The sequence below is a fragment of the Chlorocebus sabaeus genome, chromosome 27 (genome assembly GCF_047675955.1).
Source record: "Chlorocebus sabaeus isolate Y175 chromosome 27, mChlSab1.0.hap1, whole genome shotgun sequence".
Classification (NCBI taxonomy): Eukaryota; Metazoa; Chordata; class Mammalia; order Primates; family Cercopithecidae; genus Chlorocebus; species Chlorocebus sabaeus.
The window spans coordinates 49,642,829-49,714,681 of record NC_132930.1 but is presented as its reverse complement, the minus strand read 5'-3'; the positions used below and the strand labels follow the sequence as shown (position 1 = coordinate 49,714,681).

Sequence of the window (71,853 nt, the reverse complement as noted above, 5' to 3'; positions counted from 1 at the left end):
CAACCGTGCACACCTGGCAGCCGTAGCTGGAGGGGGGCCCATAGATAGAAGTTGGAGGTGAAGCCAGATGCTATGAGAATACTTTATTGGGCAAAATCGTATACTATAAAAATGCTTTAAAATGCAGCAGGAGGAGAGGTGAAGACACGAACAAGTGCGTAGTGACACATGGCAGTCAGAACACAGTAAAGAATCCACGCTGCTTCCCCCCTTTACCTAGAAAAGGAAAGTTCTAGGCCGCCTCCTCCTCCTCCTCAGCATATTCCTCAAACTCCTCCTCCTCAGCTGTGGCATCCTGATACTGTTGATACTCAGAAACCAGGTCATTCATGTTGCTCTCCGCCTCGGTAAATTCCATCTCATCCATCCCCTCGCCGGTATACCAATGGAGGAAGGCCTTGCGCCGGAACATTGCTGTAAACTGCTCTGAGACACGCTTGAAGAGCTCCTGGATGGCCGTGTTGTTCCCAATGAAGGTGGCTGACATTTTTAGCCCCCGGGGCGGGATGTCACAGACGGCTGTTTTGACGTTGTGGGGGAGCCAGTCAGCGAAGTAGCTGCTGTTCTTATTTTGAATGTTGAACATTTGTTCATCCACCTCCCTCATGGGCATGCGACCCCTGAAAATGGCAGCCGCCGTTAGGTAGCGGCCATGACGGGGGTCACACGCGGCCATCATATTCCTGGCGTCAAACATCTGCTGTGTAAGCTCAGCCACCGTCAGGGCCCGGTACTGCTGGCTGCCCCGGCTGGTCAGGGGGGCAAAGCCGGGCATGAAGAAGTGCAGCCGGGGAAATGGGACCATGTTCACTGCCAGCTTCCGCAGGTCAGCATTCAGCTGGCCTGGGAAGCGCAAGCACGTGGTGACCCCGCTCATGGTGGCAGACACCAGGTGGTTCAGGTCACCGTAGGTGGGCGTGGGCAGTTTCAGGGTCCTGGAACAGATGTCGTATAACGCTTCGTTGTCTATACAGAAGGTCTCGTCTGCATTTTCTATGAGCTGGTGGACGGAGAGGGTGGCGTTGTAGGGCTCCACCACCGTGTCTGACACCTTGGGCGAGGGCAGGATGCTGAATGTGTTTATGATCCTGTCTGGGTACTCCTCCCGGATCTTACTGAGCAGAAGGGTACCCATCCCAGACCCCGTCCCCCCACCCAGGGAGTGGGTCAGCTGGAAACCCTGCAGGCAGTCACAGCTCTCAGCCTCCTTTCTGACAACGTCCATCACTGACTCCATCAGCTCCGCGCCTTCCGTGTAGTGCCCCCTGGCCCAGTTGTTTCCGGCCCCACTCTGACCTGTAAGACAGTACAGCCAGTCACTCGATGGCCAGGTATTGGTCATTAGTGGTCACCATAATGCAAGAAGGGCCAAGTGTCATGTGAGGTGAGCGCACCGTTCTCCCTGCAGGTGGAGCAAATGAAACCCCTCCCCCAGAGTTACAGGACAGCAGCCTGCCTGTTAGAAATTAAGTCAGAAGTCAAACCTGAGGCAGGCTGACAGACCTCACTGCAGGTGGCTCCTGCCCATTTTCTGGGAAGGCAGTAGCTACGGCCCCAGCTCAGCTCCCTGCAGGGAGTTGAAGTCAGTAGCTCTTCACCTTGAGGAGACACCTGGGCCTTCCTCCCAGAGCCCCTTTAGGAGGCAGATGGAGCGACTGGGAGGATAGGAGGGTGTTCAGGGGCCCTGGATCCACGGTTCCCACGGCCATGACCTTGGGGCACTCCTAGATTTTGAGTGGCCCTGGCTAAGAAGCCGCACCCCAGTCCTCCCCCACAGCTCACCGAAGATGAAGTTGTCCGGCCTGAAGATCTGCCCGAAGGGCCCCGAGCGCACAGAGTCCAGGGTGCCCGGCTCCAGATCCACCAGCACAGCGCGGGGCACGTACCTGCCACCTGAGAGGGGCGGGAGGGCATGAGCGAGGGGAGGGCCGCGTTCCCAGGAGGGCGGCGGGGAAGGTCGGGGGTCTCACCGCAGGCCTCGTTGTAGTACACATCGATGCGCTCCAGCTGCAGGCGGCTGTCCCCGTGGTAGGTGCCCGCGGAGTCGATGGCGTGTTCGTCCGAGATCACCTCCCAGAACTGCGAGACGGGAGGGGCCGGACAGGCCAGGGCCAGTCACGGGGGCGCCCCAGCTCCTCTCCCACCCCCACCCTCATCCGCACCCCCATCCCTAGGCCGCCGTGTCCCTGGGTCCACCCCGGCCGCCTCGCCAGCCGCCCAGTCCCACCGCGTCCCCGGCAGGGACCCGCCCCCGCCCCCGCCACTGCCAACACCTTCCCCGGCCACCCGCAGGCCCGAGCTGGGCCCTCAGAGCCCCCGCTGCCAACCTTGGCGCCGATCTGGTTCCCGCACTGCCCGGCCTGCGTGAGCACGATCTCCCGCATGGCTAAGGCGGGATCAGGGCGGCAGGAGAGACGCGAGGAGGAGGAGTAGACGCGCAGTGACCCAGCCCGCCCTCTGCCAACGCTGAAATAGCCCCGCGCCCACCTCCCCCAGCCTTGCATCGGGCTCCCAGAATAAGCAACAGCTTTACTTGCACACAGGTGTACCCACCTGTGCATCCCTTGGCGTTGAACGTCTGTTGGGGAGCTCAGGTGTCCCTGCTGTGGTCCCTTCCACGTTGGGGAAAGTTGGTCAGCTGGAGAACTTCCTCCCACGTCTTTACTAAGACTCAATTTCTAGCTGACCCGAAACTGAATTTTCCTCCCGTGTGGGAGGGGAGGACTCCAGTTTCAACACTCACAGAATGCCTTGCACCTGCCCTAGATTGAGGACATATTTTTGTAATTGATGAGTCCTGTCCTCTATTAGGAGACCTGTGGTTAGGAAAGGCCTTCCGTATGTTAACTCAACAAGACTTCGTTATAAGTTTGACTTTGGAGCAGTTCAAACCTGCAGTAAGCTATGGGTGTTAGACATAGTCAGGCCTCTGATTTAGCTAGAGTCTTCTTTAGAGTAGCATCAGCCCTTTCACCTTTCCAGAGGACCACGGTCTCCATGCAGAGTGAAGGTCATATTGGATTCCTAAAGCTGAGGATAGGTGTGGGATATGCCTGCTGTGAAAGATGGGCCATTGTCACTTTGCAGGCTTTTAGATGACCCAAACTGAGGAGTTATTTCTTCTGGCAAACATTTTTCAGATGGGGTGGGGAATGCCTCGATCTAACCAGTGAAGGTATCAGTGAGCATTAGCAAATATTTGACTCTCCTGTAGAAAGACAGCTGAGTAAATTAGAGTTGCCAGTTCTCACCTGGATAGGTTCCTCAATTTTGGACAGGGTTAACTGGAGAAGGAGAAAATTGCTGGCTGTTTGGGTCATGTCAGGCACAAAGCTCTCAGTGCTGAGTCACCTGTTTTAGTGTCTTGAAAAGATTTACCCCTATAAACAAACAAGATGTTAACAGAAAACAAAGAATCCCTTCTAGAGTGAAAAGAATCAGGAAAGTGCTGAATTATATTTCTATGATTGGTACTTGGCATTAGTAATTTATTACCATCATTCAGCCAGCCAGAGGGGCCCTGGACTGAAATGCAATCCCTGGCCCATTTTTGTTCTTCTTCAGAGTATTCTGGCCCAGTTCTATGCATGCTGACCAGCACGCCCATAAGCTTCATTGGCCCTCTCAGTGCAGGGGCCTTGGCTGTGGCATCTACAAGGGCATTTCCTTTTACATGGTCGGTCTCTCTTTTGATGTCCTCTGCAATTAATTATAGTCATTTTTGGCAGCAAAGCAGCATTCTAACAAGCTCGAAATCTGAATGCTGTTGTATGGAAAAGCCCTTGGGGGTCAGGAGTCCCTACCCATTCCAAACTGCAGCATAAGCATGAAGCACTAAAAAAATCATACTTGGAATCAGTGTAAATGTTAACTTTTAAATCCTTTCCCAACTGCAGGGGCCTGGTAAGTTCAATTAACTCAGCTTTTTGAGCTGAGGTAGAGGCCAGCAAGGCTTGTGCCTTGACTCTCTTGTGCTGACTAATAATAGCATATCTAGCCCTCCTGTTTTCCTGATGCATAAAACAACTTGCATCTGTTAACCACTCTTCTTTGGGATGGTCAAGGGATTCATCTCTCTTAAGTCTGGCCTCCTAGAGTAAATTTATTTCATAATCTGTGACATGCTTTGGCTGTGTCCCCAGTCAAATCTTATCTTGAACTGTAGCTCCCATCATTCCCATATATCGTGGGAGGGACCCAGTGGGAGGTAATCAAATCGGGGGATGGGTCTTTTCCATGCTGTTCTTGTGACAGTGAATAAGCCTCATGAGATCGGAGGTTTATTTATTTATTTATTTTTGAGACGTAGTCTTGCTCCATTGCTCAGGCTGGAGTGCAGTAGCATGATCTCGGCTCACTGCAACCTCTGACTCCTGGGTTCAAGTGATTCTCCTGTCTCAGCCTCCTGAGTAGCTGGGATTACAGACGCCCACCACCATGCCTGTCTAATTTTTAGTATAGATGAGGTTTCACCATGTTGGCCAGGCTGGCCTCGATCTCCTCACCTCAGGTCATCCACTGCCTTGGCCTCCCAAAGTGCTGGGATTACAGCTGATGGTTTATAAAGGGGAGTTTCGCTACACAAGCTCTTTTGCCTGCTGCCATGTAAGAGATGTGACTTTGCTCCTCATTTGCCTTCTGCCATGAGTGTGAGGCCTCCCCAACCATGTGCAACTGTGAGTCAATTAAACCTCTTTCTTTAAATATAAATTATCCAGCCTTAGATATGTCTTTATTAGCAGCATGAGAATAGACAAATACAATGTGTATGCCGGAAAGGCTAGGAGCACCTGTGGACTCTGGCAGATAGGTAGCTGCGTTTATGGTTTGGCAGGCTTTAAGTGTTATGTCTGGAGTGTCTAGCAATAAGGCCTGATACTTTCATAAATATTCTCCTATTATCCACTGGTGCCCTTTAGCTTCTAGGACCACCTTCCCTTGGTGTGGGGTCAAAAACCTGTAGGTGCTGTTCTAATGTTAGTTTATTAACTTTGCCTACTAGAAAAGTGGTAGCAGCAATAGCTCTAAGACATCAAGGCCACCCTGAGCCACCTGGTCTATCTGCTTAGAAAATTAGGCTACTGACCTTGGAATGTCCCCCAGTTTTGGGACAAGATTACCCAAGGCCTATGCCTTGCTTTTTGGCTACATAAAGGAAAAAATGGTTCATCTAACTTGGGGACTCCCATGGCTGCAACAGAGCCCAATTTCTCCTTGAGAGTAATGAAGCTTTGCTTGCAGTTCTAATTACATTCTAGGAGTTCTAAATCTTTCCCTTTAGTATATCATATAAAGACTTGGCTACATATCCAAATCTGGGTACCCATAAATAGCAGTACCCAGCCATCTCCTTAAAAAACCCACAGTCATTTGTTGGGCTGGGACCCTTGGATGACTAAAATAACTGTTTTATCTTCTAGGGATGTTGATCAGTTCTAGAGGTTAAGATAGATTCCAAATATTTAAGTCTTTGAGTCAAAATCTGTGCCCTGTATGGTGATACCATGTATCTGCAAGTTCCCAGAAAATTTGCCAACTTAACAGTATTATTATTTGAGTCTTCTTTAGTTGAGCTAGCAATGAGCAAGTCACCTACATACTAATAATTTTGTCCCTTTCCAACTGTAGATTTCTTAAGTCCTTAGCTAGAGCATTTTCAAATAAGTGGGGGCTATCCCAGAACCCTTCAGAGATAACTGTCCAGGTTAGTTTTGAGGCTGAATGTGTATCTGGATCAGTCCATTCAAAGGCAAACATATTATGAATCTGGATGCAATAAGATGCAGAAAAATCCATCTTTCAGATTTAAGAATGTAAACCAGCTTGCATCCCCTGAGACTTGGTAAGTATTGGGGACAATGAGTTGTATGGAGACAACTGCATTTATTAATGCTCTAAGGTTTCTGACAAATCTGTACTTGCCATTAGGCTTTTCATCTGGTGACATGTGAGTATTGTAAGGAGACTCTCACGGCCTTCGTAACTCATGCCATTAGGCTTTTCATCTGGTGACGTGAGAGTATTGTAAAGAGACTCTCATGGCCTTAGTAACTCATGCCATTAGGCTTTTCATCTGGTAACATGCGAGTATTGTAAGGAGACTCTCACGGCCTTCGTAACTCATACGGCAAGAATTTGGCAATAAGGGGTTGAATTTCCCCCTCATGCTTCTTGCCTTAAAATGTATTATCTCTTCTGAGGGCGAGGAGCACTAGGCTGAAGTTGGATTTGAATGGAGGAGGTGTGTAGTGAGTTTCCCAGAGCCTGTGTGGCCCAAACCTCAATATTTACTTGAGACAACACCTCAGGTGGTAAATGTGACAGCTCATTCTTAGCTTCTTTTTTCTCCTGAGGGGTCAGGAACAAAAGTAACACTCTCTATGCTTTATGATCTGTGAAGGTGACCATGACTTGGTCTCCTGAGTCAATAAACCTCTCCCCAGTAAGAGGTCAGGCATTCAGACAGTACTAAAAAGGCAGGTGAGAAACCCAGAGGCCCTGGAGGACAACTTAGAAGATATGAAAAGCAGTGTTTTTGGGCTTGTCCATCATGAGAAGACAGGAGCCCATTGTATTGAATCAGGACAGAGTCATCTGCTCCCATATCTAATAAGAAATTAATGCTCCTACCTGCCACTTCAAGAGTCACCTGAGGCCCCTACATCTCTTGATAGATAATAGTCCAATGGGAGCCGAGGTAGGAAGTATCAGGCCCTACCACTTTTGAGTCTGCTGAGCTCTGATGATGACTCCCTTGGAAGCACAGTGCATTTCCTTTGGCAGTGGCCGACCTTCTTACAGAAGGCACATTGATTTATATGCAAGGCACAGTGGCCCAGAGGCACGGACTGGGACTTTTACCTTCTCACTTCCTCTGTGAGGGCCAGGGGTTAAAGGGCTGCCTCTGAAGTCGTGGAGAGCACAAGGCTGCAGCTAGAAGCTGGGCCTCTTGGGAGATTTGCTTTATGTTTTCTCTGCCCTATTCCTGTGATGGAAAACTGCAGAATCCAAGTCTAAAATCTGATCCACGGGAGTCTGGAAGCCTAAGGCTGCTTTTGGCAGCTTCCTGCAGATATCAGAAGCAGACTGGACTATAAAATAAACTCCTAGCAATGCCTGTCCCTTCTTTGAGCCAGAGTCAGTGTTAGTGTATGTCCTCAAAGTCTAAATTATCCACCCTTGTAATAAGGCTAGGTTTTCATCTTTTCCCTGAGCAATTTTCTAGACTTTATAAAAATTAAAAAGCTTTATCACACTTTTTTTATTTCTTCAAGGAGTCAAATGATCATAATTTTTTCTCTCTATGTCCTACTTTCTTCCTAATTCATTTCCCTTTTCTAGATTCTAGTTCTCTTTTGGGTCCTAGTCAGGCACTGCTGTGCCTCCTACTTGATAGGTGTCGTGTCCCTGGTTGCAGGCTGCCACCCTGTTAGCATGTGTGCTAACGACTCCCGTAATACACTGCTTTTCCACCATGCAGCAGGTGAACATAAATATATGCAAATCTTGCCTGGTCAGATCATACATCAAGATTAGCCTCTCAAATTTGTCTATGAATTTTCCTGGAACTTCTGAAAACTGTTTTAGTTTTTCCTTGCATATGGCTAATTCAGACATAGAAAGGGGTCCATATACCTATATAGTGTCCCTATTATCATCTGTTACTTCCCAGAGAGGGCAAACATTCAACTTTGCCAGCTGATAAGAGGCCCCACTGCATGTTGTTCTGGTGAAGCTCGGATGTTTCGAGAGTGGGGTATGTATGTAAGCCAGGACTCGAAGGGCAGGGAGAAGATGATGACAGGACACTAGAAAGCTCTGGAAAACTAGAAGAAATTAATAACATGTTGCACACCTCACCAGAACTGGAAGGAGTCTGACTGTGTTCTTATGGGGTGCTCGAACTGACAGGGGAGAGTTCAGCCCAGCTAAGAAAAGCCTAATATTAAGAGGCACTTGCATTAAAAGGGTAATCAATTATGTGCCATCCCTATTTTGTCTTTTCCTCAAACATATAGAAACCCATTTAAATTTTTTATCCTGACCAAGCATCAGAGAAGCCTCTATGTAAAGTATTTCCTCCTATTTAATTTCTCTTCTATAAAACAAATTAAGCTGCAAAAAAGGGAGTCAGACCGAACAGGGGAAATGGGGAGGCTATAACTTGTGTATTGTAATGTATTCGTCCATTTTCACACTGCTATGACAAAACTCTTTCAGGAAAAAAGTGACATGCTGGGTTTAGAAAGTAGTGTCCAGCTGCCCTATATCAGCTCATCAAAGATGATCTTAAGGTTAAGAAATGAGAGAAAACTGTTAAGAAAAAGTCTCATGTTCTCCATCTTGAGGCTAATTGTTTGCAGGGGTTGTCATAAAAGAGGCTGTCACTAAACAGGCATATCTGATCCTATCATGTAGGGCTGTTAAACACCACATTTCAACTCCTAGTCATAATGATGGAGAGGTTATTGCTGATCGTTTCTGATAATTAAGGTACAAAAATACTAGGTTCCAAGACATCTCTTTTTTCAGTGTCACTTGGACCAATGGCAAGTTAAATAAGCAATCAGCTAAAAGTCAGAGGATCACTGAGAAAGTAAAAGCTAAACTGTTTGGGGCCTCTTTCCTGGGGCAGCCTCCAGGCTACTACAAAACAGAATCGGTGAGCAGAAAGGTGACAAGATGCAGAGCACTCAGGTGAGGGACAAAGAGCACAAGGTGGACAGTCCAAAAAGAGAAAGTGGCAAACATCTTCTTTAGCTACTTTACACTGTTGGTGGGACTGTAAACTAGTTCAACCATTGTGGAAAAGAGTGTGGCGATTCCTCAAGGATCTAGAACTAGAAATACCATTTGACCCAGCCATCCCATTACTGGGGATATACTCAAAGGATTATAAATCATGCTGCTATAAAGACACATGCACACATATGTTTATTGCACACTATTCACAATTGCAAAGACTTGGAATCAACCCAAATGTCCATCAGTGACAGACTGGATTAAGAAAATGTGGCACATATACACCATGGAATACTATGCAGCCATAAAAAAGGATGAGTTCGTGTCCTTTGTAGGGACATGGATGCAGCTGGAAACCATCATTCTCAATAAACTATCGCAAGAACAGAAAACCAAACACCACATGTTCTCACTCATAGGTGGGAATTGAACAATGAGATCACTTGGACACAGGAAGAGGAACATCACACACCGAGTCCTATTGTGGGGAGGGAGGAGGGACGAGGGATAGCATTAGGAGATACACCTAATGTAAATGATGAGTTAATGGGTGCAGCACACCAACACGGCACATGTACACATATGTAACAAACCTGCACATTGTGCACATGTACCCTAGATCTTAAAGTATAATAAAAAAAGAAAAAACTTGCCTTCCTGGAGGGTATTTGTAGCTAAAAATAAACTAGATTTCAACTTAGATTGCCACTAAAATACATTATAAACTACAAAGTATTACAAAAATACATATATAATATTAAGGCTATATGTATATCTAAATTTTACCTAAATCTGAATTTGCTTTATTTGACAAAGTCTATAAACAACCCCAGGACAATAAAAATTTTATCCTTAGAAAGTTTGTACCAATCCCCTTTCATCCTATCCCCAACTGCACCTGCCTATGGGTTCCCAGCCTGCCCAGGCTCTGTAGCTTCCATACCCTTCTTCCATTTCCAACCGCTCCTGTGTTGTATATTTTATAATAAATGGTTAAACACAAGTACAGTGTTTGGCTGAGTTCTGTGAGTATTTTAATCAAATTCTTAAACTTGAGAAGGGGGTTATGGGAGTCCCCATTTGTTAGTAGCTCAGAAGTATGTATGGGTACTTGTAGTTTGTGACTGGCATCTGCAGTAAGAGCAGTGTTGTGGGACTAACCACTGGACTCTAGGGCCTGTGCGGACTTTGGGTGGTGTGAGATGTAAAATGTTAAACAACTAGTTGGTGTTGGAGAACTGCTTTGTATTCCTCAAACTCTACAGATGTAGTGTCAGAAGAAAGACATCGGCCAGGTGCAGTGGCTCACATCTGTAATCCCAACACTTTGGGAGGCTGAGGTGGGCAGATCACAAGGTCAGGAGTTTGAGATCAGCCTGACCAATATGGTGAAACCCCATCTCTACTAAAAATACAAAAATTAGCCGGGCATGGTGGTGGGCACCTGTAGTCCCAGCTACTTAGGAGGCTGAGGCCAGAGAATCACTTGAACCCAGGAGGCGGAGGTTGCAGTGAGCCGAGATCATGCCACTGCACTCCAGCCTAAGCGACAGAGTGAGAGTCCGTCTCAAAAAAAAAAAAAAAAAGAAGAAGAAGAAGAAGAAGAAAAAAAAAAAGAAAAAGAAAGAACAAAGAAGAAGACATCACAGGGGCTGGAGCTGGAGAAAGACTAGGTGTCTGGGGAAGAAAGGCTCTCTTCTCCTGTATATAGGCTGTCACACTACACATTCTCCTGTGATTCCAGATCTTCTCCCCGGGTGAGAGGGGACTAAAAACTTCAGAACAGACCCCCTTCGCCTACAGCTACCATCACATACATTTCACTCACTTACAAACATACTCTTAGGAAGTATTAATGTGGCCATGCCCCTCCCAGAACTAAGTACCGCCCTCAGCAATCCCATCACAGTGCCTTCTCTTCTAGTTTCTTGCCAAAAACCTACACAAGTGCCCATGGGTATCCTAGTTTAGTTCTACCCTCAGACACTGAATCTGCAGCAGCAATCTGTTCTCTCCACCACCTGTTAATAATCTCAACTGCCTGCATGGACACAGGAGTAATTCTGAGTATAGCCCCTCCTAGACCATTATCTTTAACACAAATCAGTCCTTCCACCTACCTTTTACTCTCCCCCACTCATGGATTTTTGGTGGCTCTTTTCTCTTTTCTACATTTTTCCCCACAGCCTCTCTTTTACGTGTACACAGTGTGTCCAGGATCACCCATTAGATACCTAAATCCAGTGTATACTGAAATTCAGATGTCTGGAAGTTCAAGATCATGTCCATAATCCGGCTGTTGCTTTTCTTTAAAAAGCATTTAGCCTACATGTACATTTTTCTTTGCTTCTTTTGAAATATACATATATACAAATTATTTTAACAGCTAAATAAACCTTAACTTTTTTTTTTTTTTTTTTTTTTGACTCAGGATTCTCTTTACCTAGGACCTGAGAACCATTACTTTGTTTTTGCTTTTGATTTGGCAAAGGTTTTGGTTCCCCCCCTCCATTTTCAGCCTTTTAAAGAAGACACAGATGTGTTTAGAATAATAAAGCTCATTTTAAGGTCACACAAAAGTTGAGCACAAAGAATAGGATTCAATTCAGCAATACAGAGTAATGAAGAGTAAAAGACACTAAGTTTCTCCAACAGAAAACCAATCATCCAAGGCGATTATATTAAAGGTGATAATATCTGGAGCCTAAAGTATTTAACGCTGCAAAAGCAAGAACAGTTTAGGGTATAAACTGAGCAGTGGAATTTTTAGCTGTGCCTTGGTTTCTACTTATTACTTAAGAAAGATTAGCATAGTTTTGTGTAGTCTTTAGTAGACAACATGCATCCATGTAAATTAAACAGTATTTTCTACAATTGTGTGACTATAAGGCCACAGTATTTATTTTGAATAAACCTCTTAAATCGTAATTTTAATATTAATATTATTAATTTGAAATATAAAGCATTATAGCTTTAAGTTTATATAACTTTATTATAAGTATTAATTTGTTTGAATTAAGTTTATATAACTTTAATATAAGTATTAATTTGTTTGAAATATAAAGTATTATAAAATATTGTAATTAAGCTTACAGATAATTTTAAATATATATACATTATGACTAGTATATTAAAATTATTTATATGTAGACATTTATATTTAATACCCAAAGAAAATTTACTACCACATTGCTATAGTAGATATTAACCTGACATGCTTATTAATTGATCCTATAGGTATAATTATAGGTCAACATAATTTTACAGCCTATTTTATTTTACTAAATTAGGAATGTCACTATTCCAGGACAAATAAATGCAGTTGATGTGGCCACCCAAGAATCATAGTACCTCTTTAGTTAGCTATCTTGCAGTCTCTGATATAACTCTACCACGTGAATAGAGCGAATTCCAATTCTTCATCAAATAGTGCCGGTGGAGGTTGTCAGGTGTGTTACAGTATAGATTCCCAATCCAACGGCCAGCAGATGGGAGAGCAGCAGAGGAGGAAATTCTGCTCAGAATAAGCTCTCTTTCTTCATAATACTTGTGTGTCTCATGCTGAGAGTAGTACTGCACTTTCAGGTGTTTAGAGAAGAACTTCCTTGGGGGAATATTTTCCGGTCAATTTGACCAATGTTATATGTAATCTGAATTTGTCTTTAAGATTCTTTCAACCTCTTTTCTTCTCTCAGTACAGTTTTACTCAGACTGAGAGCTGTCTTTCTCTTCAATGCTCTGAGTATCTGTGTCTAAGCCCTATTTCTATCACATGGTGTCTGTCTGTGAGTGAGAACTCCTGGAGCTCCTCTATCTAGATCCATGCTGTGTATCCAGCAATATTCTTTTTGCGTCACTATTATAAACAGAAACTGAGGCTGAAACATTGCTCCTGTTCCTCCTATCGCAAAAGTGCAATTCTACCCAGGAGCCCTGCAGGCTCTCCTCCCGCAGCTCAGGGACCCCGCTCTGTAACGCGGCACTGCAGTGCATCTGTGGCAGTTGTGTTCCATGTAAAATGTGAGCTGCCAGCTGTGGGCTGTGCCTCAGTGGTAGATGGCAGGGTTTGGGAGAGGACACAGGCCACCAGGAGAGGGCAAGCAGAATTGCTGCAGCCCAGGGCTTAGGGAGTAGGTATCCATTGCTTTGAAATATAAATAGCCAGCCCGGCACGGTGGCCCACGCCTGTAATCCCAGCACTTTGGGAGGCTGAGGTGGGCGGATCACAAGGTCAGGAGATCAAGACCATCCTGGCTAACATGGAGAAACCCCGTCTCTACTAAAAATACAAAAAAATTAGCCAGGTGTGATGGCGAGCACCTGTAGTCCCAGCTACTCCAGATGCTGAGGCAGGAGAATGGCGTGAACCCAGGAGGCGGAGCTTGCAGTGAGCCGAGATTGCACCACTGCACTCCAGCTTGGGCAACAGAGCAAGACTCCGTCTCAAAAAAAAAATAAAATAAATATATATATATATATAGCCAAGATGATAGTGCCCTATCTCACTGTTTCTGTAAGAGATTGAGAGTGACTTAGAGCTGAAGGTAAGGTAGGCTTACCTGCAACAGGCACCTGGCTCTAAGTTGCAAAACTGCCTCCTATCATGATGTTGGAAGTTTATTGTTTCTTTGCATATAACCAACCAGTATACAGAAGACCTCCCCAATTACCAGGTGAGTTTAGGATGAATTATGTATGACCAATGGTTTGTACAGAAGGGAGGCAGGAGAATCGGGTCTGGAGGCAGAGAATTTAAGGCCAATTTGTGCTGACTTCCTAAAAGAAAAAAAAACCAAGGTCTGGAGGCAGGGACCCTAAGGCCACTTAAGGCAAACTTCCAACAGCTAAACCAAAAGAAAAAAATCCCATCTCCCCACACCTGAGTAGCAAAGGCTCAAAGGCTACTCTCCCTACAACCCTTCCCCTTCTACCGCTTCTCAGATGGAAAGGGAAGGTGCCTTGGAGTGGCTGCAGGCCAAGCACCGGCCATCCCTTCATCTGCATAGGGTGCCAATTTACCTAAGCCTTTAGTTAGCCACGGACCAAATCCTTCATCCAGATCAGTGGTAGCTGATAGGGACCTTAAAAGGAGTAGTTAAAACCCAGAAAACTTCATAACCATGACCTTGAGTCATTTGCTCAAGCCCACACCCACTTTAATCCTTACCTTAATAAATTTCTGCTTTTGATGCTTCCTTCCTGTGTTTTGCTCCTTTGTTACTTTGTGCATTTTGTTCAATTATTTGTTCAAGTTGCCAAGGACCTGGACAACTCACTCACGGTCTTCCTTCTGGGAACAGAAGTGCAGGTAGATGTGGATGCATGTGATTGGTGCTTAAACTCACACAGTGCCCCACACCACCAGAGAAAAACACACAGTTACAGCCTGTGTGTCCAAATTAGGTCCAGATTAGGTCCAAAAACAAATAGCAAAACAAGAAGATTGCCTTTAATCTTTTCCCTCCACTTCTAAACTCTGGAGGACAAGGCTGTGAAGAGATCTGAAGACATGGTGCTCTCTCCTCCTGTGGCCCCAACATTCTTTGTTTACTGTCTGGTATTTGAAAGGAAGAGGAACCTTTGATAGAGGAGGTGGTCGGAGGCTGGTTAGGCAGGTAGAGACAGAGGGTCTGGGGAGAAGGAAAACACCTGTAGGACCGCACCTGCACCACCCCTGTAGCTAGCGGGAAGAAATGTGGTTAAGAACTTCCTCTAAGGCCAGGATGTTGCTCCAAAGGGACTGTCCCAACTTAGGCACAGGTGCAATAAATCAACCTAAGTGTCTTTAACTTGACCCAGTTCATTATAAGGTCATTAACATGACATTAGCATTGTGGTTTTAGCTCCCCCCCTGTAAGTTTCACTTAGGCACTCATGGGTAACAACCAAAATGGAGTCACTGTGGTCAATCCCAAGCATCCGCAGATGCAACACCCTTAGTGGGGAACTTTACCCATCCCATTTGGGCAGAACCCACAGAAGACATACTTGTTCTTGCCACATAAAAGACCTAGACCTCAGCCTCATTTCTGGCAACCTGCTTTCAGGTCCCCTCTTGCTTCTGAGAACTTTCCTTTTGCTTAACAAATCCTACTTTGCCTTACTCACTCTCTGGCACCCGTGTGCTTCATTCTTTTCGGTCGTGGCACAAGAGTCCCGACCTGGCTCAATCGAGGAGACCACCACATCTCCACCAAACAGTAACTGGGAAACCGTGGTCTTCACGTGGATGCTCTCAGCTTGCAGCACCAGATCTCTCTGGGGGCACTGTCCCACCCACCCTTGAGCCTGAGAAAAGTTGGTAGAGAGGCTGGTGCGTTACTTCCAGCAGAAAAGAAGTGTTCAGGCCCTCACTTCCCTGAGGAAAGAGAGGCCCTCATAGCTGTGCTCAATGTGGCAGCCACCTGCCATATGTAGCTACTGGGCACCTGGAATGTGACTGGTTTGAAGTAAAATGTGCTGCAAACATAAAATACACCGTGAGTTTAGAAGAATTAGATCAGAAATGTACTTTATTTCTAATTGTATATTGATCACATATTAATACAATATTTTGGATACAATGGATTAAAAATTATTACCAACAATTTCACTCTAAAAATTATTTTTGACGTGGCTAATAAAAAACGGAAAATTCACAAATAGCTAACATTTTATATTTTAGAGGATTGCTGCCCTCTTAAATCAGGTGTCCTACTCAAAAGACTAGCGGCCAGAAGGGTTATGAAATCTAAAAATATTAAAATAATTGTCATTATATTGCTTCCACTTGTGAAAAAGTGTGTGCCTGTGCATGCATGTGTGCGCGTCCGTATCTACGTGTGCGCGCGTGTGTGTACGTCTGTGTGTCCGTGCGTGCGTGTATTTTATAAGTGGACATAACCTTACACACAAGGTTAAAAAGAGACCCCTGGGCTGCTTCAGGTCAAGCCCGGAGAGAAAGCCCTGCCTGAAAGGGCCTGGAGGCCCCAGGTTGTCACTCTTGCCTCATCAGTGGAGTGTGTGGTCGCGAATTCTGTTACTCAAAGCCCGAGGGCGGGGATTGGAGTATTATCCAATCAGAGTGTCGGAGTGAGAACTGCCCAATCAGGCGCGCAGCCAGAGAGGAGGCGGTGGCTTCCGGGATGTGGCGCGGCCTTTTCCTCTGGTTCCTGCCAGGGCTTGGGTTAGGGCTTCAGCTGTCTGCGTCCTCGGCTCCGGGAGGCCTCGGGGATTCGGCAGCAGCCCCAGCCTCCCGTCGCTCTGTCACCAGCGGGTATTGGATGATTTGCAGCTAAGACTCCCGGATCCCCTGAAGTGGGGAAATGGTGAGTGTGCGGGGCAGGGCGTCCCGAGGCTGGGGGGGGCCTCATCGGCAGCGGCGGGAAATGGCGGCGGCGGGACCGAGTCTGTGAACAGAGTCCCCGCTGCCGCCGCTCAGCCCTCGGTCCTCAGTCCCCTCCGGTGAGGGTCCCGGGCTCCTGTCGGTCCCCGCCCGGCGGCTCTGCCCAGCCTGTAGCCCTCCTCGTTCAGCTCTGCGCCCGCAGCCCCGCACCTTCCCCGGGCTGTGGGGTGAGGAGCTCTCCGGGAAGACGCCGGCGCGGCGTGCGCGGGCACCGCGTGGGAGGAGCTGTGGTCCGGGGTCCTGTCCCTTCTTTACCCGGTTCCGAATGAGATCGAGGCCCCATCAAAACACAGAGTTCATGTGAGGAAACAGGGACTCATTAACGGGACAGCGCCCCCGTGGCTCGTGGTTTGGGCCAGCGGGTCTTGAAGGAAAGGCCTTTGTGAGGTGTGTGAGGAAGGGAAGCCATTCACCCGCCCGCCCCAACTTTCCCACCGGTCCCATTGCCCTGAGCGCCTCCTCCGCGTGGCTGTTCCTGAGTGGCATCTTTTAGAATAGGCTGGTGGCGTGTGCACAGCGCTTCGCTGAGTTCTGTGAGTGGTTCTGCCACATTATGGAACTTGAGGAGGTTGTGGGCGCCCCTGGTTTGTTGCAGACGTTCAGAAATGAAGACGGGTGTCCAGAGGCAGGGACTGGCGTCTGCAGGGGGGCAGCTGCGGGAAGAGCGCTGAGCTTGTGGGTCTGCGCTGACTCTGGGTGGGGTCGTTAGTGAGTTGCTGGACACCCCGTTGGGGTTGAAGCATTGGCTGGTGTTGAGGAAACTCCGCAAGTTTTCTGTCAGAAGGAAGACATGGCTGAGCCTGGGCTGGAGGAAGATGCCTAGTGTCTGCGGGAGGCGCGACTGGATTTTGCACTTGCGCGGTCCTGCTGGTCTCCTCCTGGGGAGAGGGGACTGAGAACTCAGAGGAAAGGAGTTCTGAGAAACATCCCTTCCCTTCACCCTGCTGCCAGCCCCCACCCAATGCTAACCCACTCCTGACCACGCCCACCGGTATTCGCATTGCCACACTCCTCCCAGTACAGGGTTCCACCCTCAGGAATTGTGCCCATGGCTGCTTTGCTCCTAGCGTTTTCTGCCAAAAACACACGCAGTGCCCAGAAGTCTCCTGGCTCATCTCAACCATCTGTAGCAGGAACTTGCTTCCTTCACCCACCCAGCCTTCTGGACCGCCTGATCCTAATCTCTTCTGTCTTTATAGATACAGGAATCAGAGCATAGCCCTGCCTCAGCCTGTACCTGTAGTACAAACCAGTGCTTTAGTCAGTCCGGCCCTGCTGCCACCCATGGCTCTTGATAGCTTCTTTCTCTCTTCTGCTTTTTCCTTCCCCACAAATTCTCTACGGTGTCCATCCCTCAGGTGCCTATGAGAATTCAGATGTTAGTGAGTTCAAGACAAGGTCTTTAGGCCTGGATGTTGTAGGAGCAAACACAAATTAGAAAAGGCTTAATGCTTTCTCTTTAGAATGAGGGAAGAATTTTTGCTCTTCTCCCGTTTCTTAAAGCATTTAGTTTGAGAACTTTTATATTTAAATATTTTCTCTGCTTCTTTGAAATATGTGTAAGTCATTTTTTATCAGTTAAATAGGTCATTTGTCTTTTTTGGCTCCAAATTGCCTTCATCTGGGACCTGGGAACTATTGCTTTGAAATGTAAATAGCAAGAACATACACCCTATTTCACAGTTTCTGTAGGAGACTAGGAGGCTGCCTTCAGCAGGTACCTAGCCACATTGCAAATCTACATCCTGTCATGAAGATGTGGATGTTTTTTTCTTTAATTATTAGAAAAAATTAGAAAACCCAGATGACCTCTCAGATTACAAGGTGAAATTATAATAAATTGTGTATAACAAATGGTGCTTTCAAGGCTTCTACTTGAGATTAATTATAGTGACTTTCTGTGTTTGCATTCTCTTAGATTGCTTGTGATGCACATCACATTTTGATTTAATTATACAACAAAACATTTTCTTGCGGTTCTGTTATTGTGGAGACTTTTTTAGGATTGCAGATGTTTTAGCTTTTAGTTATATTTTCCACACACTGTCCAGAATTACCAGATGTTGTACACAAAATGTCCAGCAGTCTTCACTTCAGAAAACATTCTTTCTTAAGATTCCAGTCACAACCTAAAATTGTGCGGCAAAGTGTTTCCCAAATCTGCAAACAGAATGGTCTCTCTCTTGGGATCTACAGTCCTTTCTAGAGCAGTTAGGCTAAATTTCTACAAAAATAACTTTTCAGGACAGTAATGAGTTATTTCACCTCCTTCAGTGCTCCTGGCATCTTCCATTCTGACACTGATTTCAGAGATTTGGGGCCCATAAACCTAACCAGAATCACACATACACATCGATTAAACCTGAGAAATTCTCCCTCCCACCTCCCCTTCCCCAAATGCCCACAAATGTGCATAGCTCACCAGCCCTCCAAGACCTAAATGTGCAGTTCTAGATTCTGAATTTATGTCCTGGAATTTGATAAAAGAACTTTTATCTGAGAAATAAAAGTTTTTAAATGTATCAGACCCAGAGATGTGTTAAAAAGAGACCACAGTCACATACTGTTCCCCTCCTTGAACTATTTGTCTTTTGAAATTGCTTGCTATTGCCACAAGTGTCTGTAAATTAACCTAATAATGCCACGCTGGACACTATAACCTATATCCTATAGCTTAACTATGTGTATGACCAATCACTAACCAATGTTACTTCTATAAACCAATAAGAATATCTGACACCTTTCTATCAGTCTGCTCTCTGGCTTCCTTTTTGCCTTAAAAAATATGCTTGTAACTGCTTCTAATTGGAGTGTATATTCAGGGCAACTTTATACTCCAGGATTGCAGTCTTCAAGCTTTGGCTCAAACTCTGTACTTATGTTACCCCAATTTTTTCCTTTTAGCTCAAAATATTCTTTAGAATGTGTTGAAGGAGGCTTCATGAGAAGGTCTTTCCTCTGATTTTACTCTGCTTCCTGTAACTCAAGAATGCAGCACACATTGATCTCACCTAGAATCTGCACGCAAAAGCTGGCCTCTGCCTAAGAGTCACAAGACAGGGCCAGACTGTGTGTTGAAGAGATACAGAAAAGTCATAGAAGGTGTTTTCTGCATCATGAGAGGTCAACATAGACATCTTAAGCCCCACTTTCAGAGTGGAGCCCTTTGAGTTTTCTGGATCTTGTCCAGTGACCTGCTACAGCTGTGTAAGAGGCTTCTGGTGTGAACACAATGCTGTGACAGAATCTGTAAATGTAAACAAGCACCTTAGCAGTGGGAAGTCAAGGCCACTAAATATCCAGAGCCATAATCCCAACTATGCCTCCCTGTGTTACTAGAGTACTTTTGTCCTTCCCCTGCCTGAGTTAGCTGATCAGGGACAGGGGATATCACATCCGGATCCAGGATCTGCAGCTCCATCAGGGCAGTTCCATTTTCTGTTTGCACCCCGCAAAGTCAGCCTGAGTCTCTCCTGCCTGGATCACTATGGGGGCATCAGCCTAGGGTCACTGGGGACACTCTCAGCAGCGTCAGTGAGTATTTGAGACATTTGAGGATGTCCTGTGCAGACTGGGGTCAGTGTTTCATATGGTCATTAGGAAAAGAGATGAAATAGTCATGGTCCCTACCATCAAGGAACTTGCATTCTAGAGCACATGAATAAATGATTAAATTCAGTGTCATGTATTCAGTACAAAGATGAAAACTGTACAGGAGACTTAAGCTTTATTTGGGTTACTTCCCTTTTATTGTTTGGTGAGTTTTGATGCCACCACCTGCAGGGCTGTTTATGGACAAAAGAGAAGTCATTATTTGTATTGTGTTTGCCTTGCTAAGAATAAATATTTAGCTTCAAATATAATTGGTTGGAAAAAACAAAAGGGTTTTGGTTAAATTCCTTTTTATTGTATGTTACAGATGGGGAAGTGGCAAAATAGATAAAAATTACACAAACTCTGGGAATCAAATTTCTCTTGGACGGGCTTGGAAAAGACAAAACTGAAACTACTTAGTGGCCTAGAAAGCAGAAGCCTAGGACCTATTTTCTGTCCCAACTCTGCCCAGATCCACCATCTACTGAACCTTGTCCAGGTCTGACCCCACACTGCAATGCCTCACAGAACTGCTTAGAGAAGATGAGAGTTTGGGGTAGCTATTCGTACTCTCTCCAGAGCTGGTGCTCCCAATTTCCTGAAACCCAAAAGCAGATAAGTGGGGAAAAGCAATGTACTTTGGGGCCTTAAATTATTTTACAAAAAATTAAAACCAGTATTTCTAGAGACATCCCATCCAGCAACCTGTTCTCCATCTTTGCAATTTCAGTGGCTTTTTCACAAGTCTCATAGTAACTACAAACACAAAAATAAAAAATTCCTGAATTGTACTTAAAACTTTCTTCTATGTCTGTCCCATTTATCTACCTTGAGCTATTATTCTATGTATTTTTTTTAAATCACCGATAGGAAAACAAGAAAAAACAGAAAATGCTGGGACCCTGCATTTAAATCCTGGGAAGTATTACACACTTTGTACCCACCTCCCAGGATGCTATGAGAATTAGCACACATAATATGAGCTTCCCAGCACAGTGCTCTGTTACATACTCCTGAGCACATAGTACATGCTCCATAAATATCACATTAATGCATGTGGGTGTGCTGTTTTTCAAATGCAGACTTACTCAGACATTGCAACCATCTCCAGCCTCTGTAACCTTTAAAGGGCTTGCAGAGAATGCCATCTTTCAGGATGATGATTGCTGGTCTTGTCTTCAGATGAAAAGTATTTGTATTGTGATAAGGGTGTTGGGGTAAGGGACTCTGCTGTGTCTGCTTTCTCTAGCTGAGTGGTACTGTAATGGATCTAGGGGGAGGAGCATCAGCATTAACGGGAGACTTGCTGTAAAAAGCTAATTTGTGGACCCTTTTCAAACCTGCAGAATTGTGTTACTTACAGTGAGGCCTAGAATACCAAATTTATATGCACACTGAAGCTTGAGAGGCAATGTTTAACTAAGTGACCCTCAGCCCAGTCTTCCAGTAGAATCACATGGCAGTTTGAAGAGAAACTTGTCACCTGTTCCCTCCCTACAGATCCTGTTAAGTTTCTTGTGTGACATTAACAGCGAGGCCAGGGTCAAGCATGAGGGCTTCCGGATACTTTAACGAGACATGAGTTCACCTTTTGTTCCAGGAGGTCATAGGACCTGCTTTGCTTGGTTTTGGTAGGGACAGGTGAGTGTAGCCTATATTTCTACTGCAGCAACAAAAATTGCTGGCATGCCCTCCTTTTTCCTCAGAGTTATAGAATACTTTAGATAACATTACTGTGTTAAAAGTCATTTTATCAGATAATTCCAGTCAGTCCCATAAGTCACAACTAGTTCTCTTATTTCACTTATGGTCAAATTAAGAACTGTCACATGATAAATATGTGTTTTCAGGAACTCTTAACATTCAGGGATGTGGCCATAGAATTCTCCCCTGAAGAGTGGAAATGCCTGGATCCTGCCCAGCAGAATTTATATAGAGACGTGATGTTGGAGAACTACAGAAACCTGGTCTCCCTGGGTATGGATAAATTTTAATACGTAATTCCTAGTACTTTCTCAGAGTTTCATTTTCTTTTTTTTTTTTTTTTTTTTTTTTTGAGACGGAGTCTTGCTCTGTCACCCAGGCTGGAGTGCGGTGGCCGGATCTCAGCTCACTGCAAGCTCCGCCTCCCGGGTTCACGCCATTCTCCTGCCTCAGCCTCCCGAGTAGCTGGGACGACAGGCGCCCGCCACCTCGCCCGGCTAGTTTTTTGTATTTTTTAGTAGAGACGGGGTTTCACCATGTTAGCCAGGATGGTCTCGATCTCCTGACCTCGTGATCCGCCCGTCTCGGCCTCCCAAAGTGCTGGGATTACAGGCTTGAGCCACCGTGCCCGGCCGAGTTTCATTTTCTTTCTTTGTAGAATGTCTCTTGGGAGCTTCTGCTTTGCATTAATTAATTTTCAGTTCCTTTATACAAGAAAAAAATTGGGAATTTGCTGGTGTAAAAAAAAATCTTTAGGATGTTTCATCATTGCATAAACCTTCTCTTTTCTTGAACTAATTTGTGTTCTTCACTCTAGGATAGTAGTAATTCTAGAAATTCAGTGATGTAAAATACTGTTTTCCACATCTTAAAATCCAATTTGCACCACTTATTTTTTTTTTTTTTTTTTTTTTTTTTTTTTTTTTTTGAGACGGAGTCTCGCTTTGTCACCCAGGCTGGAGTGCAGTGGCGCAATCTCGGCTCACTGCAAGCTCCGCCTCCCGGGTTCACGCCATTCTCCTGCCTCAGCCTCCCGAGTAGCTGGGACTACAGGCACCCGCCACCTCGCCCGGCTAGTTTTTTTTGTAATATTTAGTAGAGACGGGGTTTCACTGTGTTAGCCAGGATGGTCTCGATCTCCTGACCTCGTGATCCACCCGTCTCCGCCTCCCAAAGTGCTGGGATTACAGGCTTGAGCCACCGCGCCCGGCCTGCACCACTTATTTTTGATTCAGTAGTACTGGGTAGTGGAACTTAGAACCCGCAGATTTAAAATATTTAAGTATTCTAAAGATTCTGTCAGGAAACAATTTTTGGATTAAATTTCTTTATTCTACTTAGCATAGTAATAGATTGGTCATTGGAGTATCCCCAGCAATAGTCATGTTAATTTTTTTTTTTAATAAAACAGGTTTTGTGATCTCCAACCCAGACCTGGTCACCTGTCTGGAGCAAATAAAAGAGCCCTACAACTTGAAGATACATGAGACAGCAGCCAAACCCCCAGGTAGGTGAGAGTGAATGAAGGAGAGGACACAGGCAAGGAGGCAAAAGGTCAGGAAGGAAGCCAGGCCTTCAAATGTAGTTTGGGAAACTGTGCCAATGAAAATAATTTCTGAGAAGGCTGCATTTTTTCTCTTATTCACAAATAGAGTCATCTTCTGTCCCATGCTCTTAAATCTTCTAAGAATTTCCTTTTTTTCTTCAGTGATCTCCATTCAAATTTACAGGGAGAGCCAGTGTCCACTTTATCACTTGTAAGGGGCGGCATGATCTGACTGCTGTTCCATTGCTTTTAGAGACATAGGAGTATTTGTATTATTGAGGACCTCTATGTTAAAGTATTTTTTCAAATATTATTTTTGCATCAGGCCTAAAATATGTAAGGTGAGTAGTGGACATAATGGGATTTGGTTTAGAAATCCCAGGAACACGAAGGACAGATGTTGCATCTTTTCCGCTTAGTGATTTTTAATCCTGTAGAAGTTGCAAATGTAATTCTACAAAAACTCTTACTCAAAAGTTTATCAGAACAATAAGCATTTTTTCAAACATGAAAAAAATGTTATTTTACTTCAAAATGTTATTTAGTATAAACTGAAATTTGTGATTTAAACTCTATATATTCAAATTTTCAAATTATAATATAGTTTAAAGCACAGGTTTTCAAACTCTTGGCTTCCCTGGGCCACTTTGGAAGAAGATTTGTCTTGGGCCACACTTAAAATTATAAAATACACAAACAATAATGATAGCTGATGAGCTAAGAAACAAGAAATAGGTTTGTGAATAATTTTTGTGATACCGCAAAAAGTCCTCACACTCAAAGGATTGGATACCATTGGTTTAAAGTATCTACTCACCTTCTAGATTTTTCTTTTTTTTTTTTTTTTTGAGACGGAGTCTTGCTCTGTCACCAAGGCTGGAGTGCAGTGACATGACCTCGGCTCGGTGCAACCTCCGCCACCCTGCAACCTCCACCTCCTGGGTTCAAACGATTCTTCTGCCTCAGTCTCCCGAGTAACTGGGATTACGGGTGCCTGCCACGGGGTTTCACCATGTTGGCCAGGCTGGTTTTGAACTCCTGACCTCAAGTGATCCGCCCACCTACGCCTTCCAAAGTGCTAGAATTACAGGCGTGAGCCACCACGCCCAGCCCAACTTCTAGATTTCTTAAATGCACTATGTCATTAACCAGCTTAGAACATTCCTAAGTGTATGTTAAGCTCTCATTTGTTACCTTATTTCTTAATAAACTATTATCTTATAATTTTGTGTTATTTAGTAGGAAGCCTACTGGGATTCTGTCATTGAACTATAATCCATCTATGTATAGAACTATGTGTCACACACATACACATACCTATATAAGTCATATATGTGTATAGGAAATTCTCACTTAACATTGTTGATAGGTTCTTGGAAACTAAGTAAAGCAACATATTGTTTAAGAAAACTAATTTTACCAGAGTTTAATTGATAAAAACAAGTTATGTTTAAATGGCATATAGCAACATTGTTTCATTTAAAGATGCAGTTTTCAAGAACCTATTTTGAACACTAAATGAGGACTTAGATGTATCTGGGTTTGTGTGATTTGGATTTTTCTGGTAAAATTGTATAACTATATATTTAATTTGTACAATGTAATGATTTGATATGCATATACATTTTGAAACAAAATATTGTCAAGTTGATGAACACATCTGTTACCTCACATAGATAACCATTTTTTTGGTCATAAGAATACTTGAGGTCTACTGTTGTAGCAAATTATAAGCATACATTACAGTATTACTGTAAAGACAATGGTGTTTTGCTAATCTAATGCTAATGTACATTAACTTTCTCAGACTTACTCAACTTATAACTAAAAATTTGTACTCTTTAAACAGCATCTCCTCATATTCCCACCCTCAGGCACTAACAACCACCATTCTATTCTCTGTTCCTATGAGTTTACATGTTTAGATTCCCCCCCATCTAACTGAGAACATGCAGTTTCTTTGTGTTTGGCTTATTTCACTTAGCGTAATGTCTTCAAGGTCTATCAATGTTGTAAATGGCTAGATTTCGTTCTCTTTTATGGCTGAATGGTGTTCTACTGTGTGTGTATATATAAATGTTTTTGACTACTTTAAACAAAACTAAAATGAACATGGGGCTGAAGATACTTCTCTGAGGTACTAATTTTATTTCCTTTGGTAGTATACCCAGAGGTGGTATTCATACTTCCATTTTTATTTTTTACTGATATTTATGATGACTTTATCAATTTATATCTCACTAATGGCATACAGGATTTCCCTTGTATGTATGTCTTCTTTGTGGGAAAAACAAAACAACTAACCTTTTGCCTATTTTTGAATAGGTTATCATCATTTTTGTTTTGCTTTGAATTGCAGAAGTTTCTTACACATTTTGGGTATTAACTATCAGATATATGGCTTGCAAATGTTTTTCTATTTTGTAGGATTTTTTTAAATGTCATTTTTTTCCTTTACTGTACAGAAGTTGTTCACTTTGATGCAGTCCCACTCTTTTGTATTTTCTTCTGTTGCTGTGCTTTTGATGACATACCAAATTGCCAAGACCAGTATCAACAAGGTTTTTCCATATGTTTTATTCAGGAGTTTTACGTTTTTTTGTTTTTTTTTTTTTTAATGAGGCAGAGTCTTGCTCTGTCGCCCAGGCTGGAGTGCAGTGGCGTGATCTCAGCTCACTGCAAACTCCGTCTCCCTGGGTTCACGCCGTTCTCCTGCCTCAGCCTCCCGAGTAGCTGGGACTACAGGCGCCCGCCATCATGCCCGGCTAATTTTTTTTGTATTTTTAATAGAGACAGGGGTTTCACCGTGTTAGCCAGGATGGTCTCGATCTCCTGACCTCATGATCCGCCCGCCTCGGCTTCCCAAAGTGCTGGGATTACAGGCGTGAGCCACTGTGCCCGGCCAGTTTTATGCTTTTATGTCTTGCATTTAAGTTTTATTTTGAGTTAATTTTGGGGTGTGGTATAAGAAAATTTTATTTATGGTATAATCTAATTTTATTCTTTTGCTTGTGGATATCCAATTTTTTTGGTACCATGTATTGACAAGACTATACTTTCTGCATTGTGTATTTTTGGTGGCCTTGTCAAAGGTTAGTTGACCTTGTATGCATGGATGTGTTTCTGGGCTCCCTGTTGTGTTGCATTGGTGTTTGTATCTGTTTTTATGCACATACCATACTCTTTTGATTACTGTGACCTTTAAGTAAAGTTTGAAATTAGAAAGTATCATGCCCCCAGCTTTGTTCTTTCTCAAGATTGCTCAGGGTATTTTAAGTTATTTAAGATTACACTTACATTTTACAATTGTGTTTTATATTACTGTGAAAAATGCCACTAAAATTTTGACAGGGATCACATTGAATCTACAGGTCACTTCCTTGACAATATTAGTTATCCTAATGGAATATATTTTCATTTATTTGTACCTACTTCAATTTCTGTCATCAATAACTTAACTGTATTAGTGTATACATTTTTATCTCATCCTTTACTGTTTAAATTTATTTTATGTATTTACTTATTTTTTGAGACGGATTCTCGCTGTGTCACCCAGGCTGGAGTGCAGTGGCGTTAGCTCGCTGCAACCCCTGCCTCTCAGGTTCAGGGGATTCTCCTGCCTCAGCCTCCCGAGTAGCTGGGATTACAGGCACGCGCCATAACGCCTGGCTAATTTTTTTGTATTTTTAGTGGAGATGGGTTTTGCCGTGCTGGCCAGGCTGGTCTGGAACTCCTGGTCTCAAGTATTCTCCCCACCTCGGCATCCCAATGTGCTGGGATTACAGGTGTGAGCCACTGTGCTCGGCCCCTTTACATTTATTTTGATTAAGTTCCTTATTTTTATACTATTGCAATTGGAAACTTTTTCTTTTTTTTTGGAAAGTTTGTTGTTACTATATGGAAATGCAACAGATATTTGTTTGTAGGGTCAGGTGCAGTGCTTCATTTCTGTAATCCCTGCACACTTTCAGAGGTTAGAGGCCAAGGAAGGTGGATCACTTGAGCACAGGAGTTTGAGATAAGCCCGGGCAACAGAGTGAGACCCTATCTCAAACAAACAAAAAAAAACCCCACAAGTATTTTTATGTTGATTATGTATCCTGATACCTTAATGAATGCATTTATTAGTTCAGTTTTTGTTGTTTTACTCTAGGGTTTTGTATATATGCATGATCATATTATCTACAAACAGTAACATTTTTACTTTTATTCCAAGCTGGAAAGCTTTGTTACTTTCCTTGTCTAATTGTTCTGATACAAAACTTTCGGTAATATGTTAAGGTACAAGCTGTGGCCCTGGAAGCGTGCTTGCAGATCTTGGTCTCAGCTTTGGTCCCTGAAACAGCCCCATGTCTGTACATTTGAAGGATCTAACAACTCTTACAGTTTCTATAAACTGTCTTTGGCAAGTAAAGATCTCCTTTTATTGGGTCCCCAGGCTGATGAGATTATCTCTGGGGTTGCTAAGAAGAAAGGTCGTAGCTGGGTCACGAGGGTGCTGCTGAGTCTGTTGTTTGAATGGCATATAGCAGCATTGTTTCATTTAAAGATGCAGTTTTCAAGAACCTATTTTGAACATTAAGTGATACAAAACAAAACATCCGTTTTGAGTGATATGGGGTCTGCCTTTGATGGTTGTATTACCAGAGATTTGGACAGTCATGGATTCTTTCTGGACCATGGAAAGATTAAATATCCTTGAGGACATTAATCTATATGGCAGGCAGTAGGGTAGGGTTTTGAAGTTTGTCTGCATATGATGGGCGAAATGCCATGTGTATGAATGGGATTGGCTTCTACTAACTACCTGGGAAAAGTTTTCACAAGTCTCTGTGTGGGTCTGGGTGTGTACAACTGGCCATGGACTGTGGCTGTGAGCACTAGAACTGAGTCACAGGGCTGCTTCAGGGACCACAGCTGAGGCCAAGACCTGCAGGCCTGCCTCCAGGGCCATGACTGGGTGTGTTTCCCTGCAGGTCTCTTGACAGGAAGGACCACTTTTGGATTATAACTGAAGGAGTTTGAAAGAGGTTGCAGAACTGCTTCATAATCTTCAGTAAGACCAAGCTTGGTGCCCCATTCCCTTGTCTGTAGCCATGTCTGTGGACCCTTGAGTTGGCCACCTGGGTGAGGGCCTGCTTTTCCCAAATAACCCTTTTTGATCTTTGGCACCACTGAGGTTTCACAACCCTAACCGTAGGCAAGCACCTTTCTACTTCCGTTTTCCAGGAGTTTACTATTTAAAATATCTTGTATATGTGGAATCATACACTGTTACTCTGTTGGTGTCTTATTTCACTTAAAATAATGGCTTTAAGATTTATCCTTATTGTAGCAACTGACGAGATATTTTCATTTGAGGCTAAAGAATATTTCATTGTATGTATAAGCCACATCTTTTTAAATCATTCATCTATTGAAGGTGTTTGAGTTTTTTCACTTTTTGGCTTTTGTAAATTATATGGTTTGGATCTGTGTCCCCATTCAAATCTCATGTCAAATTGTATTCCCTAGTGTTGGAGGTGGGCCTGGTGGGAGGTGATTGGATCATAGGGTTGGCTTCTCGTGAATAGTTTAGCACCAGCCCCTTTGGTACTGTCTTTGCCGTAGTGAGTGACTTCTCCTGAGATCTCATTTTTCAAAAGCATGTGGCACCTTCCCTCTTGTGCTCTCTTGCTCCTGCTCCCACCATGTGAGATGACTCACTGGCCCTTTCTGCCATGACTGGAAGCTTTTCAAGGCCTCCCCTAAAGCAGAAGCTGCTATGCTTGCTGTACAGCCTGCAGAACCATAAGCCAATTAAACCTCTTTTTAAAAATAAATTACTAAGTCTCAGGAATTTTTTTATAGCAGTGCAAGAATAAAACAGTGAATATTACTGCAGTAGACATGGATGTGCAAATACTTCTTTCAGGTATACGTTGCACACTTTAAGTAGATGCTCAGAAGTGGAATTACTGGGTCATACAATAACTTGATTTTTAATTTTTGGGGGAACCTCTACACATTTTTCATGTGGCTGCATCATGTTTTTTCCACCAACAGTGTACAAGGATTTCAATTTCTCTACATTGTTGACAATATATATTATTTTTTGTTTGCTTGATATTGGCCATCCTAATTAATGCACAGTAATACCTCATTGTGGTTTTTCTTTACATTTTTCTAAAGATTAGAACTTTTTTTCAATAATTGTTTGTGTATTTCCTCTTTGGAGAAACATTTTCATCTCCTGTCTATTAGTCATGTAACTTTTTGTTTTTTGTTTTTTGGAGTTGTTCTGGATCTTATCTTCTGTCAAATATATGTATATATTTTGGCTTTTCTGCTGCTTAGGTGGGACTCTTACTACATATTTGATGTGGAGAGATTAACGTAGTCCCACTTTTCTGTGCTTTTAAATTTTTTGCTCATGTATTTGATATTACATGCAAGAAAACATTGCTGAGATCAATGTCATAATCTTTCTTCCTATATTTAACTCATTCAAGACAGTTTTTGTATATGGTTCAGGGGAAGGATCCAACCTCAGTATTTTCATATGGATATAGAGTTTTCCAACACGATTTATTGAAGAGACTGTCTTTTTCTTATTGTGTGGTTATTGCAACCTTGTTGAAGATCATTTGAACATGTACACAGTGATTTGTTTTTGAGTTCTGGGCTCTGTTCCATCATCTATTTGTCTTCTTGCAAGTACCACACTATTTTTATTTATTTAATTTTGTTATCTGTTCTAAAAACAGGAAACATCGTGCCTGTAACTTTGTTCTTGTTTTCTAAGAATGTTTGGGCTATGAGTGGTCCTTTGAAATTCCATGTAAAAGTAAGAATTGTAAAAAATACTTTTTCACAAAGTATCATTTTTATTTTCATTAGGATTACATTGAATTTTAATATCACTGTGTAGTATGGTCATTTAACAATATTAAATCAACTGACACAAATAAAAATATGTTCAAGAGTGTGTTGAGTTTCACATATTTTTGAATTTGGCAATTTTACATCTGCTTTTGATTTCTAGTTTTATTACAGGTGGTATGAAAGGATGTGTTGTATAATTCAGTGTTGTATAATGAGAACTAGGCTCAATACTTTGATGACCAAACAATCTATCTGTACAACAAACCTCCATGACAGAAGTTTACCTGTATAAGAAACCTGCACATCATATACTCTGATCTTAAAATAAAGTTAAAAAAAAAAAAGTTGTTTTGCATTCTAACAGATTGTCCATGAAACAACAGCTACTCATTTTCTTCTCCACTTAACCCCGACACACTTTAGTCTTCTTTCTGTTTCTATGAGTTTAACTACTTTAGGTATCTTACATAAGTGGAATTATATTGTTACTCTCCTTTTGTGCCTGGGCTTCTTCCACATAAATAAAGCCTTAAAAATGTATCCTTATTGTGGATTTAGCAAAATTTTCTACTTTAAAGAAGCTGAATAATATTTAATTATTTATATATTTGAAATTGTCTTTATTGATTTATTTAAGAAAAGTTGGTTCTTTTCACTTACTGGCTTTTGTAGATAATGCTACCGTGAATATGGATGTGTAAATTGCTCTTCATTTGATAATATGTGCAAGGGATTATTTGTGTGCTCTGTTCTGTTTCACTGGTATTTTATAAAGTATTTCAATTACTATTACTTTATAATAGGTTTTTGAAATCAGGATGTATGGTGCTTCTGATGTTTCTCTTTTTGACAGTTGTTCAGCACTTCTGGTCTCTTTAGTTCTGATATGATTTTAGGATTGCTTCTTTTTTTTTTTTTTTCTTTTTGAGATGGAGTCTCACTCTGTTGCCCAGGCTGGAGTGCAGTGGCGCAATCTCAGCTCATTACAAGCTCCGCCTCCCGGGTTCATGCCATTCTCCTGCCTCAGCCTCCTGAGTAGCTGGGACTACAGGTACCCACCACCACACCCTGCTAGTTTTTTGTATTTTTAGTAGAGACGGGGTTTCACAGTGTTAGCCAGGATGGTCTCAATCTCCTGACCTCGTGATCTGCCCGACTCGGCCTCCCAGAGTGCTGAGATTACAGGCGTGAGCCACTGCGCCCAACCAGGATTGCTTCTTATGTTAATGCAAAATATGCATAGCTGTCATCCGAAGTATACTACCATCTCCTTCAGCACTCTACATCAGGGGAAACAAAATTCCTCTTTGGACAGTCCCTCAAAAGACAGGAATGTAGACATACATTCCACGTTTCTCTTTCTCTCCTGAGGAAGAAGCATAGAGTTGGGAGTTTCTCCTGGGTTGCACTATGCTGTATTGGGAGGAGGTCAGGCTGTGCTGGGCATATGTAATAAAATTTTTCTTCTCTTCTACATGTTTTTGGCATTGTGCTCAACTGAAGTAGTACAAATTCTTAACTATGTTCAGGAATTCTCACAAAGGCAATGTGGTCAGCATGGTGTTAAGTTCATATATCTGTGAAGAAATGAGGACCAGTGGTGTTTGTTCTTACGCTTTTCATTTTAAATTTATATTTTATTTATTATTATAATTTTTGTGAGTACATAGTACCTATATGTATCTATGGGTTACGTGAGTTATTTTGATGAAGGCATGAAATGCATAAAAATCATATCAGCATAAATGGTTATTCATTGCCTCAAGTATTCTTTGTTTTATGAACAATATAATAACATTCTTTTAGTTACTTAAAAATGTACAATATAATTGCTTTTGACTATAGTCCCTCTGTTGTACTAGCAACTATTAAATCTTACCCTTTCTAATTATTTTTGTATCCATTAACCTTCCCCCAACCCCTCACTATACCTTCCCGCATCTGGTAACAATCCTTCTGCTCTCTATCTCCGTGAATTAAATCAATTTAGTTTTTAGCTCCAGCAAATGTGTGAGAGCATGCAAAGTTTGCCATCATGGGCCTGGCTTATTTCTCTTAACATAATGACTTCTAGTTCTATCCATGTTGTTGCAAATGACAGTATCTTATTCTTTTTTATGATTGAAAAGTACTCCGTTGTGTATTTGTACCACATTTGCTTTATCCATTCATCTGTTGATAGACAGATGAATGGATAAATCTTGGCTAATGTGAACACTGCTGCAGTAAAATGGAGGTGCAAATATCTCTTTGATGTCCTGATTTATTGATTTATGTACATACCTAGGAATGGGATTATTGGATAATATAGTAGCTCTATTTTTCATTTTTTGAGGAACCTCTAAGCTGTCCTGCATAGTGGTTGGACTAATTTACATTCACATCAAGAGAATAGTAGAGTTTTTTTTCTCCACATCCTCACCGGCATTTGTTATTGCCTGACTTTTAGATAAGAGCCATTGTAATTGGGGCGAGATAATATCTCATTGTCATTTTGATTTGCATTTCTCTGATGATAATGATGTTGAGCACCTCGTCATATACCTTTTTGTTATTTGTATGCCCTCTTTTGAGAAATGTCTATAAACATTCTTTGCACATTCATAATCAGATTATTTGATCTTATCCTCTAAAGCTGTTCTGGTTATTGATGAGCAGTTTGCAAATATTTTCTCTCATTTTGTGTGTCCTCTCTTTGTTTATTGTTTCATTTGCTGTTTAGAAGCTCTTTATGGTGATTGTTTTGTTTGCTGTTTAGAAGCTCTTTAACTTGATGTGATTCCGTTTGTTCAGTTTTGCATTGGCTCCCTGTGCTTGTGGGGGTATTATTCAAGACATTTTTGCCCAGTTTAATTTCCTGGAGAGTTTCACCAATGTTTTCTTGTAGTAGTTTCATAGTTTGATGCGGGGGTCTGCCCACAGACCCTGACCCAAACGACAGATGAATAAAGTACACTGATACACAGATACTCTGTTTTGCCAGTCCAGCTGATGTCCGGGCTGCTTACAGACTCCCCAGAGAGTTCTGTAAACAGTTTTGACTGTGACCCTGACCAGCTAGTGAGACTTAGTTTGTTTAGTAAAGATTAATTGACAAAGGCTTGAGTCAACACTACTAGAGAGTAATTGACATTGTGGACTTCCCAAGTAGAAAGCAATTAAGCATAGATAGAAAACTATCTTTTTTTTTTTTTTTTTTTGAGACAGAGTTTCGCTCTGTCGCCCAGGCTGGAGTGCAGTGGTGCCATCTCAGCTCACTGCAAGCTCCGCCTCCTGGGTTCACGCCATTCTCCTGCCTCAGCCTCCCGAGTAGCTGGGACTACAGGCGCCCACCACCTCGCCCGGCTAGTTTTTGTATTTTTAGTAGAGACGGGGTTTCACCGTGTTAGCCAGGGTGGTCTCGATCTCCTGACCCCATGATCCGCCCGCCTCGGCCTCCCAAAGTGCTGGGATTACAGGCGTGAGCCACCACGCCCGGCCGAAAACTATCTTTAATATTTTTCCCACCAGCTTGATTGAATCCCTACAGTTCGAGGTCTTAGATGTAAGTCTAATCCATTTTGATTTAATTTTTTATATGGCCAGAGATAGGGGTCTAGTTTCGTTCTTCTGAATATGGATATTGAGTTTTTATAGCAGTTTCCCTGATAAACACCTTTTTTTCTTTTCTTTTTCTTTTTTTTTTTTTTTTTTTTTTTAAAGATAGAGACTTGCTTTGTTACCCCGGCTGGAGTTCAGTGGCACAGTCTTGGCTCATTGCAACCTCTGCCTTCCAGGTTCAAGCAATTCTCCCACCTCAGCCTCTGGAGTAGCTAGGACTACAGGCTTGCGCCCCCACATCCAACTAATTTTTGTATTCTTAATAGAGACAGGGTTTCATCGTGTTGGCCACTCTGGTCTCAAACTCCTGATCCAGGAGTTTGAGAAAGTGATCACCTGTCTCAGCCTTTTAGAGTTCTGGGATTAGGCATGAGTCAGCATGCTAAGCACCCAATAAATATTCTTGACACCTTTATCAAAAATAAGTTTGCTGTAGATGTATGGATTTATATTTGTGTTCTGTCTACTGTTTTACTGATCAGCCCCATGCTGTTCTAATTACTGTAGCTCTGTAATATCATTTATAGTTAAATAGTATGATTCCTCCAGTTTCTTTTTTCTTACAGTGACTTTGGCTATTCTGAGTCTTTTGTGGTTCTGTCTACATTGTAGAATTGTTTTTCCTATTTCTGTGAAGAATGTCCTTGATCATTTGATAGGGATTGCATTAAATCTGTAGATTGCTTCAGGTAGTATTGACATTTAGAAAGTATTGATTCTTTTTATTCATGAACATAAAATATCTTTCCTTTTTTGTCTTTTTAAATTTCTTGCATTAGTATTTCATAGTATTCATTGTAGAGACCTTTCACTTCTTTGCTTAAGTTAATTTCCTAGGTATTTGATTTTAATTTGTAGCTATTGTAAATGGGATTACTCTCTTGATTTCTTTTTCACATCATTCACTGTTGGCATGTGGAAACACTACTAATTTTTAAATCCTGTATTTTGACTAAATTTATTCTAATAGTGTTCTAGTTAGGTTTTTTTCAAATATAAAACTACATCATCTGCAAACAAAGATGTAATTTGACTTATTTCTTTCCAATTTGGATGCCCTTTATTTTTTTGTTCTCTTGTCAAATTGCTCTGGCTGGCACTTCCAGTACTATGTTGAATAACAGTGGTGAAAACATGCATCTTTTTTCAGGTGCAGACACCTTATCAGAATGTGCTTGGATTTAGGTTCCCAACTTTAGAAGGTAATTCGTCCTCATCCATCCTATTGTCTTTTCCTGGTCCTAGATTTCAGAACTGTCTGGAAAGACCACAGATGCCTATGGTGGCCATGTCTCTTGGAATGTCTAGGGAATAACAGCTACTACATCATCTCCTCATGGTGGACAGCCTGAGGTTTAGGGTGGAGCCTCAGGGGAGCAGCTGAGTGCCCTGATGCTGAGAGCACTCATCTTGTTTACTTTCCATCCAAAAAACCAAATCCTTGTGGCATTGAGATTTTATTTCTCCAAATCCAGTTTCCATGTTTTAGAGACACATTGCTGGTCAGCCAATGGAATGCTGATATTGATGGGAAAGGCAGAAATAATTCCTACCATCTGAATTTTTTCAGAATAGTGAAGGGAGAAAAAATATCCCCAACAACATTGAATGTTCATTCTAGCAAGGTGATACAAGGACCTGCAAAACGAAAAATGTACTCCAGGCACACAGGCACACAGTGCAGAGGCCCTTGGGAGGGTGGTCATTGAGGATTTCAATGAGCAGGATGGGGGTGGGAGGATCTATATCATAGGATGGCCTAACTTGCCACTTAAGTCAGACATACCATTTCAGCCAGTACTGCCACTCCCTGGGTTTGTCATCTTGAAAAGATTATTTACTTATTTCAGCTTTCATTTTTATTAACTGCACACTGCATTCTATTGGTAGAGCTTGAAAAATAGGAAAATATTGTCAAAGAGGCATAAAAATACGAATTTTTTTAAAAATAGTGATATATTTTATTTGTCAAAAATTCTTACTTTAATTTTTTTTCCCTGACCATGGATAGTAAGTTTCTGTTTGGGAGTTATTTCACACAGAATCTCAGGGCTTAGTTATAAAAATATTACTAGGTGAAAAGAAGTAGGAAAAATTTCTCTTCTTTTATGGCTGCAGAAAAGTGAATACATTTCCACAAGAAATTGTGGTAGATAAATTGGTGATTTATAGAGATTTGCCAAAACATCAGTTTCTTTTTTACTGCATGGTGGAGAATTTGTGACAGTGGATAAGTCTACTCTGTATCCTGTTACCTGCATGTTTGAGTTTAATGTCAAATTCTATGGACTAGGACTTGACATTCCTGGAAGTGCTCATGAATGATTGCTTAATTATTTGTTACTATGGAAATAATACCTAAATGACATGTTTGCTGTCTGAAATTGATATTTTGCCTTTTCTCGTTGAAGTATGAAATGTAAGTGCCTTCCAATTTCCATTTCTCCTGTAAACATCAGCACTGAGTTTGAAGAATTCTGCTGGATTCTTCAAACACTGAGTTCCTTTTGTAGAAAACGAAGGTAATAACCTTGACTGGGAATCAGACCTAAGCCCGTTAACTGCAGGGTAAGGCCAATCTTGACACTGTCAAAGGAGGTAATCAATAGCCCAGTTGTTACTTAGTGGGGAACCTTTCCTGCAGGTGTCCCAGCCTGGCTCAAATTAGACATGGAAGGAGCCTTTATACTGAGAAGCTGCAGAACCCTGGAAAGCTAAGAATCCATAGGTAGATTCAGTGAGAGTTGGGATAGGAGGTTGTTTGTGATGCCCTCTGAGAGGGTATAATTGTTATTATCATGGGGCTCTTCCTAGATACTGTCAAATAAATTTCAATGAGGTAAGAAGTGACTTTATTCTAAGGAATATTGCATTGGGGAAAGCACCAAGCATAAGATGTGCAAGCATCTCCAAAATGAGGCAGAAAAGGGCTATTTGTCATGTGGAGGAGCAAACAAGATTAGAAAGAAGGTGTGAGGGAGAGGGCAGAATGGAGAATGGCAAAATCAGATTCGGGATCAGAGAATGTTTCACCCTGACATCAACCTGTTCTTGGGAGGGACATGAAGAGGGGTCGTATGCTATCTCAGACTGAAGGTGGAGCAGAGTCCAGGGGCCTGGGTAAAGGAGAGAAACTTAAGTAAAGTTTGGTTAACCAGTATTCTGTTGCGAACACTGGAGACAAAATTATTTGTTTATGAGGGAAAAATGAGAATTTAGAGTCTGTGAATTTGAGATACCTAAATAGGGAGCATCATCAAAGTCAATGAAAAGGTTATTTGTTAGCTGTAAGCTTTTTTTATAGGGCACAAAGGATTGGAGAGACCATAGTCAAAACTACTAAGATTCACTAACCTACCTCCTCTTTTCCCTCACTTTGTTTTGTCCTATATATTTTTTCCCTTTCTTTTACTGAATTGTACCCAGCATTAATAATCTGGTAAAAATAGGTAAAGTGTTTTTGTTAAGTTCTGTGAGTGGTTTTATCAAATCCTTTAATTGAGGGAGGGAGTTATGGAAGCCCAGGATTTATAGGCAGTTGCTCTGAAGTATAGATGGGTCCCTGGGGCTTGTGACTGGCATGTGGAGTGGAAGCAGTATTGTGGGACTGAGCTGTGAGCCGGTGGGGTCTATACTGACCCTGGTGTTGTCAGAATTGAGTTGTTGGACACCCATTTGGTGATGGAAGATTGGTTGGTGTTCAGCAAACTCCATATATTTGGTGTTAGAATAAAGATATCAGATCGGGTGCTGTGATTCACGCCTGTAGTCCTAACACTTTGGGAGGCCACAGAGGGCAGATCGCTTGAGCTCAGGGGTTCAACACCAGCCTGGGCAATATGGTGAAATCTTATGTCTACCAAAAATTTTTTAAAAAATTAGCTTGGCAAGGTGGTGCACACCTGTAGTCCCAGCTGGGGCTGAGGCAGGAGGATCACTTGAAGACTGGAATGTTGAGGCTCGCCAGATTTATGATGTATCCTGGAGAATGTTCCATGTGTGTTTGAGAAGAATATAAGTATACTGTTGGGTGAAAGGTTATCTATATATGTCTTTTAGGTGTAGTTCTTTAGTACTATGCAAGTACATTATTTTCTTTCTGTCTGAATGATGTGTTGTATTAAGTAGGGCAATAAAGTCCCCTAGTATTATCATATTTGTCTGTTTTTCTACATCTGTTAATATATGTTCATATTTTTGAAACAGGTCTCAGTTAATTTAGAAAGTTTATTTTGCCAAGGTCAAGGACACACACACCTGTGACAGGAAGTCCTGGAGACATGTGCCCCAGGTGGCCGGGGAACAACTTAATTTTATACATTTTAAGGAGACATAAGACAGCAGACAATATATGTAAGAAGTACATTGATTCAGTCTGGAAAGGTGGGACAACTTGAAGCAAAGGTGGGAAGACTCAAAGTGAGGAGGGGGCTTCCAGGTCGTAGGTAGATAAGAGACAAATGATTGTATTCTTTTGAGTTTCTGATTAGCCTCTCCAAAGGAGGCAGTCAGATACACATCTGTGTCAGTGGCAGAGAGGTGAGTGAATAGAATGGGAGGTAGGTTGGCACTAAGCAGTTCCTAGCTTGACTTTTCCCTTTAGCTTAGTGATTTGGAGGCCCCAAAATTTATTTTCCTTTTACAATATATTTATGTGCTCCTATATTGGGTATGTATATATTTTTAATTGTTATATTATTTTGACAAATTAGCCTTTTATTACCATATAGTAAAGTTCTTTTTGTAGTGACAGATTTTTTTTTCCTAAAAATCTCTTTTGTCTGAGAGTCTGAAAGATACACTCTTTTAGTTATTATTAACATGGAATATTCTTTTTCATCCTTGAACCATTAACATATGTGTGTCCTTAACTCTAAGTCTCTTGTGTGCAGCATATTGTTGATTTTATTAATCTATTCAGACATTTTGTGAATGCTTTATTTTTTGCTTCAATAACAATATCCTAGAGTTGGTAATTTATAAAGAATAAAAGTTTGCTTAGCACACAATCCTGGATGCCAAGAAGTCCAAGAGCATGCCATTCCCATCTGATGAGAATCATACTTCCACATCACAACATGACCAAAGGCTTGAGGATGACAGAATGTGTGTGCACCAGAGCTCACTTTGATAATAGACTCACTCTCATGGTGACTAACCCACTGTGGAAATACTGATACCAATCCTTTCATGAGAGTAGAGCACTCATGACCTAATAACTTCTTAAGGGCCTCATTCCCACAATGGCAGTTAAATTTTAACATGAATTTTGGAGAGGACTCTCAAACCATAGCAATGTGTTTTCATTGGATAATTAAATCTTTATATATTTAAAAGAATTACTGATTGGTAAGAACTTATTACTGCCATTTTGTTCATTGTTTTCTGACCATTTAGTAGTTTCTGTTTTGTAGTTCTTACATGCTGTCTTCCCCTATATTTTCTTGAGTTTTGTTTTGTTTTCGTTGTTGGATGCTTTCATTCTTTTTCTTTTGTACGTATCTACTACAGTGTTGTTTTTTGTTTTTTAATTTCCAAGAGACTTACATAAAACATCTCATAGTTATGAAGTCTAGTTTAAGATAACAATTTAACTTTCTGTTTTATACAGATAGGGTCTTGCTTTATCCCGGGCTGTAGTGCAATGGTGCATTCACAGCTCAGTGCAGCCTTTACCTCCCCAGGCTCAAGCAATTCTCCCATCACAGCCTCCTGAGTAGCTAGGATTACAAGTACATGCCCCCATGTCCGGCTAATTTTGTTAGTATTTTTTGTAGAGACAGGGTTTTGCCATGTTGCTTAGGCTGGTCTTGAACTTCTAGGCTCAAACGATTCACCTACTTTGGCCTCCCAAAGTGCTGGGATTACCAGCATGAGCCATCAGACCCAGCCACTTGTTTTAAGTAAATAACTTTCTGAAATCTGTATTTTATTTTATGTATTTATTTTAGAGACAGGTATATCGAGCTATATCGAGCCAGGCTGGTTTTGACCTCCTGGCCACAAGCAAGAGTTAACTTCTGTATGTAGAAAAACCAAACAGTTGTACTCCTTACAACACATTATTTATGTCATACAATTTTTTATATTGTATACCCACTAACAAATTATCAAGGTTATGTATTTTAATACTTTTTTTGTAACTTAGTACCAGAGTTAAAAGTGACTTATGTACCATAATTACAGTTCTATAACCATCTACATTTGACTATATGTATATATATTTTCCAGTAAGATTTATACTTTTATATGTTTTCTTGTTGTAAATTAGGAGTCCATTACAAATTGAAAAATTCTTATTAGCGTTTCCTGTAAGGTCAAATGATTACACATTTCCTCAGCTTGTTTGTTTAATCTGAGAATATCTTGATTGCTATTTCATTTCTAAAGAACAGTTTTGTCAGGTATAGTCTTCTTCGTTGTCAAAGTTTTTTCTTTTTCTCTTTCCATCTTCACTTTAAATATATGATCTCACACCTGTCTGGCTTGCATGGTTTCTGCTGAGCCATCTGCTGATAACCTTACAGGGTTCCCTTGTATGAGAAAAATTTATTTTCTTTTAGGAATTTCTCTTTGTCTTTGAATTTTGGCAGTTTAATTATGTGTTCTCGGCAGTTTTTATTAGTTCCTTTTGCTATAGACATTTTAAGCTTCATAAAACTGAATGTATTCCTTCTAAGATTGGAAAAATTTAAGACATATATTTAAACAAATTTTTAAGATTTTTCTCTCTTTACCCTAAACATGCTAAAATATGTACATTTTTACAGTTTATTATGCAGTATGTGGCCCAAATGCTTTATTCACTCTTTCATTCTTTTTTTTTAATTAGGAACTTTCAAATGACTTAATTTTAACTTTGCTGATTTTTTTTTCTGTATAACTGTCTGTCTCCCGTTAAAAACTTTTTGTTATGTTTTGCGTTCTTCAGCTCCAGCATATCCATTTGGTTCTCTTTCTTTGCTATAATTGTAATTTTGTTCATGCATTCTTTCAAAAAAAATTAGTGTTTTTTTCATCTCATTGAGATTCTTTAAGATAATTATTTTGAATTCTTAGCCATTTTTTAGATCTGTGTTTTGTCGTAAGTGGTTACTGGAAAATTTTCAGTTTCTTTTGGTGGTGTTATGTTTACCTGATCCTTTATTATCCATGAAGCCTTGTTTTGAAGTCCTTGCATCTGAAGGAGCAAATATCTCTTTCAGTCATTATAGACTTGTTGGGAGGTAAATACTTCTGTTTGATCTCTGGGCTGATGATATTTCCGCTGAGATTGCAATTAAATCCTTTGGAGCCAGGCACATAACTACTACTGTGTCTGCAGTGAAGTTCATGTTTGGCAGACCTGTTATCAGGCCATCAGATTCTATTTTCTGGGAAGACTAGACTTTCTTCAGGAACTTTATCAATATGACCGGCACTGAGAAAAAAAATCTCCAGTTATATGTGCAGATGGGGGTGCTGATACAATAAATGTGAGCAGGTGTGGTTCCTGATGTGTGGTTCTTGCTGGATGTTTCAAAATGCTCTAACCTGGTCATTGGACAGGTTCCTAGATGAGTAGTACTGACCCTTGAACACAGCTGAGAAGGTGTGAAACTCATTCTTAGGGCTGCTTCAGGATACATAGCTGGAACCAAAGTCTTGGGGTTTGTTTCTGGGCTCATGGCATTTCTCCCTCTAGATTCCTGGGGGGGGCAGTACTTCTCCCAGACTCTAGGTGACAGAGACTGGAGCTGGGTTATAGGGCTGTTTCCCAATTCACAGTGGGAATAAAGTTAACCACCATGCCTACAGTGGCACATACAGGTGTCTTTTTTGGCAGGTCCCAGGTTGGGAAAAACTGCTCCTGGACTTTGGTTGCATGGACTTGGAGCCAGGTTATAGTGCCACATCAGGATCCATCATCAAATAAATACTGGCAAACCTACATCCAAGGGCCCAAATGGAAGTTTCTCTCTGTGGGTCCCTGTGTGTTTGGGATTTCTTCCACACCATGACTGACTTGTGCAAGGGGAGGATTTTAGGCTAATTCAGAGATCACAGACAGAACCAACAGACTTTTCACCTGAGACACAGGACATTATGAATTCTTCTAGGTGTCTTGGCAAATGGTGCTAGTGGCAGAAACAAAACCAAATGTTCTACAGCTAATTCTACAATGAGAATTGGACATATTTTTTATTCTGTAGCTGGAACTATGATGGGCAAGCATACTCATGCCACTCAAGGGCATGCCCTCTCAATACAACCTTCCTCAGTCTTGGATTCTTCTGTTTTTATGATACATCTATATTACATTCAATATTTTATAGGTAAAAAGTTTCTATTTTTTTCAACTCCATTTTACTGGGGAATTTTTTTCATGTAGGTTGTCCTCAATTATTTTATTTTATTTTATTTTATTTATTTATTTATTTATTTATTTATTTATTTATTGAGGCAGAGTCTCCCTCTGTTACCCAGGCTGGAGTGCAGTGGCGCCATCTCACTGCACTCTCTGCCTCCCAAGTTCACGCCATTCTCCTGCCTCAGCCCCCTGAGTAGCTGGGACTACAGGCGACCTCAGATGATCCACTTGCCTCGGCCTCCCAAAGTGCTGGGATTACAGGCATGAGCCACCGCCCCTGGCCAATACTTTCAAGTATACGGTCTAGTGGTGTTAAGTACATTTACTTTATTTTGCAATGGATCTCTATGAATTTTACCTTACAAAAGTAAAATTTAATACCCTAAACAATAAGCTGCCCTTTTTTTCTCTCTTCAGCTCCTGAAGAACACCATTTTACTTACTCTCTATAATTTTATAATTCTCAGTGTAATTACATAATGTCTGTTTCTGTTTGACTCTCATTTTAAGGTAATGTTCTAAGCTTTTGTTTTGTAAGATGTGTCAGAATATCTTTGTTTTAAAATGAAATAATATTTAATTGTATGTATATGTAACATTTTAAAAATCTGATACTGATCTCTAAAGGGACATTTGTGTTGTTTCTAGGAATTGTCTTTTGTAAATAACAATGAACATGCATGTATAAATATCTATTTAAAGTCCTGCTTTATCATGTGGATAACTAATATTTCTAGTTCCATTTATTGAAAAGACTGTCTTTTTCCAGCTGTGTGTTCTGGACATCTTTGTTAAAAATCACTGGGCTGTAGGTTCATGAATTTGTTACTGGGCTTACTGGATACTTTGATCTCTCTGTTTTTATGCCAATATTTTGCTGTCTTGCTTATTATAGCTTTATAGTATATTTTGGAGTCAGTTAGTGCAATATCTCCAGCTTTGGTTTTGTTGTTGTTGTTTGTTTGTTTGTTTGTTTTGCTCAGGATTACTTTGGCTATTTGGGGGTCTTTGGTTGTTCCCTATAAATTTTAAGCTAGTTTTTTTTTTCATTTCTTTGAAAAAAGCCATTGGTATTTTGATAGAGATTTTATTGATCCTGTAGGTCACCTTGGGTAGTATAGCCACACTTTTAATATTATTTCAATTCATGAGCAAAGAAATATTTTTTCAAATTTTCATGTCTTTTTCAGTTTCTTACCAATGTTTTCTAATTTTCAGTTTAGAATGTTCACCTTTTTAAGTTTCCTGCTAGACATCTTTATTTTTTAGTGTGGATGATGTGGATACGGAAGCAGCTTTGGGCAAAATTGAACGTGTTTTTTTTTTTTTTGAGACAGAGTTTAACTCTTGTTGCCCAGGCTGGAGTGCAATGGCGTGATCTCAGCTCACTGCAACCACCGTGTCCCAGGTTCAAGCAGTTCTCCTGCCTCAGCCTCCGGAGTAGCTGGGATTACAGGCATACACCACCCAGCTAATTTTGTATTTTTAGTAGAGATGGGGTTTCTCCATGTTTAGGCTGGTCTCGAACTCCTGACCCCAGGTGATCCGCCCGTCTCGGCCCCCCATAGTGCTGGGATTACAGGCGTGAGCCACCGCACCCAGCCTGGACATGTCTTGGTGACTTAAAAAACTCAACAAATTAGATATAGATGGTATATACCCTCAACACAATAAAGGCCGTATGTGACAAGTCAATGGCTCATATCATACTGGACAGGAAAGGGAAAACTTTATTTTTCATTTTGTTATTTTTGTCATGCGCATCTGTGTAAAGAGACCACCAAAGGGCTTTGTGTGAGCAATAAAGCTTTTTAATCACCTGGGTGCAGGCGGGCTGAGTCCGAAAAGAGAGTCAGCAAAGGGAGATAGGGGTGGGGCAATTTTACAGGTTTGGGTAGGTAATGGAAAATTACAGTCAAAGGGGTTGTTTTCTGGTGAGTAGGGGCGGGGTCACAAGGTGCTCTGTCGGGGAGCTTCTGAGCCAGGAGAAGGAATTTCTCCAGGTAGTGTCATCACTTAAGGCAGGAACCAGCCATTTTTACTTCTTTTGTGATTTCTTCAGTTGCCTCAGGCCATCTGGATGTATATGTTCAGGCTTGGGCTCAGAGGCCTGACAATTTTACTTTTAAGTTCTGGGATACATGTGCAGAACATGCAGGTTTGTTACATAAGTATACATTTGCCATGGTGGTTTGCTGCACCTATCAACCCATCATCTAGGTTTTAAGCCCTGCACTTATTAGGTATTTGTCCTAATGCTCTCCCTCCTGTTGCCCCCCACCCCTCAACAGGCCACTGTGTGTGATGTTCCCTCCCTGTGTCCGTGTGTTCTCATTGTTCAACTCCCACTTATGAATGAGAACATGTGGTGTTTGATTTTCTGTTCCTGTGTTTGTTTGCTGAGAATGATGGTTTCCAGCTTCATGCATGTCCCTGCAAAGGACGTGAACTCATTCTTTTTTATGGCTGCAATAGCAGAAAACTTAGGATGTTTTCATTTTATATTATAATTGCGTATGACAATATTTCACTGTGTACACTAAGTGTGGGGCACAAATCAAATATAGGTCAGTGATGTGTCTGTTTCCACTATAAGAGTCTCTGTTTATCTGTATGTATATTGTTCCTTATTATGAGTTGTATACTTGTTCTGTTTGTATGCAATGGTGATTTTACCCTGCCTAGGTGAGTAGTCATTGAAATTCTTCTACTTTTACCCTCCATTTATTTATAAATCTATGTTTTTCTGTGTGTCAGAGAAACACTTTTGTGATTTGAAGATAATTTCAAAAACCGTCTTATCACTGTATCTGTTTTAGATATTATTTTTGATTGTCAACATGTAAACTTTATAATCTTAAATATTTTTTAATATTCAGCTTAGTCATATTATATTGATATTGTTACTATATCTTTAGCATATGTTTATTTTGCAAAGCTAGCACTTAGTACTCATTAAACAAGTAACTACCTTTTCTGTTTTCTGGCCCTTTACAAAAATAATTCGGTTTTCTGTTTTAGAGTCAAACTGCTTTAGGTGTCTCATGTGAGTTGATTCATACAGTTTCTCTTCATGGTTGACTTCATGTTGCACAATGTCATCAAGATTTATCTTTATTATACTTGTTATTGTAGCAGGATGAGCCACAGGCAAAACCTCTCAGATACGGAGTTGTAAAAGGAAGGGCTTTATTCAGCTGGGAGCATCGGCAAGCTACTGCCTTAAAATCCAAGCTCCCTGAGTGCACAATTTCTGTCACTTTTAAGGGCTCACAACACTAAAGATTTTACATAAAAGGGTCGTGATTGATTTGAGTAAGCAGGGGATACGTGACAGGGGCTGCATGCACCGGTGGTCAGAGTGAAACCGAACAGGGCAGGGAGTTTCACAATGTTCTTCTATACAATGTCTGAAATCTATGAATAACATCGGTTTCTAAGTTATGAGTTGATTTTTAACTACTGGGTGTAGGCCAGGCAGGCCCAGGCCTGATTTTGGGTCTGGCGTCAGGCTGCCTGTCTTTGGTTTTACTTCCTTGTTTTTTCTTAAAACATATACTGAGTATAAAACAATATGAGAGGGTCTCTCTCTTTCCTCATTATGATACTTTTTGCTTTTTACAAGCTGGAGTAATATTGTAATATTTTTTATTTATTTGGTGAGAGAAATTTGCATTGCTTTCATTTATTTGCTTTCAGTAACAATGCTACAATAATTATGAGGGTAGAAATTACTCTTCATGTGACCGTATGTGTGTGAGTGTGTATTTTTGCTGGATTTTTTATTTTATTGATATAGCTGTTCACCTGTATGCCCATACCAGATTTTTTTAGTTCTTTAACTTTGTATATGTTTTGATATCATGAACTGTGGTGCATTTGTTTCTCTTTTTGAAGATTGTGGGGTGCTTCATTGTCCCTTGAAATTCTCTATAATTGGGGGGTTGCTATTTCTGTTTCTGCAAAAATTTAATTAAAAATTTGACAGATTGCATTTAATCTGTAGATTACATTGAACAGTCTAGATATCTCATATTATTTGAAACTTTGAACAATAGCATGCTAAAGTTTATGTTGTTTAATTTCTATAAATGTCCTTTTGTGTGTGTGTGTATGTGTGTGTGATGGAGTTTCATTCTTGTTGCCCAGGCTGGAGTGCAATGGTGTGATCTCAGTGTGATCTTCAGCTCACCGCAACCTCTGCCTCCCAGGTTCAAGTAATTCTCCTGCCTCAGCCTCCTGAGTAGCTGGGATTACAGGCGTGCACCACCACACCTGGCTAATTTTGTATTCTTAGTAGAGATGGGGTTTCTCCATGTTGGTCTGGCTAGTCTCAAACTCCTGACCTCAAGTGGTCCGCTTGCCTTGGCCTCCCGAAGTGCTTGGATTATAGGCCTGAGTTACCGCGCCCAGCCAGTTTTCTTTTTTTAATTAGTTTCTACTCTCATTCCAGTTTGGTCATTAAAAGTAAGCTATAAAGTTTCTATTTTAAAACATTTGTTAAGACTTTTTGGTAGCCTAACAGGTGGTCTATCAAGGAGAATATTTTATGAGCTATTCAGAAGGGTATGTATTCTGCTTTTGTTTAAGAGTGTTCTCTACAATTCTATTAGACATAATTGTTTTATACTGCTTTGAAGTCTTCTATTTCCTTATGAGTATTCTTTTCTGATTATTCATTACAGAAGTTGAGGTATTGAAATATCCTGCTATAACTATATTGCTCTCTATGTCTTGCGTTACTTCTGTCAGTATTTGCTTTATGTATTTGGAACCCTAATGTAAGACACACACACAAATATATGTATATACACACGTTTTTCAGGGGTTCCTAGTAAATGAACATTTCTAATATAATGTTCTTCTTTGTCTCTTATGAGCTTTTAGTTAAAATAAGTTTTATGAAATAGGACAGTTTTTTACTTTAGATGTACTTTGGGTAATATAATTTTGACCTCTTCAATTTGGTTCTTTGCATAAAGTTTTTTCTTTCCTCTTGCCTTTTTCAGTCTCCTTTAATCATTAGATCTCAAGTGACTCTTGTAGAAAAGCAAGTTGTGGCCAGGCGCGGTGGCTCACACCTGTAATCCCAGCACATTGGGAGGCCAAGGCAGGTGGATCACGAGGTCAGGAGATCGAGACCATCCTGGCTAACACGGTGAAACCCCGTCTCTACTAAAAATACAAAAACAAAATTAGCTGGGCGTGGTGGCAGGCGCCTGTAGTCCCAGCTACTCGGGAGGTGGAGGCGGGAGAATGGCATAAACCCGGCAGGGGGAGCTTGCAGTGAGCCGAGATCATGCCACTGCACTCCAGCCTGGTTGACAGAGTGAGACTGTCTCAAAACAAAAAGAAAGAAAGAAAGAAAGAAAGAAAGAAAGAGAGAGAGAGAGAGAGAGAGAGAGAGAGAGAGAAAGAAAGTTGTATCTTGTTTATTGATTTCTTAAATAAATTTATTTGGTGCATGTATTTCCAATGGAAAGCTTACTTCATAAATATTTAAATAATTTACTGAAATGGAAAGGCTTATTCGTGTTATTTTATTGTTTTGGTTATTGTATTTTTGTTTCTTATTTTCTTTTTCTGTCTTTGCATCCTTTTGACTTTTGTATTGATAGATTTTTACTTCTTATTTTTTTATGTATCTGTACAGGTACTTTGTGGTATCTTGGAAATTACATAAAATTTCTTAAAGTTAAAATAATACATTTTAAACTGGTAATTTCAGTTGCTTTTGAAAATTTTTCCTCATTACATCTGCCCTCGACTTTGTTACTAATGTCACTAATTATATTTTTATGTTGTATTTTTATTAACAGATTGTGATGAAAAGTTTATGATCATTTTTATGGTCTTTAAAATTTTAGAGAATAATTAAAATGTTTTCTGCACTATCATGATAATGGTACAGAACCTTACATTTGTATATGTTCATGTCTTTCCCAAAAAGTTACTTATTTTCATATGTTTTGTTTTCTTGCATCATGCTATTTTCAGTGGAAGATGCTTTCTTCAGCATTTCTTTTGTAAGGCAGGTGTTGTGCTAATATACTTTTTAACATTTGGTTATCTTGAAAGAGCACTACTTTTTCTTCATTTTTAGGACAGTTTTGTATGTCATATTATTCCTACTTACAAGCTATCTTTCTTTCAGCATTTTAACTATATCACAATTCCCTCTTGTCTAAAAAAATTTTGTTGACAGATTCGCTGGTTATCTAAGACCACGCTTATAAATGACACATCACTTTTGTCTTGCAGCTCCTAAGATTCTCTGTCTTTGACTTCTGAAAACTTTGCTTATATATGTGCCTTTTTATAAATCTGTGTGTATGTATCCTAGTTGAAGTTCATTGAGCGTCTTCATTTTTTACATCCTTCTTTTACTTTTGGAAATTTCTCACTCATTAGTTTTGTATTTTTCACCTCTGTAATTTTTTTTTTTATATTTTAACATTTTCATCGATAATCTCATTTGTCTTATTATATTTTAGTTGTATGTGTTCCCCTTTAGCTCATTGAGGATTATTCAGGTTAAATTTTTTAAATTTCTGCATCTTCGTTGTTTTATGGTGGTTTTCTGAAAAGTTTTAAATTTTTTAATTGGGCCATGTTGCCCTGATATTTTGTATATATTGTAACGTTTGTTATTTGAACATTAACAAAAAGGTATTTGTCACAATCATTTCAGTGTTGCTTTGTCCTGACATGGTCTGAAACCAATTGTCTTTGACAGAGATAATGGGAGCCTCTCATACATGTTCTAAGGATGTATCTTGTCTGGAATTTTGTGTTTGTTTTTCAGTTAAAAGGGATTGTTCATGTTTCTTCTTATGGTCTCTAATCACTCTTCTACCTATTCCCTGTATTTAACACTGCAGCCTGCTCCTGAAACATTTGCATTTGGTCTTAGCTGACCCATAGCACCATTTCTCTCAGCTCTCTGTGTTGTTGGAGACAGAAACCAGATTTTGTAAAGACCCCAAAAAGCCAGAAGTAAGGATATGTGTATCAGTATTTTTCTTCTAAGTAAGAAGCCAGGAGTTAACAGTTTACTCCTATAGGCACAATGCTATATTGGGGAGGAGGAAAGCTGTGGTGAGTAAATGTAACAAACTTTCCTTTCTGTTCCATGTGGTTCTTAGTATTGTGCTTACCTGTGGCATTGCATACAATTAACTCATTTACAGATTTTGCAGAAAGGCATTTTGGTCAGTATATTTTTGTTACATGTCTGTGAAGAAATTATGGCCTGTGATATTTTGTTATGCTATCTTACTAATGTAGTTTGTATACATTTTCTATATTGTAAAGTATATTCATATGAATCTAGTAGGATAATTTGTTATTTTTATTTCTTTCAGCTATGTGTTCTCCTTTCAGCCAAGACCTTTCACCAGTGCAGGGGATAGAAGATTCATTCCAAAAACTTGTACTGAGAAGATACGAGAAATGTGGATATGAGAATTTACAATTAAGAAAGGGCTGTAAACATGTGAATGAGTGTAAGGTGCAGAAAGGAGTTAATAGTGGAGTTTATCAATGCTTGTCAACTACCCAAAGTAAAATATTTCAATGTAATACATGTGTTAAAGTTTTTAGTAAACTTTCAAATTCAAACAAACATAAGACAAGACATACTGGAGACAAACCCTTTAAATGTACAGAATGTGGCAGATCATTTTACATGTCACACCTAATTCAACATACAGGAATTCATGCTGGAGAGAAACCCTACAAATGTGAAAAATGCAGCAAAGCCTTTAATAGGTCGACATCACTTACTAAACATAAGAGAATTCATACTGGAGAGAAACCCTACACATGTGAAGAATGTGGCAAAGCCTTTAGACGGTCCACAGTTCTGAATGAACATAAGAAAATTCATACTGGAGAGAAACCCTACAAATGTGAAGAATGTGGCAAAGCCTTTACAAGGTCCACAACACTGAATGAACACAAGAAAATTCATACTGGAGAGAAACCCTACAAATGTAAAGAATGTGGCAAAACCTTTAGATGGTCCACAAGCCTGAACGAACATAAGAATATTCATACTGGAGAGAAACCCTACAAATGTGAAGAATGTGGCAAAGCCTTTAGACAGTCCAGGAGTCTGAATGAACATAAAAATATTCATACCGGAGAAAAACCCTACACATGTGAAAAATGTGGCAAAGCCTTTAACCAATCCTCAAGTCTTATTATACACAGGAGCATTCATTCTGAACAAAAACTTTACAAATGTGAAGAATGTGGCAAAGCCTTTACTTGGTCCTCATCCCTTAATAAACATAAGAGAATTCATACTGGAGAGAAACCCTACACATGTGAAGAATGTGGCAAAGCCTTTTATCGGTCCTCACACCTTGCTAAACATAAGAGAATTCATACTGGGGAGAAACCCTACCCATGTGAAGAATGTGGCAAAGCTTTCAACCAATCCTCGACCCTTATATTACACAAGAGAATTCATTCTGGACAAAAACCTTACAAATGTGAAGAATGTGGCAAAGCCTTTACACGGTCCACAACACTGAATGAACACAAGAAAATTCATACTGGTGAGAAACCCTACAAATGTGAAGAATGTGGCAAAGCTTTCATATGGTCCGCAAGCCTGAGTGAACATAAGAATATTCATACTGGAGAGAAACCCTACAAATGTAAAGAATGTGGCAAAGCTTTTAACCAGTCCTCAGGCCTTATTATACACAGGAGCATTCATTCTGAACAAAAGCTTTACAAATGTGAAGAATGCGGCAAAGCCTTTACTCGGTCCACAGCCCTGAATGAACACAAGAAAATTCATTCTGGAGAGAAACCCTACAAATGTAAAGAATGTGGCAAAGCCTATAACTTATCCTCAACCCTTACTAAACATAGGAGAATTCATACCGGAGAGAAACCCTTCACATGTGAAGAATGTGGCAAAGCCTTCAATTGGTCTTCATCCCTTACTAAACATAAGATAATTCATACTGGAGAGAAATTCTACAAATGTGAACAATGTGGCAAAGCTTTTCATCGGCCCTCAACCCTTACTATACACAAGCGAATTCATACTGGCGAGGAACATAGTTGAATGATATTTCTAGTTCTCTCTTCTAGTGTCTTTAAACAGCAAATAAATTGAAGAATATTGTTCCCATATAAACTTTTATTATTTTTCTTATTTTAAATTTTTAAAAATTTCTGTAGGTACATAGTATGTGAATATATTTATGGCTTATTTGGGTTATTTTGATACAGGCATATGACATGTAATTATCATATCAGAGTAAATGAGTTGTTCATCACAAGCATTTATTCTTTGTATTACACACAGTCCAGTTAATACACTTTATTTATTTATTTATTTATTTATTTATTTATTTATTTTTATTTTTTTTTTTTGAGACGGAGTCTTGCTCTGTCGCCCAGGCTAGAGTGCAGTGGCCGGATCTCAGCTCACTGCAAGCTCCGCCTCCCGGGTTTACGCCATTCTCCTGCCTCAGCCTCCCGAGTAGCTGGGACTACAGGCGCCCGCCATCTCACCCGGCTAGTTTTTTTTGTATTTTTTAGTAGAGACGGGGTTTCACCGTGTTAGCCAGGATGGTCTCGATCTCCTGACCTCGTGATCCGCCCGTCTCGGCCTCCCAAAGTGCTGGGATTACAGGCTTGAGCCACCGCGCCCGGCCTACACTTTATTTATTTTATTTTATTTTATTATTTTATTTTATTTTATTTTTTTATTTTATTTTTTTATTTTTTTTTATTTTTTTATTTATTTTATTTTATTTTATATTTATTTTATTTTATTTTATGACAGAGTCTTGCTCTGTCACCCAGGCTGGAGTGCAATGGTGCAATCTTGGCTCACTGCAACCTCCATCTGCCAGGTTCAAACAATTCTCCTGCCTCAGCCTCATGAGTAGCTGTGACTACAGGCACGTGCCACCATGCCTAGCTAATTTTTGTATTTTTAGTAGAGATGAGGTTTCACAATGCTGGCCAGGATATTCTCGAACTCCTGACCTCATGATCTGCCCACCTTGGCCTCCCAAAGTGCTGGGATTACAGGCGTGAGCCATCGCACCCGGCCACTTTAATTATTTTTAAATGTACAATTTTTTTTTTTACTACAGGTTGTTTTATGATTATAATAACTATATAAGTATAATTATAATTCACACATTTATAAGTCATTAATGATTTTTTAAAAGTTCCATATTTCTCTTTTTTTTTTTTTTTTTTTTTTTTTTTGATACAGAGTCTCGCTCTGTCGCCCAGGCTGGAGTGCAGTGACCGGATCTCAGCTTACTGCAAGCTCCGCCTCCCGGGTTTACGCCATTCTCCTACCTCAGCCTCCCGAGTAGCTGGGATTACAGGCGCCCGCCACCTCGCCCGGCTAGTTTTTTGTATTTTTTAGTAGAGACGGGGTTTCACCGTGTTAGCCAGGATGGTCTCGATCTCCTGACCTCGTGATCCGCCCGTCTCGGCCTCCCAAAGTGCTGGGATTACAGGCTTGAGCCACCGCGCCCGGCCCATATTTATCTTTAAACATGCAGCATCTCTTTCTGCAAATAAACACAGACTTTGGTTTTGATTGACATGGAGTTAAATATGTAAATATATTGCTCTAAAGATAAAATGTAGGTGTAAGAAAATTATGGGACCAGCAGTGTGTTTGTGTGAGAGTTTGTATCTATTTTCCAAAGAAAATTGCAATATTGGAACAAAGATTATTTTAATAAGGTGGATAATTTACTAGGAATCTAGAAACCTAAAACATTCTGAAACCAGATCTATATTGTATTACTGTAAAATTTAATGGACCATTGTTGAGACTGTCCCCATGCAAATTCTGTTATTTGTCTGTTACTCATGCTAGAAGCTATAATTGACTTCTTTCTTACATTTTTTAAATTTTTATGAAGTATTATGTGAGCTGGTCAGAAATTACAGTTTTATAAAATTTAGTAGTGCACACAAAATTTTTAGATGCAAGTTCACAATTTATGTATTAAGTTATATTTTAGTTAGAACATTTCATTTTATTGCTTTAATTGGATAACCCTATATGAGCTGTTTAATTATTCCTTTCACTATTTATAATTGACATAAATGAGTTTATTGTGCCAATTTGTTCAGGTAAGTACTGGGAAAACTTTATAATTCATGGGATGTTTTGATGAATATAGTAAACATAAGAAAGTACTGGGTGTGTAATAAATGCTCCATAATTAGCCATAAATAATCTTTCTGGAGTGAGTTTGTAGCTCCAAGTGAGAGAATGAAAATGTATATAGTGAAGAAATGGCAGTCTGCATTTGGAGAGAACATCTGTTCCCAGGCTGCAAAACTGACTCATTCTGAATTTAAAGAGTATCTCTGATTTTATTTTCTAATTATCTTCAGTTTTGGGATAGCTGTGTTTATTCCCAGCTATGTATGCCTCACAGCCCTTCTTCTTTGTGTTATGGCTACAGTCTTCTCACTGTTCTCTTTTTGCCATGTAATTTCATAGACTTTCTACGTTCTGATTAGAAGTTTGAAATTTTTTAATGTGGTAAATTGTTTTTAACTGAAGTGTTTGAGGTTATTTATAGCTTATCAATGCAGTGTTTAGATCGCTTAATTGAGATAAGTCATTTACTGTCCACAGGGGCATTGGTGGAACATGAAGTGAAACACCAGGACCTGGTTCTGGAATTATGGAGGGCAACTCCAGTCCCCAGTGTGGGCCCCAGCCTCTGGCACACTGGGGCATGCCAAATGTACTCAGACCACCACTACTCTGATCAGGGCCCTTGCTGCTGTCACTGTTGTCATCTGTGCTTGCAGTCCTCTGGTGCCTGGAAGTTCTGTTCTCCAGGTAGCAGATGACTTTGCTCCAAGCATTCACATCTTTTTATTCCATCTGTACAGGAGTACTTTATAATTCTGAATGTCTTCTAAACATCATTTTACTTAAGATAGCTCATATAAATGGGATTGTACACTCTTTGTCACTATGTTTGTGGTATATTTCACTGAATATGATGTCTTAAAGTTTTATGCTTATTGTAGCATGTGCATAATTTGCTGTTTGAAGGTACAGCCGTATTCCATTGCCTACTTATGCCATATGTTATCATTTATCAAGAAACTTAAGTAGCTATCACCTTCTTGTAGGGGGAGGGTTGGAAAATGCTCTTAAAAATGTGTATGCAAATATCTATTCCAGGTCCTGCTTTGCATACATAGATTTCCAGAAGTATACCTGGATGGTATAATTTCTCTTTTCTTTCTCTTCTTTTTCTTTCTTTTTTTTTTTTTTTTTTTTTTTTTGAGATTGGGTTTCACTTTGTCACCCAGGCTAGAGTGCAGTGGTGCAATAATGGCTCACTGCAGCCTTGACATCCCAGGCTCAAATGATCCTTCCACCTCAGTCACCCAAGTTGCTGGGACTACAGGCACATGCCAGCATACCTGGCTAATTTTTGTATTTTTTCGAGAGATAGGGTCTCACTGTGTTGCCCAGGCTGAACTCAAAATTCTGAGCCTAAGTAATTCTGCCACTTCAGCCTCCTAAAGTGTTGAAATTACAGGCATGAGCCACAGTTCGTTTTTAATATTTTGGAAAACCTGCATCCTACTTTTATTGAGGGCTGCATTATTCTTTTCCACCAGCAGTGCATAGAGGTTCCAAATCCTACATACTTGACAACATTGATTACTTTTTATTTGTTGAATAGTGGCCATGCTAATGGATGAGACTTCAAGATTTTACTTTGCATTCTTCTCATAAGTGATTTTGGTTGTCTTTTCAAATTCCTCTTGGTCATTTACATAACTTCTTTTAGGAAATGTCTTTGAAGACACTGGTCCACTTAAAAAAAGTTATTCACCCTTGGTGGTGGTTATGTTTCAGAAGTCAAATGGTGAATGGCATTTGTACTCCACTTAGTGTTTCCCTTGATGTGTGGATGTGCAGAAGGTTTTGAAAGTTTGATATAGTACCTTTTCTAATTATCTTACTGCTTCTGCTTTTAATGTGATACTCCAAAAGCCATCCAAAACCAATGTTACTAAGCTTTTCCCTATATTTTCTTCTAAGTGTTCAAGAGTTATGTCTTTTTAAGCTTTATGTTTAGTGTATGTAAAATGTTTTGTTTGCATTGAAGAGAAAGGTCCAAGTTCATTATCTTTCTTTTTTTTTTTTCATTCATTTAGACGTTGAGTTTTCTCACACCATTGGTTGGCGAGTCTGACCTTTTCTTCACTATTTGGTCATAGTAACCTAGTAGAAGATTATTTGATAATATTTGCACAGGCTTATTTCTGGGTTCTTTATTCTGTCATGTGTTTGTTTGTTTGTTTCTTTATGCCATTACCACATTGGTTTTATTTTTGTAGCTTTGGAATCTGTTTTGACATCATGAGATGTGGTACTTCTTTGTTCTTTTCTAAAGCTGTTGGCTATTCATGTTCCCTTGAGACTACACATGAATTTTAGAATTATATAAAATATCTCTGCCAAATAAGTAACATTGGAATTTTAATAAGGATGACATTGAATTTGTGCAATACTCAGAAGTATTGACAGCGTAACAATATTACATCTCCTGACGGAGAAACATGCATTTGTGTCTGTGGTGTGTTTGTGAGTATGTGGATTGGCATCAGAGATAGTGCTGAGATGCAAGAGAAAGAGTTCAAAGTGTTTCCTTGGCCTTTTTCTGGTCTCCTGCACAACTCGTATCCACTGGTTAGCCTACCTTCAACTGGTTTATCTTCTTAGATATATCATTGTCAAGTTGGTAGGACAATAAAAATTCCTTTCACAAGTTGAAGACATTTGTCTACTTTTGGCCCAATCTCACACCCAAAGACCCAGAATGTTGGAAGTTAGGGAAGATAAATTCTCCGTGGTAGATTTGTAGGTTAATTTGTTTTACTGAATTGTGTTTTTATTTTATAATTTTTTGGCATTGTGTCATTTAATCAGAACAAGACACCATGTATGTTTTATCCTTGCCTATATTTTCATGTCCATATAAAATGGAAAGAGAACAAAAGAAAGAGACATAAAAAACAAAGGAAATAATGTAAAATGAGAAGAGAGGATAAAGGAAGCAAAAAAGAGGAAAATGCAATTTTAAAAGTGCTAGAAATTAGAACTAAGAAAGCATCTGGGCTGTGTAATCACCATTTTGTTGTGCAAGGCCCAAACCAACAGGTCCTCCTGAAACAGAGATATCAGACTGCAAATAACTCCTGAACATTTTCTATTTTTATGGTATTTTATTCTTTCCCTAAGTTACCTCACTTTGTTTTGTCAGCTGAAACTAAACCCAGATATATTCATTTGTATTTACACTGCTACGAAGAAATACCTGAGAATGGGTAACTTATAAAGGAAAGAGATGGCTGGGTGTGGTGTCTCACGCCTGTAATCCCAACATTTTCAGAGGCTGAGTTGGGCGGGTCACAAGGTCAGGAGTTTGAGACCAGCTTGGCCAACATGGTGAAACCCCATCTCAACTAAAAATACAAAAATTAGCCAGGTATGGTGGCTGGCACTGTAATCCCAGCTACTCAGGAGGCTGAGGCAGGAAAATCCCTTGGATCCGGGAGGCGGAGGTTGCAGTGAGCCAAGATCATGCCAGAACAGCGTAGGGGAACCACGCCCACAATCTAATAAGCACCTATGAGTTTCCTCCCCAAATGTAGGGATTACAGTTCAGATTACAATTCAAGATCAAATTTGGGTAGATACACAAAGCCAGACCTTATTATTCCACCTTTGGTCACTCCCAAATCACATATTTCTCACATTCCAAAACCCAATTATGCCTTCCCAACATATCCCCAAAGTCTTATTTCAGCATTAACCCAAAAAGTCCATAGTCTCATCTGAGACAAGACAAGTCCCTTCTATGAGCCTGTGAAATCAAAAAAGCAAGTTAGCTACTTCCAAGATATAATGGGGGTACAGGCATTGGGTAAATATACCCATTTCAAATGGAGAAATTGGCCAAAATAAAGGGGCCGCAGGCCCCACCCAAGTCCAAAATTCAGTAGGGCAGTCATTAAACCTTAAAGTGATCTTGTTTGACTCCATGTCTCACATTTAATTCACACTGATGCAAGAGGCGAGCTTTCACAGCCTTGGGCAGCTTCACCTCTGTGGCTTTGCAGGGTAGTCTCCCTCCCTGCTGCTTCACAGTCTGGTGTTGGGTGTCTGTGACTTTCAGGCCCACAATGCAAGCTGAGGGTGGATCTACCATTTTTGGGTCTGGAGGACTTTGCCCTCTGCTCAAACAGCTTCAGTAGGCAGTGCCCCAGTGGGGACTCTGTGTGTAGGCCTCAACTCGACATTTTTTTCTGCACTGCCCTAGCAGAGATTCTCCATGAGGGTTCAGCCCCTGCAGCAAACTTCTGCCTGAACATCCAGGCATTTCCACACATTCTCTGAAATCTAAACTGAGGGTTCTAAACTTCAATTCTGTGTGCCTACAGGACCAACACCATGAGGAAGATGCCAAGGCTTGGAGCTTACATCTTTGAAACAATGGCTCAAGCTGTACCTTGGCCCCTTTTAGCCTTGGCTGGAGTGACTGGAATCCAGGGAACCAAGTCCTGAGACCACACAGCAAGGTTTCCTGGGCCCAGCCAATGAAATTTTTTTTTGTCTTCTCGGCCTCCAGGCCTGTGATAGGAGGGGATGCCACAAAGGTCTCTAACATGCCCTGAAGGCATTTTCCCCATTGTCTTGGTGATGAACATTTGCTCCTTCCTTCTACAGCCAGCTTCACTTTCTTCTGAGAAAATGGGTCTTTTCTACCACATCATTAAGCTGTGAATTGTCTAAACTTTTATGCTCTGTCAACTTTTGGATGTTTTGCTGCTTAATTTCTTTTGCCATATACCATAAATTATCTCTCAAGTTCAACCTTCCACAGATCTCTAGGACAGGAGCAAAATGCCACCAGTCTCTTTGCTAAAGCATAGCATGGGTCACCTTTTTTCCAGTTCTCAACAAGTTCCTCACCTCCACCTGAGACCACCTCAGCCTGGACTTCATTGTCCATCACTACCAGCTTTTTGGTCAAAGTGATTCAACAAGTCTCTAGGAAGTCCAAACTTTGCTACATCTTTCCTTCTTATAAGTCCTCCAAAATTCCAGCCTCTGCCTGTTACTCAGTTCCAAAGTCACTTCCACATTTTTGGGTATCCTTATAGCAGTGCCCCACTGCGTCAGTACCAATTTACTGATAAGTTTATTTTCATGCTGCTGTGAAGAAATACTTGAGACTAATTTGGAAGAAAAGAGGTTGCATTGACTTAGCGTTTTGCATAGCTGCTAAGACCTCAGGAATCTTACAGTCATGGTGGAAAGGGAACCACACACATCCTACTTTACATGGTGGCAGGAGAGAGAAGTGTTGTGCAAAGGAAAGAAAAGCTTCTTACAAAACCATCAGATCTCGTGGGAACTCACTATCATGAGAACAGCATAAGGGAATTACCCACATGATCTAATCACCTATGATATCTCTCCCTGAAAATGTGGGGATTACAATTTGAATTAAAATTGAAAATGAGATTTGGCTGGGGACACAGAGCCAGACCATATCATCAGATCTCTAACAATATTTTACTTTGTTACTATAATCCAGGTCCAAATAATAAAAATAAAAATGTTTTCTAGTCATGGTTGCTTGTTTAAAGTAGCCTGGGCAGATTGATCAATTGTTATATGAAGTTGGGACAGAAATCATTTATTAGCATTCTGAACTGGGATCCTGGCCAAGAAGAGAAATTCTCTAGAAAGGAGCCAAGGGGTACATACATAAGAAAAATTCTTGGCCAGGTTCAGTGAAAATCACAAGCTCTCGTGAGACAGAATTCTGGCTGGCTGTGTGGACAAAAAGCCCAACTTTGGGGAATTCAATCCAGGACCTATCTACCTTCAATCTTTTGCTGACCTTTGGATGGGGTTGTTGTGGGGTTTTTTGTTGTTTTTTGTTTTTTGTTTTACAATCTGGCCACTATTTTGTAGGGTGACTGTGGTTTGCTGGGGCTCCACTCCAGGCCCTAGTCACCTTGGATTTTCCAGTACCTGGAATTATCATCAGGGAAGGCTGAAAACCAGCAAAGATAGCAGCCTGCCCCTTCCTCTGGGATCTCCATCCTAGGAGGATACTGACCTGTTCCCTGCCTGAATGCATCTGTAGGAGGTGGCTGGAGGCCATGGTTTGGAAGAAAAAGTCTGGCTGTGTTTTGGTAGAGCATCTGTGCTGTTGATAGATGCAGGAGGCGGATGAGGGAACCTGCCCAGGTCTTGTCTGCACAAGCCCACAATAAACTGGAGACCCACCAGTGCACTGGGAGAATGGGATGGAGCCAATGGAAAGTTCACGCTTTGTGCAGGGGGAGAGGAACCTGGCCTCTTTAGTTCCTATGTGGTGGCCTGGTGTTCAAGATTCCCTCTCACTTTGCTCTTTGCTGAGAGGTTGGTTTTTTTGTTTGTTTGTTTGACTGTTTGTTTGTTTTCTTTTCCTTTTTACCCAATAAATTCTGCTCCTCACCCTTTAGGGTGACTGGGAGCCTAATCTTTCCTTAGTATGATAAGAACTCAGTTTTAGCTGAGCTAAGGAGAAAATTCTAAAATATGGTGGTGCCCAGACATGGGCCTTGAGGAAGGGCAAGATGCAAACCCAGAATCTTTTCCCCTTTTGCTTCTAAGCCTTTTCATCCTTGTACTTCTGAGAATAGAGGAAACAGCACACCAACCCACCCCAACAGTCGCAGGTGCACATGAGATGGACCAGTGAATGGTCACTCCCCTGCACCCTCTGGGTTGGAGCCAGAGTGCATGGCTTGGGCAGTGAGTTCTTTGCCACTTATCCGCAATTTCTCCCCCTCCTCTGACCAAGGACTCCAGCTCTGTTCGAGCCCTGGAGAAAATAATCCATTTGCATAAGAAGCTTCCCTGTCCTACCCTTAACCTTTTTTATTCATTTTCTCCACACCATTAGCAGTTAACTTTTAAGTGAGAGGGTTTCCCCCCCCGCACCTTTTAGAGAATATGTTACTAGGCCAGTACACCAAGTATCACTGTGTATATTCTCTGTAAAGTTTTAATTATTAAAAAAAAAATTGTGAAGTTGGTCTTAAGCTGTATACAATCTGGTGCCCTTTGCATGTCTTCCTGTTTGGTCAGTAGGGATCTTTGCTGCAGGCCTCCATTTTATTTTATGTCCTTGGGAGCATGACCTGTAACCACATGGCAATATTTTGCTTTAGCCTCTGCAGTCTGGGTTCAGTCCTGGGTAAAGGAATGAGTACTTGTGAGTTGGTATCTGTGTGACTTTTGCCATTTGGTGATTATCTTCTCTTCATGAACAACTCTTGAGTTTTATCTTAAACCTTCCTTTTTCTGGGTTGCCTTTAAAGGTTTTAGATTTTGTGGCCAGGCGCGATGGTTCACGTCTGTAATTCCAGCACTTTGGGAGGCAGAGGCAGCTGGATCACGAGGTCAGGAGTTCGAAACCAGCCTGGCCAAGATGGTGAAACCCCATCTCTACTAAAAATACAAAAATTAGCTGGGCGTGGTGGTGGGCACCCGTAATCCCAGTTACTCAGAGGCTGAGACAGGAGAATTGCTTGAACTCAGGAGGCAGGTTACAGTGAGCCAAGATTGCTGCACTCTAGCCTGGGCAACAGAGCAATACTCTATCTCAGAAAAATAATAATAAAATAGATTTTGTGAGAACTGCTAACCCCTTTGAAACTCACAGTTAAATCATAACCTTAATTGGTGCTTGTTGGTTTCACCTGTACAGTTACTTTTAGGAAAGTCTGAAAGCCAGAAATATTGGCTGCTTGGCACAGCTAAAGCAGGTAATGGGGAATTTAAAAGAATTTTCTTAAAGGACATTCAGCTTAATTAAAAGTGCATATCCAAATTTCATATATATATATATACACACACATATATGTATATATATATGCACACATATACATACACACACACACAATTTTGTTTGTTTATTTTATTTTTTTTTGAGACTGATCTCACTCTGTAGCCAAGCTGGAGTGCAGGGGTGTGATCTCGGCTCACTGCAACTTCCGCTTCCTGGGTCCAAGTGATTCTCCAGCCTCAGCCTCCCGAGTAGCTGGTACTACAGACGCACACCACCACACCCAGCTAATTTTTGTATTTTTAGTAGAGATAGGGTTTCACCATGTTGGCCAGGATGATCTCAATCTCTTGACCTTGTGTTCCACCTGCCTCAGCCTCCCAAAGTGCTGGGATTACAGGCATGAGCCACCGTGCCTGGCCCAAGTTATAGGTATATTTAAAGGCATTTTTTTTTTATTGGACCTTGTTTTGCTGAATTCTCAGTTTTCTCCATTTTCTCCATTTTGTTTTTCCACTCTTAATACATGCATGAGAGGCCAATAATCTAATTAGGAGATTGGGAAACAAAACATCTTATAGCTACTGGATTCTTTTTTGCCTATCTGTGTAGTTACATATGTGCTATATCTATGTAATGTCTATTTTTATAAAGCTGTAATTGACCTAGAGAAAAACGAGTTCTTGGGTCAGATATTTTTTGAAGGGAAGGTAAAAGCTGTGGTACATTGAAGTTCACAAGACTTTAATCATTGAGAACTAAAAACAGACTTAGCAATTATTGGTAAAAAGCAGAAGTCGTCAAAATACACATTTTTGTTTAGGGTTAAAGGATTGTTCTGAATTAGATAAGACAAAGCTAAAAGTTTAAACGAGTTATAAAAAGTTTCCATAAAATTCATCTTGCCAAAGAAATTTTGTCTATGAACATTAAATTACAAAGGGTATTGTATGTTTTTTTGGTAAATTAAGCATTTAAATAATAGTACAACAAGGTACTCTTAAGGCACTAATCTGCTCTTTAGAAAAATTTGTGAAGTGTTATAAAAGGGCTTTACTTTTGTAAATTTTTTAAAACAATTGTGACAAAATAAATAACATGGTAATCTGGAATTATTTCATAACATCAAGTGTTTTAAACCTCTAACATTTCTTCCCAAAATCAAGCTTCAGTTTCAAAATTGTCTTTCCTCATGCCTGACTTTTGAATGCTACAGAGCACCACTGGAGTATCTAAAAGAGATAAACCAGATTATTTGACATATTTAGTTACGTGGGATTGCCAAAATGGTGTTCAGTTTTCGTTAGGTTATATTTTGGTAAATGATACTAATCTATGTTCCAAAATTGTATGGGATTTCTAATATTCTAATGTCTTGAGTATATGCTATCAAAATTAAGGTTTTTATGTTAAGTTATTGTAAACCAGAGAGATTATCAAACTTCTTTGTCAATTGTGTTTCTGACTATAACTACCCTGGACATTTTGTTATTCAAAGACGATCGTTGTCTTGTTTAGATCCTTTTCAAGAGATGGTTTATAAGAAGCTACAGAACTGTTACAGGTGCTCTCAAACGCAGGTTTCCAAATAACTTTGGAGATCATGACATTGAAATAAAGTTCACAAGTATCAAGCAGAACAAGAGTTAGCTAAATGAACTGAACTAATAGAAAACTGAAATTATTATTATTATTATTATTATTATCATTATTATTTACTTATGCTTGGACCATTGCTAATTCTTATTTTGTTTTTCGGAGTCAAGGAAACTTATTTTGAACTATTTATAACCTTTAATAATTGAGTAAGGTATACTCCTATGAAGAAAATTTGGGCGCATTTATCTTTTTCTCTCTGCCTGGCTTCTCTAGAACTTCAAAACTAGTTGTGAGTATTCTTAACTTATGACAATATAGTTGTTTGCATCAGTGCAATAAGAATTCATTTTTCTTTTTCAACAGGATACAACTGGAGAAACTGGTTGTTTCACCAAGGCTTTGACTGGAAGGGTACATTTCCCTTTAAGGAGTTAAGCTTGACTTGTAGAGACGATAAAAGCCTCTTGGAAAAACGGGCCTTATACTTTGTTACACAGTCCCCATACAAGGTTCCTAACCTGCAGTGAGTAAAGAATGTCACTTTCCAACAGGCCCAGGAACCACATGCTCTTGGGACCTCAAGAAGAGAGGAGTTTACCCAAGTCACAGGTATTTGAGAATATAAACCCATGGTTGGGCTTAGCTTTGGAAAGTCCTGTCTGAGATTCTTTGTGGTACAGAGTTCCATCAAAGCCAATCTAAAAGGCCTATATAGAAATAATTATTCTTGCTGTATTTTATGCAAATAATCAGGCCAAGTATATGACTGAAGACTATTTTGCAAACAACACTGTCCTATCATGGTTTTTGTTTATTTACTTTTTGTTTTAGATGGAGTCTCATTCTGTCACCCAGGCTGGATGGCAGTGGCACGATCTCGGCTCACTACAACCTCTGCCTGCCAGGTTCAAGTGATTCTCCTGACTCAGCCTCCCGAGTAGTTGGGATTACAGGCACACATCACCATGCCCAGCTAGTTTTTCTTTTTTTTTTTTTAATAGAGATGGTGTTTCACTATGTTGGTCAGGCTGGTCTCAAGCTCCTGACCTCATGATTCACCTGTCTCAGCCTCCCAAAGTGCTGGGATTACAGTTGTGAGCCACCACACCCAGCCCATGGTTTTTTAATACAAATGAGAGAAAAATTCTTTTTTTTTTTTTTTTTGAGACAGAGTCTCACTCTTTCACCCAGGCTGGAGAGCAGTGGCATGATCTTGGCTCACTGCACACTTCACCTCCCAGGTTCACGCCATTCTCCTGCCCTAGCCTCCCAAGTAGCTGGGACTACAGGTGCCCACCACCACACCCAGCCAATTTTTTGTATTTTTAGCATAGACGGGGCTTCACAGTTTTAGCCAGGATGGTCTGGATCTCCTGACCTCATGATCTGCCCACCTTGGCCTCCCAAGAGAGAGAAATTCAGTTTCAATACTTATCATCATTGAATTCTAGACTCATTGGTTGTCTTTAAGTTTTTGCCTACATTTTAGATTAAACCTGCTTATTCCTATAAACCAACCATCAATCTCTGGCTACAGCTCAGAAGGAACAAAAGGGATGGGTAATGTAAAAACCTGGATTGATATTCTAGTTCTGGACAATTATTATGCAAATCCTGTCAGATGGTAGGAATAAATAGGGTGCCCACCTAAATCTTAGCAAGCATAACTATAGCCACTAGTTATCTGGGTATGTCATAAGACATCCTTTTCTCTCCCTTGTTAAAGGAGGACTCTGTTCCACAGTTTCACCTTAGCATTTAGCTTATGACAGTCTATGCAACCACTCGGAGACACATTTTTGTCCCAATCTCAATTCCAATTTTCGGGTCAACGCCCTAGGAAAGAAAACTGGATCTGCGGGATTAGGAGGCAGATGATAATGGAGATTAGAAGGCACAGTGTAGGTGAGCACGACTAATTCCTGCTGATTAAGACAAACTTCCAGTTTCATAGATAAAGGTAATCTCTTGTACCCATGGCATAAATGAGGTTTAGGGAACTCCAAACTCCTGAGAGCAGAGCATATAGGGTGTATGGGGTTAAGAGCGGATATTCCACCCCCTAGGCCTCCCTGTTAATGTGGGTAAAAGCCACATTGACACCCATGGGCAGCACCCTGTTGCAGTCACCAGGACTTAGGGATACAAGGATGGAAGAGGTAATGAAGATGCTCTTCCTTTCCTCCCTCACATACTCTGAGTATTTTCTAGGAAGAGAAGAGAACCAGGGATGCCTGCTCCCCTCTTTCTAGATGAGTAGCCATTCATCTTCAGTCTGAACCTATTTTGATTGCATTCTGAATCCCTGGGACTCCCTTGAGAAAAAAATACCTTTTTTCCTTTCTCCTCCTCTGTCCTCTTCACTGACAGGTAATTGTGTCTCTGTAATATGGGACACTCACTTCAGATGCATCCTCCAAACTAGGAAAAGTTAATTTTCAAAACCTTAAACTGGTTGGCTTAGGACTGCGCTCACAAAAGGGTTTGCCAGAAGACTGACATGCTGGCAAAAGCATGCAAGTTGTTTTGCCAGCTGGGCTTTTGGCCTCCCTCTCCCTGAGCAAACTGGTAAAAGGCTTTGGGATTTTTAAGCTGTCCTTACCCCCACCACTGCTTTGTTTTAATACATGTTTTCTAATAACCTGGTTTGTCTCTTCAGCTTCAGGCCATCAAAGTCCAAAACATCATGCAAACAGACTGGAGCCTCAAGCAATAACCTTTTCTTGCCAGGAACCCTTAGATAAGCCCCTGAGGGAGATCAGACTGCTGTTTTCTGAAAACAGTACCCCCTGTCAGCAGGAAGCAGTTAAGATTGGTCTTCATCCTTATCTTTATTCTAACGGCAGTTAGATGTACTTCTTTAGGGTGGAAGATGATAGATGCAGGAGGCAGTTGAGGGAACCTGCCCAGGGCGTTGTATGTGTATGCCTGCAATGGACTAGTTAGCCACCTGCACGCTGGAAGAGTGGGGTGGAGCCACGGAACGTTTACACCTTTTGCAGAAGGGAGGAGCCTGGCATCTTCAGTTCCTGTGTGGTTGCCTGATGTTCAAGATTCCTTCTTGGTTTGCTGAGAGTTGTTTTTCCTTTTTCCTTTTCACCCAGTAAATTCTGCTGCTTATCCATCAGTGTGTTGGTGAGCCTAATCTTTCCTGGTCATGTGACAAGAACCCAGTTTTAGCTAAGGAGAAAATTCTGAAACACTGTGTTGGGGATTCCTTCATCCCCTGATTGGTTTGGGCACTCCAAGTCCCACAGGCTTCATTGGCTGAGATGCACAAACAGCAAAAGTGATAGCCCACCATGCCCTCCTGGGCATTCCTTCTCAAAGAAATTAGAACTCTGATGGACTTAGAACATAAACAGGGGTGGTAGGAATCTCTGGTTGGGAGGACACTCCCAGTAAGGAGGAATGAATTGGGGTCCCATTTAAAGAAAAAGTCAACGCATGCCTCAACAAAACAGCAATGCCAATGGTGAGGCACCACCTCTACCCTGGTCAGCTTGGACTCTCCAAAGCCTGCTGGCTGAAATGACTGAGTCACCCAAAAGACAAAGATGGCAGCCTGGCCCCTCTCCCTGGGCACTCCATCCCAGACAAAAATCCGAATTCTGACATAGAATATGGGTGGGGGTGCCTGGAGGCCCCTGCTGGGAGGAGTCACCCAGTGAGCGGAATGAATTGGAGTCCCATTTAAAGAAGTTGGCCACATGTTGGTAAAGCAGCTGTGCTGTGCTATGGGGTTTCTTCCTCATTTGGATCATTAGGACTCTTCAAAGCCCACAGGCTGCAATGGCTGCATTATCCAAAGAGCAAAAATGGTGTGGCTCACCTCTCCTGTCAGGGAGTCTCACCCATCTCAAGCAGGTGCTACTCTGTTGCCAGTGGCTGTCTGGAATTCTGAGCCAGTGGGTTTTATTTTATGAGGTGCCATGGAAGTGAGACCAACAGGAATTTCTTAAGCATGTATTTCAAGAAAAAAATATTTTTGTGTCTGAAGTTAAAAATGAAAGAGGAAGAAACTTGATTTGAGAGCTGACATGTCCTTTCCTCAGGGTTGTCAGTCCCTGGCAGGCTTTCACTCACAACACTCTAGAGTTCACAAAATGTTCCTATATCCCATCTCCTCTCTGATCTTTATACCCTGAGGCTGTGCAGAATAGGGGCTTGAGTCCCATTTTGCAGATGAAAAAGCTGAGGCTCGGAAAGAAAAAGATAATACACAAAGTTTGAGGCAGAGCTGGAACTAGAACACAAGATTCTCAAACCAATGCTTTTCCCATCATTAAATCATTCCTAGGGCTAGGAATCCATTAAGACTCCAAAACATAGAGCACTATTCAATGCATCCCATCAACATTAGACCTTACCCACCCAGAAAACTAAGCAGCTCTGGGACCCTGAGGTGGAGAACTCAAAGAGAATGATGCCTACATTTGCACATCTGATCGCCAATCCAAACTGCCACTCAGCTACAGAACCTCACTTTCTCAGCCTCAGCCTTTTCTGCTGTAAAATGGAACTACAGAAGGCATCAAAAACCTAAGGATAAGGGCAGAACTCTACTCTGAATGCAGGAGTGACTGTAAGGTGGATAGCACTCCTTGACTTTTGGTTTAAACACATGGATAATATGTTGTGTTTCTTTGTGTTACCTCCGTTGTGTCTGGTTCATGGATCCAGATCCTGGGGGCTTCTAACCAACCCTTTGCTAACTGATGGATAAATAGATGAATGGGTGAGTAGATGAAAAGATAGATATAGAAAGACGGATGGATGTGTGGATCCTCAGGGGAAGCAGAAAGAAGTAAACAGGAAGTCAAAGAATGAGGTGATGATTGACGGATGGAGAGTCCATGCATGAAATAGAGGCATAGTCTCCAGACCTCATAACTCCACCCAGCCCCAGCACAACCTACCTTGGGATAGCAGTGACATGCTTCAAATGATGCCCTCAGTCACCATGACAGCTTCAGAAGGTGCCATAGATCTGGAGCCAATCATAGTTCATAAGAAAGGCGCAGACAGCCAGCAGAAAAAAACCCCAGCATGATAAAGTGCATTTTGAAGCTCTTCTCATCTGCTATGGCTTCTTGATCAGGCCCTAGTCTATTCAGTCGTGGCCGAGGGGATGCATGTCATCCAGGATACACACCGAGACAGGCTCACAGGTGGGGGACAAAGCTCCGGGATAAGCAAATTGAGGCTTAAAATTAAAGGGAGAGTAAGACCCCTTCAGGTCCAGACACAGTCCCTGGACCCACAAGTTCAGCACAGCAAGAGGCAGCACAATTGAGTGGACAAGTGCACCCACCCACCCACTCACCTTCTCTCCTCACCCTCCTCTCTTTTCTGCAGGCTAACCAGTCCTGTAGGGTATGTATGAATATGAGTGAGAGAGTATGCAGGAAAGAGAGAAGGGAAGGTTACCAGGGCTGGACCCAGGCAAGGCTTTGACATCACCTTAATTGCCTACTATAGGGATGAACTAGGTGGACACATGGCCGTATTATTACACTATATTAATACAAATACACCTTCCAGCCCTAGGAAGCAGCATACAATTCTGTAGCCAAGAGATGTTAGAATGCTGCTGGAGGATTCCAGGATCTCACAGGCTAGATTTCAGAGTTCTGAACTTTAGACTTTTCAAGGATATGTGCCCATCTGGGGTTCAGGCATAATAGGCTATATTTACTGATGGTGACTGTGTGCATGTCACCATAACATGTTATACCATTAACTCACTTAAGGGACTCCATGAGGCAGGTACTATTATCTTGACTTTACAGAGGACACTGATCACAGGCAAGTAACTTCCCCATGGTCACACAGCTGGAAATAGCAGAGCAGCTGGAATGTGAACCCAGAGTCTGTGTGCTTAACCACAGTGCAATCCTGCATAACTACAGAACAAGCTTATATATGTGAGCTCTGATGACAAGGCAAGCTGACTGGGTTTAGATCCTGGCTCCTCGACTCTGGGCAGTGTGGTCTTGACCTGGCTGTGCTTCAGTTTCCTCCTCTGTAAAATGAGCATAATAACAGTGCCTTCTAGGTTTGGAGCTGTCCCCAGGTTTAGCCTCTCTGTGTTTTTCTGTCCCCTTCACACTCTGGCCACCATCCAGTCCTGCTCATAATGAGCTCCTCCCATTCCACACCAAGGCTCTGGTAAATTAATGTCTGTGCAGGGTGTGAATGACTGACAGTAACTAACTCAATTTCCTAGCAGCCTAATCCAGAAGGATGCCTTACTAAAAATAATATTCTAATTTGGGATAAATTTTCATTGTAATTAATTCCTGGGGACAGGCTGGTGAAAAAATTTCCTGGGGACAGTCTAATGTAAAAAATCCATTTCCTTTACAGGATTACAAGAAAATAAGAACTATCACTATCTCTAAAAGACAATGTTCACTTGCAGTGTTTATGAGGTTAAATGTCTGATGCAGGAAAAAAGACTTTCATTTGGCTGCTTGACTTTCTGGGTTTTTGGATTTTCCTGTTTTTGGTCATCACTTTCTCTCTCCTCCTCAGCATGGCTGTGCTTGTTCCCTAACCCCACACCTGTGCTCACACCAGGCCTTCTGCCTGGTAGTCCAACCCACAGACCCTTTTTCATTTTTTTTCTAGACAATTAAGTTGAGCTCATGGTGACTTTTAATATGCCAGTCAATATTAATAAAACACAAGTCAAAGACAAATGCAAACATTTTATGTCAAAATCAGTGAGAAAAAAATGGACAAATTCTTTTTTTTTTTTTTTTTTTTTGCAAAATACATTAGCCAGTATTAGTAGTCAAATGGCTAATCACAGACAAAAAAATCTATTTTGTAAGAAACTTGGAATGTCAGAAATAATTCTGGCATTACAAACAGCTGTGTAGAGGATCACCAAGATGAGTTTATAAACACATACACATGAGAGAAACCAGGCAAAACATTGAACAACAGACTAACAATACGATCAAATACAAAACTGGGAAGGAGGGAAGAGGTATTTTTCTACAAGTCAGGGAAGTATATCACCAGAACAAAATTAGAAAACTCAGTAATTATTGTACTGGATTAATACAAAATTCCAAAGCTTTAAAGTTCAAAGAAAAAAAAAAAAAGGCCAATAGCTGCTTTTCATCAGGACCAGCTGTACACTTTACATATTTGTTTCAAAAAGAAGCCTATTAACAACAGTGATTGTTTAATGCTACAAGTTTACAGCAAAGACAAAACTGAAATAGCAAATTCATAAGGCTTTAGAATTATCCCATGTCTCATGCAATGCCTACAAACTGCTCCCAGTTGGATATACAAGTATAATTCACTTATATATATATATATATAATATATATATGAGTGTGTGTTTGTGTGTGTATAGAGAGAGAAAGAGAGAGAAATTTCATACACAGATACATTGAAGGCTGAGTAGGAATGAGTGGTTTTAGCATTTGCCTTATTGAGAGAATATGTTTGTCATCATTCCCTTGAGTCCTTTCTTCAGGTCACCAAGGGAAAAGATACCTTCATTACAGTGCGACAGCATACTGAGAGCAACACACCACCACAGCGGTTAATTTTGGAAAGGCTGCGTTAATATCCACCAGTGACTGACATTTTACAGAAGACAGACTGGTAAGACTATAGAAAAGCCTGAAAAAGTTATGGTCAAAATACGGTTTTCAACTGTAATTCACAAATAAATGTCCTAATCAGTAAAACCACTGACACCAATAGAAAGAGTAATTGCAAATTGGATTCTAGCAGTGATTTCGACCTAGCTTGCTTTTCTCATAGTGTTTTTTGCGGGATGAGTAGGTGGGAAATGAGTAGTTTAGTATACTGGAAGGCTGACAGAGCACTTTGTTTTCTTTCTAATAAGATGTTCTGTTCCTCTGCGTGGTGGACCTCGTGGCCTCTGGTCAGTGAAGAGTGCTCCTTCCTCAGCTGCAGCTTTTACCATCTATGCTCTCATGAGTTATTTTTGTAAAAGTGTATTTTTGAACGTTTCAACATTCAATCCTATACATAGTGGTTCTCTACTCTTCCTAGAAGTGGACAGCAGCAGTGAATGCTTTATGACTGCCATTGCTGAAGGTCTTCTCCCTGAATCTGGATGAATCATAACTTTGAACAACTCTGTAAATTCTTGGGAAAGCACTTGTGGTATCCGAGGTAATCTATTCTCTCTGATTCCATGGCACTGGTCTCCATTCCTGCGAAGAGCACAGACCAGCAGCACAGACAACTGTGAGACAAGTGCAAGATATCTGCCTTTGGTAGATGGTATAATTCACCTGTAAAACTTTATTTGTGAAAAGAAAAGAAAAGACCATCAGTCTCTTCAACTTGTGGGTTAGGGATCCTGGTTACATGCCTACAATCACGAATTATGCCCAGTCATCTTGATCTCCTTCAGAGGCAGCACTGGGGATTGAGGTTTGAGACATGGAAATACTACAAGGTTCCTTAGCCATATGAATCAAAGACATTGAATGAATATACCTCAAGCCCCAGCCAACATGCAGAAGGAGATCCTTCAACTCTCCTTCTTTAAAGTAACTCATGATTCAGTAATTTTCACTTATAGCATCAACTAACCTTCCACCATCACGATATCCATTCTGTGGAAGCATACGAGCATCTGCCCAAGCAGACGAGTGTCAAACTACCCACACATACCAAGGTTTGGGGGTAGAGAACCTAAGATCAGTTAAGGCCAACTTCCAACAGCTAAACCAAAAGAGAAAGAACCCGTCCCCCCACACTGGAGTGGCAAAGGATCAAAGGCTACTCTGCCTACAACACTCCCCATTCCACCACTCCTCAGATGTAAAGGGAGAGTGCCTTGGAGTGGCCACGGGCTAAGCACAGGCCATCCCTTCATCTGCATAGAATGTCAATTCCTCTCAGTTTTTAATTAGCCACAGACCAAATCTTCATCCACATAAGGGGTAGCCAATAGGGACCCCAAAAACTGTACTTAAAACCCAGAAAACTTTGTAACCAGGTCCTTGAGCCATTTGCTCAAGCCAACACCCACCCTGTGAGTGCTTTCTTGCTTTAATAAATTTCTACTTTTGCTGCTTCCTCCTGTGTTTTGTTCCTTTGTTACTTTCTGCATTTTGTTCAATTCTTTGTTCAAAATGTCAAGAATCTGGACAACTCACACTCACCGCCTTCCTTCTGGGAACAGAAGTGCAGGAAGATGTGGATGCATGTGATTGGTGCTTAAACTCACACAGTGCCCCCCACCACGGGAGAAAAACACACAGTTTCAGTCTGACAATTAGGACCAAAGATAAATAGGAAAACAAGAAGTTTGCCTTTAATCTACTCCCTCTACATCTAATCTTTGGAGGTCAAGGCTGTGAAGAGACCTGAAGACATTGTGTTCTCTCCTACTGGAGCCCCCTCATTCTTTGTTTACTGTCTGATATTTAAAAGGAAAACAAACCTCTGAGAGAGGAGGGAGTCAGAGGCAGATAGAGAGGGAGGGTTTTGGGAGAGAAAAAACACCCACAGGACCGCACCAGCACTGCCCCTGTAGCTAGCAGGAAGAAATGTGGTTAAGAACTTCCTT

General features: G+C 40.9%; 2 protein-coding genes and 1 long non-coding RNA gene across 4 annotated transcripts; 2 read left to right on the top strand and 1 right to left on the bottom strand.

Moving 5' to 3' along the window:
- Positions 1-96: 96 nt before the first annotated feature.
- LOC103239540 (tubulin beta-8 chain) lies at positions 97-2,384 on the bottom strand. Its single transcript, XM_073012399.1, has 4 exons — positions 2,328-2,384; positions 1,971-2,079; positions 1,783-1,893; positions 97-1,296 (listed from the first exon to the last, which is right to left on the bottom strand). The coding sequence occupies exons 1-4, from the start codon at positions 2,382-2,384 to the stop codon at positions 233-235; spliced, it is 1,341 nt and encodes a 446-aa protein (XP_072868500.1). The 3' UTR covers positions 97-232.
- Positions 2,385-15,873: 13,489 nt separating this feature from the next.
- Positions 15,874-50,941, top strand: LOC119618786 (uncharacterized). Of its 2 annotated transcripts, XM_073012609.1 has the most exons (4): positions 15,874-16,049; positions 21,571-21,697; positions 22,836-22,931; positions 49,149-50,941. In XM_073012609.1, exons 1-4 carry the CDS (start codon positions 16,047-16,049, stop codon positions 50,867-50,869), a joined length of 1,947 nt encoding a protein of 648 aa, XP_072868710.1. In that variant the 5' UTR covers positions 15,874-16,046; the 3' UTR covers positions 50,870-50,941. The 2 variants fall into 2 exon arrangements, with proteins under 2 accessions (XP_072868710.1, XP_072868711.1); XM_073012610.1 differs by lacking the exons at positions 15,874-16,049; positions 21,571-21,697; positions 22,836-22,931 and adding an exon at positions 30,777-30,885.
- Positions 50,942-51,348: 407 nt separating this feature from the next.
- Positions 51,349-71,360, top strand: LOC140710581 (uncharacterized). Its single transcript, XR_012091659.1, has 2 exons — positions 51,349-69,905; positions 70,323-71,360. It is a non-coding gene; the product is annotated as an uncharacterized lncRNA (long non-coding RNA).
- Positions 71,361-71,853: the final 493 nt, after the last annotated feature.

Bases quoted from the DNA above. Each gene is read 5' to 3' on its own strand.
- LOC103239540 (XM_073012399.1), bottom strand. From the start codon at position 2,384: ATGCGGGAGATCGTGCTCACGCAGGCCGGGCAGTGCGGGAACCAGATC. The intron at 2,080-2,327 runs GTTGGCAGCGGG...CCCGTCTCGCAG, and splicing joins GGAACCAGATCGGCGCCAAG to TTCTGGGAGGTGATCTCGGA. The intron at 1,297-1,782 runs GTGAGCTGTGGG...ACTGTCTTACAG, and splicing joins GCCGGACAACTTCATCTTCG to GTCAGAGTGGGGCCGGAAAC.
- LOC119618786 (XM_073012609.1), top strand. The intron at 21,698-22,835 runs GTATGGATAAAT...TTAATAAAACAG, and splicing joins CAGAAACCTGGTCTCCCTGG to GTTTTGTGATCTCCAACCCA. The intron at 22,932-49,148 runs GTAGGTGAGAGT...TATTTCTTTCAG, and splicing joins GACAGCAGCCAAACCCCCAG to CTATGTGTTCTCCTTTCAGC.